Here is a 70,051-nt window from a genome sequence, read left to right as displayed (position 1 = left end):
TGAAGGGGTTCTTCGTCCGTTCAATACGAGATGACACGCAACCGAACTAACTCTCTTTGACATAAAATTTCATTTCTTTTGTTCCAGCGCTCACAATGCGCCTCAATCGCATCTAGACCTCGTTGCAGCGTTCTAAGAACATACCCTTCTATGCTATCAGTCGCATACACATAGGTGCCAGCAGCAAACACCTAGATATACACTAGTATTTTTGAGGGGGGAGTGGAGGTTCGTTTACACATACGCTGTACAATGCCTGGCACACCTTTTCTCTTGGGGCAAACGTTTTTCCTTCGACCGAAACTCTGAATTTTCTCGTGGCAAAAATGTGCTAACAGGCTTCATTATACTAATGGAAATTTTAATTTGAACTTACAGGCACTGTTGTATGGTCCCTGGCCTCAGAGAAATCTCCACTGCGTCTTATAGCCGCCCACCTGTACATTTACGGCCATGAAATTCATTGTGCTGACTCCCTGCAAACAGCTGCTCAGTGCCCGAAGAAATTAGCATTTCATACAACCCGCGACCTCACTGCATTCTCACAGAACTCATTGCCCCTTACTCTCAACTACACGACTCCTACACTAGCTTTCTGGGCCTCGTCATGTGGGATTTGTGGTGGACACGATGTGGCACTTGGACAGACTTTCTCCAAGTACTTCGATTTCCCCTGCGAATCTTCGTTCCACCAATTGCTCTACAATCACCATCATCTAGGGTTGGTACAATAAGCTACAACTAGCCAGAGTATCAAATGGTCTCTCACTCCAATAAAAATAATAAAAGAATCCTGTCCACACCCTACCCCCACTTCTCCCAACATCCATCTAAATATTCTATTTGTATCCCCAACAGATCCTTCAATTTATCCTACCAAAATACCCTTTTTATTCCTCTCCTGTGACTGATAATAGTCTTGGTTCTTTACTGTTATTATCTTCACGTAATTAAAATTAAATCGAGAGCTGTGTGCGAAATTGTTTTCTAACACACATTGGTGTTTATGTGTAGGTAAGAATGAAGAGGCATTACTTTATAATTGACTTGCAAAGTTCAGGTTATCCACCTCAGTGTGAAACTCTGAGAAGCAGAATCAGTATGAGGATTGAATGTGGGTAGGACTATTTATGTCATTTCTTTACCTATTTCATTTTCGTTAAACTGTTATTCAATTTTGTTGTTATAGGTGTATTCCTTCTGTTACTTTTGCCATATAATCCTACCTGTACTGGACTGGTGAACATGAACATAAGATTTTCAATAGTAATTGCATTTCTTTCAGATATATTATTAATTTTTGCTATATAATCGTATCCAATACTGAACTAGAAGGTGAATAGATAACAGAATTCCAGTATTCATTATATTTCTTTAAGATATGTTATTATTTCCACCATATTATTCTGCCCAGTACTGAACTGGTGAAGATGAACATATCAGATTTTCTTATATCATTAAATGCAGTCTTAATCTTGTTGACAAGTGTGTATTTCACATTCTCAAATTCCATCATTCTAATGAAAATAATAATAAATTGGAACATGAGTACTGTTGCCTACAATACACAATTTATAATACTTGAATGTAACCGAAAAACTGTGTTCTGTATGGCTTTCAAGTGTAAGTTATGAGGAATTTTCTTTCAAGTTTCCCCACCTTCAGCTTTCCTAAATACAAGTACTCCATGTGAAAGAAAGGTTATTATTTTCCAGGCACTGGCGAGAAACTTTCTCCAGATAAATAATCTGCAACCTAATCTATTGTACTCCAGAGCTGCAGAGGCTCTTATTGCATTATTTTCTTTTGTATGGGTGGGGTACCAAGTTTAATAGCATTTCACTCAAATCCAACTGAAAGAATGTGGGTGAAGTGATATTGAACTTACTCATGGAGCTGAGCCCTTCTTAAGAACCCACCAATTATGCAGCCACTCAAAGAATTTTCCAGCCTTTTATGGAACCCGAAGGTTCATTACTGTGTTCACAAGAGCCCTCCACTGGTCCCTAACATGAGCCAGATCAATCCAATTCATACCATACTAATTTTCCAGCCTTTTATGGAACCTGAAGGTTCATTACTGTGTTCACAAGAGCCCTCCACTGCTCCCTATCATGAGCCAGATCAATCCAATTCATACCATACTATCTCTAGGTTACATTTTAATATTGTCCACCCACCTACATCTTGGTATTGCCAGTAGTCTGTTTCCTTCTGTCTTTCCCACCAATATCCTATATGCATCCCTGCCAACTTCATACTCCTTAAGTAGCGATATTGAACACATTTCAAAAATAGAAATAGGTTGGGGGGGGGGAAACACTCAAAATTGTTATGTTAGCATACCTTCTTACCGATTGTGCTCTCGGCCCTGTCGGTCATTTTAAGTTTAGTTAATGTAGGAGCCTTATAGATGGCAGCAGCATTGCACCATGATGTCATGGCGGCCATAGCATCCACCAATAACATGGGACTTTCACAGGGCTGGAACCGAAGAACTGGACGTGGATTTCAAATGGGCGGAAATGTATTACTTGCATCTCCATCCCATCAGATTATGGAAATCATTTAATTTGACTTATATGCATATTGTTACTAGTGGTAAGCATATGCTTTAATGTCACGTAAGTCTGATTCCTCGCCCAGAGAACCGAACATTCACATGGCATTTAGTTGCAAGTGAGTGCACATGGTTCAAATTTTGCTAAGTGTGTAGTACATGTTAATGAAAATGTATGTATAATGTTTGATATATTATTAAGGTAGTTATGGCTTGTACTAAGGCTAGTATTCCGAAATGCGTGACTAGTTTGTGATAGAGCTAGCATCTGTATATATGATTTTCAGTCAGTTAAATATGGTCATTGTATTATAAGTCTTGAGAAATGTTTCTAGTGTACATCAGAAATGAGGTACTTGCTTCAGCATAATTTAACTTGATGTTACGAATTCCAACCTTCTTTGAATGTGTAATCTTATTTTTTTAAATGTAAATGAGGATTAACCCATAAATATTTAGTGCCAACTTTGTCTCTTGCATCAGTTTTTATTTGAAGATTTCTGTTAAGATTTGGTTAGGTTAGTTCAGTTTCTCATCTGAGTAGAGAACATTTTGGGCTCTTAATATGAACATCCTGAGCAAGAGCATTATAACTGTACTTGTTACCATATTCTGAAAGTGTTCATGAAATAGTACCTCGAAAGCAACTTTTATGAAGTAGTTCATTATATTTTCAATGCATCATCTTTACATTTCAGTATGACTGTTTTATTCACTTTCACTTCTGATTCATTATTTATGAAGCATGTCTATGCTTGCCCTCACATCAGTGTTAGCTTAAGTTAGGGAAGTAAGTCTGGAATTATTGTTAAATTTCCCTTTCACTTAATATATGCACCAAGTTACAGGCCTGAAGTTGTCAGCCTTACGCACCAGCTGCCTTGACCCCCCCCCCCNACCCCCAGATGATTCCTGGTACTCATTCCTGTTAGGGGCCGAGTCAACCTCAGGATGATAGTGTGGCAGGAAGGATTAGAGCAATTGAAAAATCCCATGGCCTCACTGGGATGACAGGCTTCTGGTAACATTTATCTTTTGCACTGTTCAAACTGCAGTAGATGCATTTTAGTACATAGCAGTATAAGGCTTTATGTTATTACTGTCTGTTGGCAGGCCTGGACACACTTCAGTGAGGAGTCACCCTTTCAAGCGTTGATGAGTATCACTGAAACACTATCCATGAAGAGTCACAGGAAAGGTCCTAATTGTGGATATAATTTTTGGAAATTCATGTAAGAAAGACATATCTAAAATCTAGCGAATGTTTCATGCAGCTTACCATTTGTCAGTGCTAGGGAGAAACTGGTTTGCTGTACCAAGCAGTGAAGGATGGTCATCAGTTTTGGACTGAGGAAGGAGAAGTTGGGAGGTTGTTCATACATGCTACGTCATCTGTGAGGAGGCCCTGTAATGAAGGTATGGCCATGAATACTATGCTATCTTGTTTATCTGTGCAACAGAGTGGAAAATTCCAGTGTCTGGAGCATTTTTGGTAAACTCCTGTAAAGTTTCTTCCCTCCCACTTCACAGAGACTATGGAATCCCTAAGAATGGATTTAAATTTAACGTCAGATATTGCTGTTTGGATTAAAGTTTTTATTTTTCTGAGGCTTTTATTAATGCTGCTGCTTTTTGTTGAGTCTTGGACAGGGTTCTTTGAAGAAATTGCTGTGGTGAAGGATGGCATTGGTTCTGAATGGAGCAAGGTGCACTGAAGTAGTTACCATCACTGGACTCTGCATGTGGAGGACAGTTACTTCAGACTTGGGAAGGAGCAACTTGAAGTTTGTTCCCTCTGCACATTAACTACAGGCAGTTCCTTGTAGTAAAGGTGTCTGTTTAAGGGCTTTCATTTTGATTAATTTATTTTGTGGATCATTTTTATTCCCAGCTTCAATTGCATTGAGTTTTAAGAAGGAAAAATTATCTCCAATGCTAATATTTGTATTAAAATTTAAAATGTTATGTTCTGCTGACAGTTCCAGACAAATGATGTCACATTTCTGGATGGAACAAGTGCACCCAAGCAGCCCATATCATCAATCACTGAACATTGGCCATGAGGAGGACGGTGACTTTAGACTTGAAGCACCCCCTCCACCACTGCAATGTGGAATCTCTATATGAAGGTGTGTTATTTTGTTTTCAGAGTGTAATTTTCTGTGTATGTCTGCATTACTCCAGTGCTGGAGTAGGTCAGAGAATTGTCTTCATCTTGTGTGTCCGTGTGTCTCAAATACCAAGAAAACTTTACATGAACACTGAAGTAGGTGAACTGACATACACAAATAGAATATCAAAGGGAACCTAAGTATACAAAGACGTAACTTTCTTCTTTTCTATTGCAGATCTAAAAGAGAACACTCAAAATATGAAATTTACTTTGTTTTGCAAAATATACAGCAGTTAAAGCACCGTGCGGATATCCCAATAGAGTTTATGGGTCCAATTTTAATTCTTATTCCCTGCCTTCTCTGTTTTACTTACTATGTATATACTGTGACATTGACAAGGACAGCAACTACATCTTTCGGTGTTGCATCCTGTTACGTGTCATTTGAAACAGTATACTTATAACTGTCAACACAACATGTTTCAACCCTTACTGGGTCATCATCAGGCATATCTCAGTTTACTTAGTTGCTGAATTTTTCTGTTCAAATATGGATCCATATTTTGTTCATATTTGACTATAAAATTATGTGATTATTGTTTAGTAATAACCTGTGGTTTGATTACTCCTTGGCTTGAAGCCATATTGGTGTAAAACAAGTGAAAAGAATTTTAGTGCTACACCCAGTATGTATGGATTTCTGTTAAATTGCCAAGTTATATAAATAAGAATAAATAGTGAGAATTGGTCATGAATTTCTATTTGATCATTCTAATGGTACACTGGCTATTTTTATCTTGATTCTTCCTTGGTGTTGTAGGCCAGGTAGTGATTTTATAGGTCTCTTGCACTGCATGTTATTTATAATGGGGTGTAAGTTGAGATGTATTGTCATGTTCTGCATTCAGTCTTTGAGACTGTTCATTAATGTAAATAACCTTTGTTATTACTCCTACTTTAAATGTTGTGTTGATGGTTACAAATGTACTGATTCAAGCAACTATATCCTATGCAAAGAACAGGTACTTCTGCTTGGTGTACAGTAAGCTCATAAAGGAACTGCAAAAAGCACAGAGATGTTAGCTTGAAGAACACAATCCATCTCAGTTACTGCTTAGTGTCCAAATATTTGTTTCAAAAGGATCCAGAAATTACTTCCATCTTTGCTTCCATCCATTGCATTAGCTCCCCTCAAAGTGAAAATTCACACCCACTGTTCTGGTGTTTAAGTGTATGACTTATAGACCAGATGGGACACAACTTAGTAAATGCTTTAAGCTGTGTATTCAGAAAAATGAAACACAGGCTTGTGTTTGCCATTTTTACTTTTATATTTTCATTAACTTGACAGATACTATTCCTGAAGAAGTTTGCAGTGCCACCATATTTTTAAGATTTAAAATTAATCTGAGGTGATATGACTTTGAATTCAGTGCTATACAGTGAAACCCCCATGTCAGGTTTCTTTGGGAAGCAGTGGACAGGGGAACATGTGGAATTTATATAAACTGAACACCTCAAATCGGGGCTTGACTATACTGTTTACTGGCTCCTAAGGCAAATTTCATTTTGGAGACCAGTCTACAGAGCTTCGAGTACAGTCTGTATGTTACTAAGCAGTGTGGTAGACTCGGTAGTTTTGTAGCACACTTCTTCATTCCACATTTAGGAATTCAGTTTCTATAATTTTTAATTCATGTGTCTAGTAATATGTGGTACATGTAAGCTTCTCCAACCTGTTCACTTGTTGACTTCTTGGTGTTCGCGTCACTCTTCCTTCCATGCTGACAAGAGGGGTTGGTCATGTAGAGCTCACAGCTTCTTTGTATGGATGAGTCCCACTAACAATTGCAACATTTGTTTTTCAGGATAAGCACAGGAATGGGTGCACCATAATGGCCTGGATAGGAGAGAACAAGATGGATATCAGTTAACATGGACTTGGTGTTTTTGAAATTGTGAAAAATTATACAAGGACAAGGTAAAGTTTTGTTTTGTATTTCAGCATCATGTTGCACATCTTTAATTGAACGTCTATGTATCAAGTATGTCAACGGTGCAACAATCATTAAAACATTCACCATTAACACTTAACACAACAACCACATGCTAGGGGAAAATTACAGATAGCAGGCGTAGCAAAACAACAGGCTGCTGAAACAGTCTGAAGTATCACATAGCCTTAAACAAGTGGAATAGGATTTTATGAAAGATTTTAATAGAACAAACTGTAATGAATTTTAAGTAATTATTTATGCTATTCTGAGTGGACTGCAATGCACATTGAAACACCTGAGGCTGAAACATGTTAGTGTTACATGGTGAATATACAGACATTCAAGTAAAGTTTCATGCTTAAAAATTTGAAGAGGNGTATGACTCACGGCAAATTGCAGCCGCGGCGCGCACTTGATTGTACGCACTGTATTTCAGCATCATGTTGCACATCTTTAATTGAACGTCTATGTATCAAGTCTGTCAATGATGCAACAATCATTAAAATATTCACCATTTAACACTTAACACAACAACCACATGCTAGGGGAAAATTACAGATAGCAGGCGTAGCAAAACAACAGGCTGCTGAAACAGTCTGAAGTATCACATAGCCTTAAACAAGTGGAATAGGATTTTATGAAAGATTTTAATAGAACAAACTGTAATGAATTTTAAGTAATTATTTATGCTATTCTGAGTGGACTGCAATGCACATTGAAACACCTGAGGCTGAAACATGTTAGTGTTACATGGTGAATATACAGACATTCAAGTAAAGTTTCATGCTTAAAAATTTGAAGAGGGTTTTAAATGTTTATTTTTATTGAATTTACAAGGTTGAAATGTGTTATGTTCTGGTAGATAGACAACAATGTTCTGGAGAAACCTGCTGCCTTCTCTTTTTAATACCAAGATAGATGGAGCTGGTTCCTGCATGACAGCGTGTCTTACACACCATCACATTCCAGAAAATCATTAATGTAAGGTTTCTCACACTGTTGGTTATGAAGAGTTCTGTCGTCTGAGATATAAGGCTCCATGAGCCATTGAAAATCAACCGATATTTCAGAGTAACACGTTGCTTCCCTCTTCAGGGTCGAAAAATAAGCCAAGCTTGCCACTTGCTTGACTTATTTTCTGACCCTGAAGATGGAGGCAACATGTTCCTCCAAAAACAGAAATCAGAAGTGAAGTCTTTATTTTATGTGGTGTAGTTACAGAAAGGCTGTGTTACAACTAACTGTAGATCCACGTGGTGAATATCCAATAAATCAGTTCATCTAATCCAGAACCCATTAATTACTTGTGCTACCAGGCTATGTGACAATATTCTTTCACACCTTGATTTTTACTGTTTTAAATAATGTTTAAACTGAAGATTTAATACTGTGAACTGACTCCACAAATATCTGATCAGCAGCACAAAGGCACCCAAAAGTCCAGATTCAATTGGACAACATATCCATTACATCAGCCTACGTGATGACTTGCTACTTAAGGCAAGGACACAACTGATGCAACACCAGACACATCTTGAATATTTTTTGTGTTTGCATAACATGCAACATCCATGTCACCAGCATTTGTGAAAAGACAAGATATACAGTATCAAGCATTCTAAATAGAACTGTGCATCAGACCTTCCACAACAGAGATCACAATTTTTGTAATAACATGTATAAGCCTACACGTTATAAAACACATATCACCTTGTGTTCAACATTCTTTAGGTTTCATATAAGGCAGGGAATTTGACTGAGCAACTATTAGCTTCTCAAAAAAAGACTGCCTCACGGAGTCATGTTCAGTATGTCTTTTTTAAACAGTTTTTTGTGTGGGGAATATTTAATCAGGTATATTGCATTTTGTACATAAAAACTGTAGTTACAGAAATGGGCCAACAATTATGGACCCATACATCATAAATAATATAATAAAATGCGGATAACATGGTACTTACAGATCAGTGGTGGTTTCCACTTATGTGTAATCTCCTGATAGTATCTCTGGAGGTCAGTGAAGTAACCATGGAAATCATTCTAGGAAACACATTGCTTACAGGTTCTGCCACAGCTGTACATATGTCTGCAATATAATATATGACTTTCACTTCACAACAATATGGGAATATTTTTTAATCAAAGTGTCAATATCACATGCACCTGGAAATACTTTTAATACCACATACAGTAGTCATGTTTATCTCTCAATGTCTCTACACATCAGAATTCTGCACACACCTTTACTATGTAACCTCCACACAGCTGTGACACAGTACGGCTGAAGTATGGTGGGGAGACGAGAGATGTTCCTCATTCAGCAGAAAACTGAGTACACCCTTCATCACAAAGAACAGCACCTCATGCCTCTCCAAGACTGTCAACACACAGCAACAACTGAAAATGGAAGTCAATTTATCAAATGGATCACAAATTTAACATGATAACAACTTTTAGATTTCAGTTAGCAGATGAAACACACAACTGCTTTACTGGAACACCTCACAGTTGTCATGCAGTATGAGAGGAAAACTAGGCTGTAGTCATCTGGGTTATATAGCCTCATAGGTGGTTACAAGTGTTTTTCAGAGAACATTACTGCCTGAATCTTCTACTTCGAAAACTGAGGCAACAGATTCTTCTGAGATTACATAATGTTATAATCCAGAACACCATAAGAAGTAGAAACTGCAAATCTCACACAGCAGGAACTTCCTTGACACTCAAACTTCCCTTAACACCAGTGCCAAAAATTAACATATTTCTAGGAAGTGATCTATGTAACTGGTTTGCAAATTCAGGATGACTCAAGACTGTTAAATTTTAGTTAGTTCCTGGAATGATACACACCTTTATTACTGGAACTCCTCATAGCTGCTGTGTACTAAAAGGGCGCAACTTCCAACATGTATTTCCCTTAGTCTGAAGTCAATGTCCTCATTGTGTGGTGGTGGGAGGACGGATGTTCTTCATGCAGCGTGAAACCAGTGTGATTTGGTCACTGAAAATGGTAATTCTCCACTGATGCCACTCCACGACTGCTGAAAAATAGTAATAATACAGAAATTATAATAAAACACCATTGTATAAAGCTTACATAGCTGTAAATTACATCCATGTGCTAAGGCAGCTCAAATGCTGACTAACTTTTGTGGGAGTATCAAAATTCAATATAGCAGTTCGAAAGCTGGAAGACGGGGAGCAGGTGAGGATTTGCATGGTTTATTAAATGAAAGACAAAATAACTGTCATGAACACTCAACTTCCATACTCTGTAACCAGCCGGGTGCTTGCTCAGAGCAGAAACCCCAGCTTAAAGATTAAGGATGCGATGTGCTGTGTAGCCAGGCTACTGCACACCTCAGAGGATGGTACAGATGTGTGGAACAATGGCAGGATGATGATTACCAGTGGAAAACTGACTGGCTTACTTGAGAAAGATGACCGACATCATACCACACACATTCAATAGAGCCTACTCACTAAGAAACCACAGGGAATTCTGACATTCTAACTTGGCTTCCACTTGGGAAGTGTCTGATTCAAATCTCAGCCAGAATACTCAATGTGACAGTTGTTCTGGGCTTCCCTAGTCCCTCCAGGCAAATGCCAATAAACACACTGCATTAATCTGTTTTATTGTAGAAAACAGTACATTACAACTTTCTGCACATGATTCTAGGTTTGTGGTAACTGATCTGCATATTCAGTGATACACGTTTCTGTCACATAGCACGTGTCCATGTGCTGCTTTTACCTTGCTATTCTTAAAACCTCCTAGCTGTTCTGAATAGCTCTGTTGAACAANCCCAGATAGATGGCAACAGTTCGTGGATGTAATTGTAACACTGTGTACATTGAAGAAAGCAGTCTTCTGGGATTTGGCACCATGTATATGTGGTGTTAACCGACGTTTCGGAGGAACGTATTGCCTCCCCTGAAGATGGAGGCAATACGTTCCTCCGAAACGTCAGTTAACACCACATATACATGGTGCCAAATCCCAGAAGACTGCTTTCTTCAATGTACACACTTTTACAATTACATCCACGAACTGTTGCCATCTATCTGGGATCCCGGGGATGCCCCCGGGATCTGGACATATTGTGAGTGAAATGCGTTAATAAATGTGGGTTTCTCAAAAATGCAACCTGATTTGGTCCAACACTTATGGTTTAGAAGTTATGAGCATTTGTTTGTATATACAGCTAATTCAGTTCCACTGTTTAGTGGATGCTGCCAGTGTATGATGTCACGCACTGATAAGATGTCCACTGGAAACAGTCATGCTATATATGAGATTACAGGAAAAGGAAGCGATCAGAAAAAGGTAATTGTAATAATGTACCAAGATGGAAAAAGTTAAATGCCGAACAACAGTGTAAATATAGAACACATAAAAACTTATCTACTGAATTGTAACACTCTACAGATTACTGTAACTATAGCACACAAAATAAAGTCTTCAATGTCTGCTTGCTAGTCGTTGCTTGGTAACGAATCTTACCTGGTTAACATTTCACAGCTGAACATTCAACTACTGAACTGCCTCCTGAATTCTATTACAAACAAATGAATTGAATTCATGAATGAACTCTCTTTGATACATTCGGGAGGCTGGAATAGAAGCTTTTGGTCTCCTGTATCCTTTGTAGTGGAATCGTCTGGTGATTCCTTGTATCCATGGAAACCTTTGCAAACAAGAGTTCTACTTGTTCCTTGCTATTCCAGCATTCAGGTGGTGTTTACCCAAACGTTTCCTAGCAAAGGATGGTTGGAGCAATTGTTACAGATGCCCCTCCCCCCCCATACAAACACTACAGCATTATCCAACATTTTTAAATGTGGCTAATGTGCTTAATGACACTTATGAACTGGATGAAATCAAACAAGGTTCCCCAATCATTTTTTTTTAATTTCCTAAATTAAAAACTCCAATGAAAGGGATGATATTCAAGGCTGTTCCATTGATCCAGTAGATTGTGACAAGAGACCTGAAGGCAATACAGGAAGAAGCATTTTCTCAGGCATTCATCATATGAGCAATGTAAACGTGTGCAAGCAGGCAGGGACTATAATGAGTGATGGTATTCATATTTTTTATCTCCTTTGTGTGTTTTTATGGCCTCAGTTCAGGAACTTCTTACACTGTATACACAACTTTCAATTCAAGTGCCTTTCAATGCCATTAATACATTATTCACATTTTCTATTCTTCATTCTATTGCAGACTTTTAAATCATATGCTGACTGTACCAATTGTGAACAATATTGTAACAAAATATGAAGGCTATCATTTCACTGAACTTCATTATGAAATGGGATTCAGGAAAAGGTGAAGAGATCGGTAATACATAATGTTAATCAGAACCTTACTTACAGCTGCTGAACAAGTTCCCCTTTTACCATGTACCGATATTGCATTCTCATGTGTTACAAATATTTTCCAAGATATAAATTACCCTTAAGGCTAAAACTTACTCCTTACGTTACTCATAGTCTATAAAAACCTGATAAATTTATATAACGTAATGAGGGCGGATGAGGTTATATTATGAAGGCAAATGGGGACAAGAATGGATGGGAAGCAGGCTAATATAGGATACTATCCATTGCGGAAAATCAAAAAAGCACTATTAATGGTCACCTCCCATAAAAATTGGTCGTTGTTAGATTCTGGTCAATCAAATCCAAATAATCTTTGGGGTACGTATTTACATTAAAAATTAATCTGGGTTATTCAAGCATGGTATCGGCGGTTTCCGTAGAATTAAAAATTCCAACACATGCCTAACATCTCCATATTATATGCCATTAAACATTTCTTTGTCTTATTTACAACTGAATACGTAACCTATGTATTTCTTTTTTCTTATTTGGCTTCATAAATAATTACTAACATTATATTACAAAACGTGAATATTACCAGAGTACATTAAATATTTATAATGTAAAACTCAAGTCAGTACATATAAAGATAATAGCATTTATTTACCTCTTTTCAAACGCATTTCAGTATAATCATTTTCTGTCCAAAATCGCATAAAACGACAAACAGATGCTTAAATAATACTTTTTTCCCACACGCACACCGAGACTTGAAAAATCCTCCATTACACGATACAACCGGAAATCGCCAGGTAATCCCATCATGCCCTTGGACCCCCGTGGATGTCAAAGATGTAATACAACTGTCTATTTTCAAACCACAATGCAAAGATAATTGTTTGCAAGTAATTTTATGATACTCAGTTTTTCATCCGATGGTGTAGCTACTCTAAATTAATTTAAAAAGATACAAAGGCTAAGATTGGTTATAAATTCTAGTGACAACGAAACTGTTACATTTAATTTATGTTTTGAATTGTTTCATTTTTGGTCCGTTACACTATCAATCACAAAGTCAATAGAAAGTCCGTCGAGTGTAACAATTTATAGGTCACTTCTTTATCACTTCTGCCTTACATGTTTCGGTTTAATAAAACCATCATCAGAGGCACATAGTACNACACAACACACAGCACATAGGAAACATCTAACCATAAGCCATACATCCTCAAGCTGACATCTCCCATCTTCGGGATGAATTAACAAGGAGAAGCTTAACATTTTACTTCAAATGTTTTAAATTTTAAATATTTTAACATCAGCGTTTTAACTTGAGGGCAGTTTCGGATGAATGTGAGAATTGAACGTGCATTCAACAATCCTAGCAAGTGTTGTACTTTTACACGTCGACATATTGTAGCTGCGTTCACGCAGCAAACATAACTGTGTACATCTTAAACAACGGCAGTGTTTTCATGCTTGTACTATGTGCCTCTGATGATGGTTTTATTAAACCGAAACATGTAAGGCAGAAGTGATAAAGAAGTGACCTATAAATTGTTACACTCGACGGACTTTCTATTGACTTTTAATTTATGTCCTACCAAACACAGACACAGCAGAGCTTTTGCCTTTAAAATCAATGGGGTTGAAAGCACAACACATGCAAAATAGTCTTGCTGTGGGTTGTACAGAACAGTATAGAGAAACATCCTGTCTTAGAAGTTTCATTTCCATTTATTGGTACGATTGTTTACTGTAGCGTACTGTAGGGAGTTGGTTTTTGAATTCTGTTTTTGATTATTAATGTATGTACACACACAAAAGCACACATTCTGATTCTTCCTTTGACTTCCCAATTTTATGTGGATCGTCTGAGAACAAACTATTTCCATATATCTCTGCACCACCTTGTTCTGTTATTTATTACCTTATCCTTATATATTCTAAACCCCCATCTATTTTACTTCTGAACTTTGTAAAAGTTCATCTTAGATGTTATTTTTAATTTACTGTATCTGTTTTTGTTTGCACTCTTGTTTTTGTTCCATACGTTATAATGGGTCTAAAGGTTTTTAAATCAACATATTTCTCCCATTTGCATCGGCCATTTCCAAAGTTTATCCCTAACTCATTGGAAACATTTTTCAACATAGTTTATTCTTCATGTAGTCTCCCTGTATTCTTGTGGTTGTCATTATTTTACTTCAAACTTACTCATAATCCTCCACTTCCTTTATTCAATTATTATATCATCAATCTTTTCTGTCTCCTATTTTCCTACATATTTTCATAATAATACATTTGGTCAAATGGATAGGAAATCTACAATCTTTACACACTGTAACAACTCTTTGCAATTTCATTTCTAGCATTATTTCAATTGGCTCCCACGTAATGTCATCTGTACATTTGAAGAAACTGGAAGAGCTATCCCTGTAAGAGGCTGTGGAGGTTCATAGGGTCATGAGATGTTGAGGCTCCCATATTTTGTAGATAGTCAGTTTACAGATGGTGGTGAGGCTGTCAGGTTTAAATAACATCAGGATGAACTTATGGGCACTGCTATTCTCACCACATAGACTGAGACTGTGGATGGAGAGCAGGTGCCATATCTTATTTGCAGAACATCTTGCTTGTCATGGCTTCATACTTTTCCATTTAATTCCAAAATGGGTATATTGAGTCAATGCAACTGACTGACATATTGGCCAATATTTGTAAGGTCTAAATATCAACAGAACATTGACCTAATCCTTCCAGCCACACACAATGGCCCTGGGGTTGACTCAGCCTCTAACAGAAAAGAGTACAGGGAATCTTCCTGAGGGTAAAGTGTGGCTAGCATGTAAAGCTGACAACCTCGCTGCCAGCTGTGAAAATGTGGGGGCCTCAACATCTCACAACCCTATGGGCCTGCAAGGCCTGTTACAAGCATAGCTCCTCCTCCTCCTCTTCTTCTTCTTCTTCTTCTTCTTCTTCTTCTTCTTCTTCTTCTTCTTCTTCTTCTTCTTCTTCACAGCCCAGTCAATATAGTGACAGACTATGGGCAGGGCAGCTGGGGATATCATCCTGGCAGGGGCAAGCGACTTTTCTCTTCTCCACAGCTTCCAGACCTTACCTGGGGCCCATCCAGTCTCCTATCCAATGGAAGCTCTTTCCCCAGGAATAAATCTATTCCCTCCCCCTATAAACTTTTGAATGCCTGAACCAAACTTTATGAAATTTGGTACATATATCATATCTCTTGAACCCATTTCAACGACGTACTTAATAAATCCCTCCCAACAGCCCGTGTGTCCGTATTTGTATGTTGCTAGGCAACGGCTCGGCAAGAACGTTACGGCAACAACGAATACACACGAAAAATAGAGGAGTTGTCGGATACATACGATTACATAGCATCCATGGGTGGAGTGACTCGTGAATGATGAATTGGAAAAAATGTGAAAGGAAGATGCAGTCCTCTTATCGAGGTATTATCTCGGAATTTTCTTGAAGCGACTGAGGACAATCACTAAGAACATCAGTAATGATAGGTGTCTCAGCTGAGATTCAAACCGAACATCTCCCTAATACGGGTCTAGAACGTTACCGCTGTGTCAACCTGCTCGGTTTCTCTCATATCACCTTTAATGAAATTGTGACATGGTTCTGATTTAGACGAGATAATAGAAAAACGCACAGACATGATGTACAGAGAAGCAGCTTTCAAACTTTTTGCTTCTCAAAGCAAACGTCTGGGGCGTTTTACACGGAGCTGGTGGCTACCGGAGTAAAAAGTTGCTGAAAGCTGTGAACGTGTATGCTTGATGGCATGATGCACAGATTATGGGGTTTTGAGCCGGAAAATATTCGAGACAAGCACCGAAGCAGGGAATGACCCTGGAAGAAACTGTGAAGGAGAGAGGAATTGTATTAATGCGCACTGTAAATAATTTCCGTAGCCGCAAGACAGCGCGCACGCAAACGGACGTTGAACTGCCACTGACAGAAGGAGGTAACTAACCGCAGATATGCGAGCAGGTAAACTGCTTCACAAGAGTGTGGGCAGTTTTCTTAATTATGCCTTCCATTATTTTCTTCTTCCCTTCCTATCCTACCTAGATATCTCTATTTGCCTGCCTGTATGTCTGTCCCTCCATTCCACCCATTCACATAAGTCTCTCTCCCCATCCAACTAATAATTCATCCATCCATTCATCCACTCATCCATTCCAACGTTACCTTATATGTAACATGAGTAAAGACTGTGATCATGAAAAAAAAAATCGACGTCTAGAATCTGGCGGTTTTACACTTTTTCATCACCCCTGACTCATTCAATTTCACTCACTCATGGAGTTGAGCCCCTCAGGAAAAGCCGCCAATTGTGCAGCTACTCAAGGGCTTCCCAGCATTTTATGGAACCCGGAGGTTCATCATTGTTTTCACAAAAGCCCTCCACTGCTCCCTATCCTGAGCCAGATCAATGCAACCCACACTATCCCATCCTATCTCTCTTAGATCCATTTTAATATTGTCCACCCACCTACGTCTTGGTCTTCCCAGTGGTCTCCTTCCTTCCGGCTTTCCCACCAATATTCTATATGCATTCCTCATCTCCCCCATTCGTGCTACATACCCTATACACCTCATCCTCCTTGACTTGATCATTCTATTTATACTTAGAGAAGAGTACAAGTTACGGAGCTCCTCATTATGCAGTTTTCTCCAACCTCCCGTCACTTCAAGCACCCCTGAGTACGAGAAAACAGTTCTGATATTCCGTCCGTCTCTCTACATGTACGAGTATGAACGTGCTCCTAGCTAGCGCCTGAAGAGCTGGAGGAATTTTATTCATATTCGGCATTTAAGAACTAAACCACTATAGGTCAATGCCCGGAGAATATAAATGTAGTAGCTCTAAAATACAGGTCCTTCACAGGAACTCCAAACGTCCACCTGCAGTGCTCACGAAAATGGCTGTAACGATTCTGACTAAATTAAATTAAAAAGATAACGAAGAATATCTCCCTATATAAAATACATACTTTGTGTCTTCAGGAGAATAACGGCACGCTCTACAGCAGACAAACTGCCTATATGAAGGTATGTGCAATGTCTTTGCACCGATTCTCTCTCGTCTCACATTCATAACAAGTATTACGTTTCTACAGTTTAAAAACAGGGGGGGGGGGACGTCCGGTATTCACATTCAGAAAGTTTAGAAATATTAGATGAACCTTCAGATAGCCATATATACTACATAACATAAAGATAAGCATATGCGGATACAAGGAGGAACACATACAAGAATGGGTCGCGAGCCACTATATGTGTACTACTGTGCCCTGAGCATGTAACCATGCATTTCACATACTCTCCACGCAGACATGGTGGGTGGAGGGAATGCAGACAAAACTCATCTTGTCTTAATGCTGGCCGAGGGAAGCGGCGTGAGAAGTGATAAAGAGAGAGATGAAGGTGGAACAGGAAAACACTGAAGAATCTCCTGCCGTCTACCCTTGACCTCTACGTGCGGTCATCGACTCTACTCACTGACTTGGTTTTTCTTTTCTTGTGGAACAGAAGAGGGGGCCTCCTTTGTGGTACCATTAAACCCTTACATATAAGACAGGATATAAAAGACAGGCAACGTGTAGTGAGCAAGAGCGATAAGAGGCAGCAGGATATGGCGGCCATAATGGTGAGTAACACATCAGTAATCCTTTCATATTTAATCACATTTTATCTACGTCCAAGTATCTCAAATATTATCTTTCCATATTTCCTTATGGTTTGAAAACCGGAATACTGAAGCTTATTCTGTAGGGCACTTAACTAAACTAAACTAAACTGACTTCATGCAGCCGAGGTCTTTTGGAGAAGCCCTCAGTCGCTCAGCTACTCAAGAATTTCCCAGCATTTTATGGAACTCGAAGATCCATTACCTTGTTCACAAGAGCCAGCCACTTGTCCCTATCTTCAGCAAGACGACTGTAGGCGACACTAGCCCATCCTATTTCTCAAAGTTCAATTTTAATATTATCATCCAATCTGTTTCTAGGTCTTACTAATTGCCTTTTTCTTTTCTGTTTTCCCACAAACCCTGTATGCATTCCTCTTCTCTCGCATTGGTGCTACTGACAATCTCGATCTCCTTGACCTGACCATTCTAATTGTCTTTGACGAAGACGATAATTTATAAAGCTCCTCATTATGCAGTTTTCTCCAACATCCTATTAAGTCATCCCTCTTCAGTCAAAATATTCTCCTCGGCATCCTTTTCTCAAAGGCTTTCGGTTTATGTTCTTCCCTCAATGTCAGAGACCAAGTTTCACACCCATAAAAAGAACTTCACGAAAAATTATACTTACTTATACATACTTTAATTCTAAATTCTGGTTTAGAGAACACACCAAAGGCAAAAGGTACTGAACTGAATGGTGGCAGGCATTAACGAAGTTCAATTTGCTCTTAATATTTTCTCGAAACAAATTTTGAATTGTTTCTGTCGTTCTAAAATATTTGAACTTCACCATATTTTCAAATGATCTATAGTGTCTTCTATGTTGTGAGTTTGGCATGCATTCTGGTGACGAGACAGCAATATATACTTAGTTTTCTCTGCGTTTACTTCTAAAATAACCATCACCATAGACTAGAAGCTGATGTGTCCCATTAAATTTCAGTCCCATACATGCTAGGCATACGTCAACATCTGTGGTAAGTGCCTGCATTATATGACCCTTTACACATCGAGTAAGTTGCTTCTTGTGGTAGAGCTTCTGCATTATAATCGGGAGATTCCTGTTTCGAGTCTTGGCCAGGACACCGCCTACCTCGATGGAAGTTTTCCGTGATTTTCCTCGGTACCTCCGATGCGTTTAATTAAGCCACAACCGCTACTTTCCATACCCTTTCCAATTCATCATTTACTATAAACCAGTCATTCTACGCCATAGGTGTGTACTACTGAAAGCGTAGTTAAGTCAACTGCAAATAAAATAAATCGTCTGGTTCACACATTATCAAACGTTTAGTAGTGATATTCCAAGGATTTTATATGGGGCTTACATGATCAGACTTAAGTCAGAACTTTTCAATGGGGTTTGTGTAATAATGACATTTGAATATTTTTTTCATTAAACACGTTTCTGCTTGGTTTCACCCGATGAATATGCTTTTACATAAATCCGACTCAACGTCCATTCTCAGCTCTGTATAAGGATTCCCGATCCCAAATACATTAACTCTGAATATGGCAACTGAAATGCCTGTGGAAACATTGGAGAACCTAGAATTTTCTACACGTTCATTCCCGAAAGCCGGACTTATACATTAACTTTTGAATACACAAAACACCGCCCACGTAAATTAACGTTATGTGATTGTTTCAGTACACGTTCGCAGTTTGCACGGCGATGGTGTGTCTGTGTTCAGGACAGTCCATTTCTCAGACTGCAGCAAGGCTGGAGGAACCTCATCAAACCTTGGACGAGGTGCGGTCTCCCCTCCACGACCTCTCGGTCAATGCGGGCAGACAGCAAGCACGGCTGGACACAAGCTACATGCCCGCTGTGGAAGCAGGCCAATCGGTGGACAACAACGATGCTCAACTTGACCAGGCAAAGGACGACATGAAGACGGATGAATTCAGTTTCTGGAGATATCGTCCTTACTATGGGCGACGTTGGGGATGGGGTTGGAATGGTTATCCTAGTTGGGGCTGGAATGGTTATAGGGGTTGGGGTGGTTACGGCTATGGAAGAAGTTTTCCTTATTATGGTTACTACTGGTAATTTATTGTGGAAGTGAAAGATTTCAAGACAGGAGACTGCATCTGAACGCTTGAAAAGAATCTGGAATTGAAATTAAGAGGAATTTTCTAAAAAATCTCTAACACAAATAATACAGGATGTTTTCTTTTTGTTGCGAGGCCTTTGAGAAAATATCTTCATTGCGGTATGACGACCGACGGTATACGGATTTGGTCTCGTGCTAAAGAAAAATCTATATATCTAAATGTAAATTATGAATAAGTACTTTGAAAGTACAGTATTATATCATCTGTAAGGGTGGACATTTTAATGGAGAAAATGAAGCAATATTGAAATCAGGGCTGACAACGAAATCTGCCTTCTGCTTCTTTCATGACATTCTTGTAGCTTTCCATCTCACTCACTTGATTCCACTTTTTTTTAGAGTGTAAAAGTAGACTTAACGGAAAGAAATTGTGTAATATTTTGCGTGATGAGTGACTTATATTTAATGAAAACGAAAATTACTGTCTTCTGGTAGAAAGTTATCAACTTTACGGAAGAACCTGCTGCCTCCATCATCAAGGTATAAGCTGAGGCATCGCAGTTACTGATGGGGACTTCGGAAATGCAAAGGAGTGTCACAAAACTCCTCACCTTATTTCTGTACCTTAAAGAGGGAGGTAGCAGCTTCCTCCGAAACGTCGATAATGACACCATATTCTAGAAGACTGATATTTATATTCAGCGCCATGAGAACTTTAAATATAGCATTTAATTACATGTTTATATCCAAATATTTTCGGAGACACTCATTTTGTAGTTGCTTTATAGTCATTTGAGCAAGAGATTCCATACTTGAGGTCCGGTCTAGTTGATAAGAGATTGTCATTTTTCCCCATATTCATATATAGAATGATTCTAAATTACTGTCCGGGTTTCTGTTGCCTATAAACGGAAACCTCGACAATAATTTACGTGGAATCACCCTGTACTCACTGCCACAAATATTTACTAACCAACTCCATGCAACTAAGTACTTCTTAAGAAGCCACCAGTCGCACAGCCACTCAAGAAATTTCCCCAAATTCTACTGGATCCGCAGGTTCAGTACCATGCTTAAAATAGCCCGCCACGGGTCTCTATCCTGAGCCATATTAATTCAGTTCATGTCACCTCATTTACTTCTCTACCATCTATTTTAATGTTATCTTCAAACCTAAATTTCCCAACAAGACTTTCTATACCTTCCTCTTCTCCCTTTGTGTGCTACATGCTCTACCCATCTCAACCTCCATGACTTGACCAGTCTAATTATATTTGGCGAGGAGTAAATTTTATGAAGCTCCTTATTTTGTAGTTTTTTCCAGTAGATTATTATGTCATTCAGCTTAGGTCCAACATGCCCCTGACCAACTGTGAATAACCTCTGCAACAGATAAGATCCAAACCATGAAACATTAATAATGATTTGAATTACTTTAGTTTCTTACAACATGCTGAAACGTTGTCAATAATTTCCCCAGCTTAACTCTTTGAGTACTGTCCAGAGGATCCAAGATTTGATTATGTGCGTCTGAAACTGAAATTATTTGTAGGCATTATGGATATTCTTATCAACTAGGTCCATAGAAGTTAAAATAGGTAAAGACAAAAAGCACAGAGGCCAGAAGTTTCTGAATTGCTTAGGCATTTTCATACTAGGTGCTCAAGAAACCAGTAAAGGCCTCCTTCATTTTCGATATCCCTGTGGTAACTTCCACGACAAAAAGACATAGGAGTTGGTTAAAAATTCCAGAAAATGACAGGAGAGGTTCTATTGGCACTGTTGGTTAAAACACATTCAAAGTAGAGAAACCCAGTTTGTGGACGAAATATCTCCTTTGTAACACTGAAGTAGCTAAATAATACGGTGAAACAGCAGACAAGAGTAATACGTGGAGCGAGGTGTTGGACATATAATTGCACTGGTAACTAAAAATTAAATATAGCTTTACCGTAAGTATTAATATGTACTGAATATAAGTATATGCTTATATATTTTAACACTGCTTCAATATAACTTTGTGCGATGTATCTTTTCAACTAATAATATGAGCTTGATCATTAACAAATTTTAAAATTTCTGTCATTACGTTAGGTAACACGGGAGAATTGTTGCTCCTTGCTGCCAGAAAAAATGTCGATTATTAACGATATAATGTCGTATAGTGTGACAATATTTTGTTGTGTTCCTCAGAGGTAGTAACTTAGTTTTGTTATACAGTATTGACAGTTTCATTCTACAGTCCCTGGCGTGTTATGTAAGTTCTGATATACCACCTCATTTACATTTATAATAATTATGCTTACATAAATATTAATGAAGTATTAACGACAGAATAGCACTAAAGAATACATTTCGACGAAACTGAAATTACATCATGGAAACTGCAACTGATCTTGCCAGAATGTTACAATAAGGCAAGATCACGATAAGACGTAACAGGCCAGTAAATAAAGACATTGCGCGATTTGGGTTTCTCACTTTGAAGACGATTTTCTTCTGCAATGTGCTGTCGCTTTGTTTAACAGCTAAGTTACTGACGTTTCGGAGGAACGTGAAGGCAGAACATTTCTCCGGAATTCTGCTACTTACCTACCAAATTACATGGAGCCACATCCCAGAAGATGACACTCTTCATTAAAAGGGCTCTTACGGGATGAGGGACGGGGATTCGATTCCTGGCAGGGACTAGGCTGGGGCTGTATTAAATGAACACTCACGGCGGTGAGTATCTGGTATACGATCTTCTGGGATATGATATCCAGTTTGGTAGGTAGATAACCTTTCGGGCTAACCTGCTGCCTCCATCTTCAGGGTAGAACCAGTAGATGAAGGCAGCAGGTTTATACGTAATATTTGCGCTTATTTATCAAAGTACTCGGCGTCAAATCCCCGAAGGCTATAATGCTGGAACTGATACATACATTTCTATTAAACGGGCCATGTATATTTTAATTCTCGAAAGCATAAGGGAATTTCGTTCCAGAAAGCCTGGGAAGTAATTAGAAGGTATTTTATGTATCAGAAGTTCTAAGATTGTTTATACTTAAGTTGTTCGGATGGTCTTCAGTACCTACTAATACTCAGTATGTGAGGGAGTAAGCAGTAGGGAGGGTTATCGAAATGATGGTATTTATGTTGTAAAATTATAAGTATGCAACAATGTTGTTATTATTGTTATTGTAATCTGCTTAGGCCTTGCTATAATATTATTTTTACAGTGCCTCTGTTCGTTTATTTTTAGCCCAGTACCGTCCTAGTCAAAATACTATATCCCATTAGGCATACCAATCCAATAATTCGATCACGAAGAAATAAAGAAATAAGCATCGCATCTGAGGTTCTCACAGATATGAATATACTTTGGGATATTAGGGTGTGTAGTCCGGTAGAAGTTCACCGATGTGGCTTCATCTTTAAGTTATATTTACTTTTCTCTGCTTGTTTGTCTTACTCTTCAGCCCTGATGAACGAAGCAGTATTTTCCTCCGAAATGTCAGTGAACCTTGGCCGGGCTACATGACGTCACATTGCAAAAGACAGTAACATACTCTACAAGAAGACAATCAGTAGAACGGTGCTTATTTCTGTACATTCTAAGCTGCAAATATTGCATGCTCGTCGTTAGAGAACTTCATGATATAAAGTTGCAAAAAGAGTCTGGCTATGAATTGGACGAAACACAAAAACTGAATATATACTGACTGCTCAGGGAGGCCTTTGGCCTGATAACACAACTTAGTTTCTTATGTTGAAGAAGACGGGACTGTTTGGAATCATTTGAAAACGCAGAGCTGAAAATGTCCGCTCTTACAATAGATTGGCTGTGAATGGAGAAATTTTCAGAATAAGGAGACCAATGCTTTGTTTTCGACATCTACATTATGGAAGCTGAAACGGACAAGGTAAAACAAGAAACGCTCATAAACATTCTGAAAGGGAAATCTCGAGGTTTAAGGCCACTTGGGGTGACAATATGCAACTGGGAGCACAATATTAAGACGGGCGGTGCGGAAATCGGTGAGCATTGCAAACTGAATTAAACGGGCTCCAAATTCAGGATTTCGCTCTTTTTTGTTTTTCCCATGCGTGTTAATTATCTCCCTGTTCATTCTTCGCATAAGCCATGTAATTCCTCTTATCTACGCCCTCTGCTTCATTGTCATATCCACTTTATTTTTCTCGTACTTCAAAATCTTACCCTCCATTATGCGCAAAGCTTCATCTCCCTCGTCCATCTTATTGTCTCTCTCCTCCTCCGTTTCATCTTCTGATTTTCTATCCCCCATCTCTCTCCTTCTTTTTAATTTCATCCTCCTTCCTCTGTACTACCTCGCTCTTAATCTAACACTACTACTGCTACTACTACTACCACTACTACTATTGCCACCACCACTGCTGCTACTACCACTACTGCCACCACCACTACTGCTACTACCAATACTGGTACTACTACTACTGCCACCACCACTGCTGCTACTACTAATACTGGTACTACAACTACTGCCACTACTAAAGGTAAAGTTGTCCCTAAGCTTAACTAATTAAGCCCTGCGCCATGAAGGCGTATGGGGGAGTGGATGTATTACTATTTCTGTTATTACTATTTTTAACTTACCTCCCTTATTTTGAAAAAGACCTGAAGGATACACAGAGTTACTGGGTTTCTGGACTTTCCCCATCGTTCGGTATTCTAGAAAATAGAAAACACGATGATTTGGAAACTGGAACCGTTTCCGTCTGAGGTGAGAGGGGGGAAGACACCTACTAAGTTGGGCCCCTTAGAAAGAGCTAATTTCAATCACTGGACAACCTCGGTCAGATTCACGCAGCTATTTAATCACCTGAGACCAGGCTAATCCGGCGGGAGATAACAAGGAAGTATGCAATAAAAATTGTAATAAAGCACGCACATGCGTGGAACTAGGATAGAAAGTGCAGAATACCTGATTATAGAAAAAAGTGCAGAAACCCAGTAAGTCTGTGTATTACACACCACCGTCAGAACCCTTTAGAAGTGAGTTATAGGAGGCTTATGGAATCATCTTGCTGTGTGTCGGTGTATAAGCCCTAACTCCTGAAACAGGAATATGGAACTAGGCAAGGGCGCGTTTGTTATGCAATGGCTAGGCAAACACGTCCCCGAGGCAATGAATACACACGCAATAATAGAAAGACGGTTCGACGCGTCGTTTTATATGCGGTCCGTGAGGTATCGAAGGAAAGTAGACGACTAGTTCTTCCCAGAACTTCCTGTTACTCGTCCCTTTCTCTTGATCCGCTGACTTCCCTCATTTTCTCTTAATCTTCTTTTTAACCTTCTCTTCTTCCATCATCATCTCTTTTCTTTTCCCTTCCTGCTTCAATGACATGACCCACATAATCGTTCTCTCAGGGCTTTAAGCCATTATTGTTCGTACAACTTAATGTCGCTATGTCCTGCCAATGGTTAGAGGTTGAAAAGCATGTTTCAATTTGACATTTATTTGAGTGTGAATACGAGACCAAGGGCACGTTTCATATGAATCTGAGTACTGACAAACAGTAAGACGAGAGAGTGATTAATTTATTTCGACAAGGTCAACCACGGATCGTAAACAAGACCACAAAGGATGACTAATGTACCTGATGGGACATAGGAGTTTCAACACACTGAAGTTTGGTGCAGTTCTCTCTGGTCTGCAACATAGTCTGAACGATCTGAACTGAGTCCAGCTGTTGGCCCACACTAGCAAGTTAGAACGAAGATGGTAAGTGAAATCTCCTTGAGAACATGTACACAAAAACAAGGATCACGTTCTTCAAATTGGATTGTAAAAACATCGACTTAAAGCAGTCGTAACAAAATACAAATCTTTATACCATATGCAAAAGAACGGCAACAATTCTAACTTGTATTCAAGGGCTGTTCGGTTCGAATCTCAACCAAGAACACTTCAGTCGTGACAATATTCGTGGTTATCTTCAGTTCCTCCTGACAAATGTCGGAAGAGTATTTTAAATTAGGCCGATACCGATTCCTTTCACATCCTCTCCAATTCATTCTTCATTATTTTCGAATAATTCGACGCCATATGGTCAGAGTTACTGATAATGTCGTTAAATAAGCTATACAAAATTTAGAGTATCCTTGCATAAAAGCATTTGTCTGGATTTATGTAGTGGTTAGAAAGAGACTGAATCATCTCTGTCCCTGCATCTCTCAACAGTAACAACTACTAGTCGAGCTAAAACAATAGCGAGAAGTTAGCACGAAGAACATTATAACAGATCTGTTTTCATAAGTCAACTTCTGTATAACAGGTAGTAAAGAGGTTGCGAAGCAAACACTTGACGTGTTATTGGTGAGATTTTACTAGATTGTCAATATTGACACACCACATTACACAGTAATTAGCACACACGTGACTTGTGCCAAAAAAGTTCTGTTTACCTTCCCACGAATATTAAGTTGGTATTGCTTCACTGTCAAAGAATTCAAAATTTAGATCGCTTTTACGTGTAAATAAATCTATAAGCTTTGCTATTTATATCTAGACCTAAGAAAGAATACTATTTAACCAGCTCATGCAGAGTCTGACTTATACAGTGCACTACTGTTAAAACAACAAAGGTATCATGCGAATTAGGCCGATTAATTCCATAGTATAGGGTCTGAGATTAAAACCATAGTTTTAATTTCCTTGTTATGCATATATGTGTGTCAAACCTGGTCTTCTGCTCTGACGGAAGACACTGATTAATGATATTTAAGAATAATATGTTCAGAAAATATATTTTTTTTTCTTGGCACTACAGCCCCAATGGGCCTAAGCCTACCTCCATGAACTTCTCCGTTCACTTCGGTTTTTCTAAATCTTACACATTCGGTAGGACTCCTTGGGCGGGTGATCAGCTCGTCGCAAGGCCTCTACCTGTACACAGACACAGTAAAACGCACAGACACAAACTAAACATCCATGCCCTGAGTGGGATTCGAACTCTTGATCCCAGATTCCAAGCGAGCGAAGACAGTGCATGCCTTAGACCGCTCGGCTACCGTGACCGGCGCTCAGAAAATATAGGTACATAAAAATGAAGTAAATATCGATTCAGGTAATAACATCGTAAGTTGTACTCTTCATCAAAGGCCTACTGCTAGGGCGATAAAACCAGCACACACAGGGAAATAGTATTTTTACAGTAACAGACTGTGAAAACTTAACCGACACTAAAATAGTTCATGACAGTATTGGTTTAATATTTATTTTATTTATTAATTAGAAGTTTATTTAATGACATCATTAGTAGCTCAGGCTACGCAGCGTAAAATGATGAGAGAATCCTGAAGTGCAAAGGATGTGGAAGGAAACGGTAGTACATCAGACTACATCAGAATTTGGCTGGAGGGACCAAGGAAACTCACGTAAAACCTGTCAGAATAGATGTGCCGCTATTTGAACCCGAGATATTCCGATTATGAAGCAGTACTGTACCCGCTCTATTGCGTCATCCGGTGACAAGATCGAATAGCGGGCTTTAGTAAAGAAGAGCACAATTCCATAGAAACGGAATCATGGCACAATAGTAAAGCTTTACTGTTATGGACTTCAGTGCGTGAAGCTGAGGAATCTCCACTGTTAGAAGCCGTTACCAGGGGACAGCTGATGAAGACACAGCAGGCTAGAAAATGCTTGGCCGGCGCTGTGATGATTTGTGAATTGTGGAGATCAGTGGTTGCTCTGTAATTGCGTGTATTTCCGAGTCGTGTGTATAAGTGGTCAATAAATCCAATATTCAACCCAAAACCCCATCGATAGTCACCCTTACACGTGACAATATGATTATAAGGAAACTACCGCAGACTACCGGACTTCCCTAGAACTTCGTAGTGAGAGCAATGGACGGTGAACTAAGTCTAGAATCCCAATTGTCCTAAGTGTAATGTGCCGTCATCAGAACCCTACAAAATTGACTAGAAACTTAAGGAATGTAAACAGAGCATCCAGACACACGTCACAAGTTGCGCACGAACTAATTTGTAATGTAATGTCTCAATATTGACAGCCCAGTATATTATCACGAATAATAACCTAAGTGTTTGCGTCGCCAACTTCATACTAACCGCGATACAGTAGTTGGCTTCTGCACCCTTTGTATCACTTGATTTGAGCAAACAGTTCATTAAATGAGGATTATTAAAACTTTGTTTACTCTGAATTTATATCACCATATTCTACTTCATTATAAAACCTAAACTTGCTGAAATGAGAAATGTAAACTGAACTTCATACAGGCTCCAACGAGCGTTTGTATTAAATCTCCAAGCGTTGTTACCCTTGTCGTCTGAGCAGAAGCGGTCAAGCAGATGTGCTAAATACTGTTTTGTATTCAAGGATATTCCTGCAGTCACGTGGAGTGCAATTGAGGGCATATCCACATAAACATACAGACTTACAGAACAGAGTTTTTAGGTACAAGGGAAAAGCCATTTAGCAAGCAAATGTCTCTTCATCCAGGATGAACAGTACTCGTAAACCCGTCACGGAAAGAAGACATAATAACGAGAATGGAAATAGCATTAGACTTGCAACATGTAGCTCATAACCAGGATCAGAGACAGTAAGTGCTGAGTAGTTCGAATCAGACAGTTCTTTACGCTGATGAAACAAACTTTTGAGGAAAAATATAAACGGCGAAGAGAAACGAGTTGAAACATTTATTCTGATGGCTTATAGACCTACACATTTTCCAGATGCACTGTTTGCTATTTCGCACACCTTACGACCTAGCAGAATTGTGTAGCGTTAATGGTCAAGACATGTATTCGAGAGGTGCTTACTTAGAATCTCGACCGATACACCGGTTATACTGACTGAATTTCTTTGTGGTTTCCTCAATCCATCCAGGAAAACTCAAGGATAGTACCCTTATTGGGCCACAATGGCTTCCTTCCAAATCCATTGCAAATCATTCTTAACAATTCATCCTGTCATTTAAGAGAATACATCCTGAGATAATGAAACTGTCGTAAAATAAATCCAAAATATGGATCAGTCGTTATGAAATTGTTCCTTCTTTAGAAAAACAGTCGCGCATTCTACCATATAGCAGAAGGCTGGGCATTCGGCAAAGAATTCCAATCCATGCTAATGTGTGGATACTGTAGAGTGAAAATTATTGTTTCTAGCAACGTTGTCAGAAAAAAATAAAATTTATTTTGAAACAGAGAAATATTGGTGCTGATTACTTCTCGAACTTGATAGAAATGTAACGTGTAAGATTTGAGGCTTTCACGGCGGTGACTATGAAGAAAGCAGTCTTCTGGGATTTGGCACCGTGTATATGTGATATACACGGTGCCAAATCCCAGAAGACTGCTTTCTTCGAAATGTAACGTATTTACTAAGATAGGACGAACGAGTGTAGACAAAATTCAAAATGGCTAAGAATTGGGCCCAAAAGCAAATATTTCGAAAACGGCGACAAACCTTTGCGCTCTGCGAATCCTTAGAATTTCTAACCAAGCATTTCCTAGAAATATTTTAACATAAATTAGCTATAGGATTTGAGTTTTCACTGCGGTTAAGCCTCATGGCTTGTAATGAATTGTAGTCTGGTAGGTGTAGGTCAACATTTTGGAGAATATACAGCCTCCATGACTTTCCTTTCATTTACCATTAGCAGCAATTCATTATCTGCAGTCGTTGCAGCGTCCTTGTAGAACCTGAAAAGCCTTGGTAAATATGACGTTCATTCTCCGGCGCCTGCAAGCCAATGCGTAGACTGACATGCATGACAAATATGTTGGAGAAATTGCCGCATGAACAAGGCGCTTTCCCTGGAGCACCAATTTATGGCATTTATCGCTTTACATTCTTCAGCTTTTCAAATGATATCCATGGAGGAGAATGCGTTTAAAAATGAATTACGGATCACAGACAGTGTACAGGAAAGCGGCCGAGACCTTGAATGAGGAAATACACCTGTGACCTCAGTTAACATAGCCAGTCTCAATACTTGAAATCGGCAACATGAGTAAAAATTAATTGCCTTATTCGCGGAGCAGTTCCTCTTGTGTTCAATTAATCTGTGATAGTGAAATATGAAGAATTTATTTGGAATTTACGTTCGATTCAGATAGAACAGTCTATAACTTAGGTCAATATTTATACGGCAGCTGCTTTAGGGTAACTCTTAATCTGGCAGACACCTAATGATCTGTGTATGATAATAACTCAGTTAGAGGTCAACACGATAACATGCCCTTACTTACTTACTTACTTACTTACTCATGGAGGTGAGCCCTTCTTGAGGAGCCGCCAATTCTGCAGCTACTCAAGAATTTCCCAGCATTTTATGGAACCCGAGAGTTTATTACCACGTTAAGAAGAGCCCTCCACTAGTCCCTATCCTGAGCCCGATCAATTCAATCCATACCATCCCATCCTATCTCTCTAAGATCCATTTTAATATTGTCCACCCACCTATGCCTCGGTCTTTCCAGTGGTCTCTTTCCTTCTGGCTTCCCCACCAATATCCTATACGCATTCCTCTTCTCCCCCATTCGTGCTACATTCCCTGCCCACCTCATCCTCCTTGACTTGATCATTCTAATTATACTTGGAGAAGGGTACAAGTTATGAAGCTCTTCATTATGCACATTTCGGTTTTATAACAGTCTTTAGTTAATTTAATGACAGTGTTTCAACTGTACAGTCTATATAGCATCAAATGCAGTGGGGAATATGACTAGAGATTTTAAGTATATTGTGGAAGGAGGCGAACGTGTCATATTTCAACGTACTCTCATCGAATTAATATATTGGCGAAACTAAGGAAAACCACGAAATACCTAAGGCAATATAACCGGTGACCCGACAAGGATTCGAAAAGAACACGTAGCTCCCGAATACACGTACACAGCTTTGCGGCACGCCAGCCTACAGGGCGGGGTTCTTAACCAACTAATTACGATAGCTTACCGGAAGAGAATCCTTCTTCAGTTTATAATACCTAGACAGCTAGTCAAGAAATTATTTTCTTCAATATCTTGTTAACTACTGGCAAAGTACCCACTTTCTTATTTAATTCTTGGCTCTAGGAACTTTTGTTTTCTGTACGACAAATGCCTGTTCTTCTGTATTACTTATCTGTTGTCTTGATATCTCAATTTTCAGTTCTCGTAAAATATTCTATAAATCTTCCAGGTGTATTCTTCTCTTTTCTAGTTTATATGACAAATTCTTAACCGCCCTTGTTTGAGACAGAGACAAACGTGTCTGGTTAATGAGCTGAATTGATGTGTTCATGCTGCAATTGGTGTCCACACCTGAAGGTCACTGTTCTGTTCTGCCTGCTGCTGGTGTCATGTGTTGTGGCCTGGAATGGTGACCTGAGCTACTGGAGCTATGGTCGGGGATATGGCAGAGGTCACTACGGAACCCCTAACTACAACTACTGGGATGACATACAGAATGGTAATTTGCAGACATATCCTTGCTTCTACCCTTGGTGCGCCTACAGACTCAACTTATAAACAAAAACATGATATGTAAATTTTAATATGATCATTTATTTGAAGTTTTTAGAATTATTTTAGCTGCAAAATATACGTATATGTCGAGTTCTTATTATTTTTACATGCTCGTGCACAATTCTTACAGCACTACATGTAGAGACAAAGGGTGTCACATCTTATGATGACAAGGATGTCATGACATTTGAAATTGTGGTCTAAACAAACTTAGAACTTGTTAACAATTAAGTATATGACTACTGTAAGTAACGCTTCTGATTTAAAGTTAGATTAAATTCTGCATGGAGATTAGCTGGAGAATATACTAGAGATAATTTTTAGTACTGTGAGAAGAAATTGAATTTTAAACATGTTCAAATAACGCACGAACTGGTAGGTTCTACACTGTTATGCACATAATTTTACAAAATTAAAATGAACACAGACTACAAATAATATGGCATTTTAATATCATAATATAACCAGGAGTGATTCTTCCAAATAAAGCTACAAGCATGACTTCAGAAGGGTTGTGGAATATTTAAGCATGTTGTACACAAAATTTGATGCGTCAATAATGTTTCACCATTGTGGTTGTTTCTAGCGACATTGAAATAGATATCATCTGAATTTATTCAACTTATATGAACTGTTCTAAACACTTTTTGTCTCGACATGTTTTGTTAACTTTCTCCTCATTCCCCAGGAACTTCTATACTTATATCTTAAAGTTTCATGAAGCACATTAGTAAGAAAGGTAAAAGTAAGCGTATACTTTTTCTTGGTTAATTAAGTATATATCAGTAATTCCTTATGTATCTTTATACAGGAACCTATTCCCTACGTTTTCATCTAACACCTTACATTTGATTTGAAAATATAGGAAAAAAATAAAGCGCATTCAAAGATAAAAAAAGAGAAACTCATATCAAAACAGAATAAACAATTTTGTAGTAAGGAAACTGAGCGAAAACCCTATATAACACGAGGAACAATTAACTAAATCCCTGGAGGACAGACATTCTTGAGAAGCTAACAGTCGTTCGGATAATCAAGAAATTATCCGTCTTTCATGGGAACTTTATGTTTATTACATTATAGTACATACAAGAGCCCGCCAGAAGCTGCTGTCGCAAGCAAGAAGAATCTAGTCCAGACATCCCTAACTTCCTTTCTTTAACTTTCATTTTAGTAATACCCTCCCAACTACGGTAGTATCCTCTCTCCAGCTTTCAAATCAATAATCTATGGGTCTATGTATTTATATCCGATGAGGTGGATTTTTTTCAACTGACCTAATTCTTCCAGCCGCAATATGGCCCTGGGGTCGACTCAGACTCTAACAGAAATGAGTACCAGGAATATTCTTGGGGGTAAAGGGCGGCCGGCGCGTAAGACTGACAAACTTACCGCTATCTATAAGCCGATTGTCTAGAAAATGTGGGAACGTCAACATCTCACAACCGTATGGGTCTCCACGGCCTGTTACAGGGATAGCTTTACTTTACTTTTACTATGTATTTATAATTGCAGTAACGCTTGCTAAATCCCCATCCAATTTCATGTCCTAGATTTGATAATATGGGAAATAATAATAATAATCTTGCGTAGTTCCTTTAGACAACAATGATTTTGGTGTAAAAGATTTCCGCTCCGTCTGGAGTCCTCATACGTTCCACAAATGGGACGCAACCTACAACATCAAAGAGTAGGCGTGTGTTCTAAAATACCGTTCCGGCATCATTGTCATTAACCAAATCGAACTGACTTTAAATATTCTATAACCGGCTTTTGAGAAAAGTCATTAAACATGAAGAGTACGATATTCTGGGATGAAACGCCATGTAATTCGGTAGAAGTTCACTGAAGTTTCGGAGGAACCTATCACCTCAATCTTCAGGGTTACCGGGTTACTGCTGGTTTGTTTGGAGGCGATACCTTCCTCTGAAATATCTGTTTACTTCTATGGGGCTACATGGCATTACAACCAAGTAGATTTTTCTATTCATAGTCACTGCCGTGAGAAACTCAAATCAGACATCAAACACACTGAACACTAAAATTAAACTGAGCAGGGATAGACAACTCACTTCGTTTGGGCAGGTGTAGACTCGACACAGGTGTAGACATACCATCTGAAAAAAAAAATCAAAGGCACAATGAGTTTTCTTATGCAGCGACCTTGAAATGCAATTTACCAAGATTAATTCTTGATATCACATAAGCACTATTTTTACCTCATAGAATCATATGGCTTATTTTCTCTGTTGAGATCACAATTAGCGTTTAATTAACGTTCTCCTAGTGGGAAGCCCAGTATTTCTAATTAGTCATGACAAATCAGCGACACATGAAAATGAATCAAGTACATGATGAGTTTTCATTATGAACATATGAGAAATATGCTACTTATAAAGCAGCTAAATGTTTTCACTTCTTCTAAATTGAGGCGTGAGTGATACCTTCATATCGAAATGCACTGATACGAGTAGTAATTGTGTCACTTGAAGTTGTAATGTACGATCACAGGGTCACGTTGAATAAATGAATGAAAAGTGACAAGGACAATGAGTTCATGATAGCAATTCCCAACCTCCTAATTCGTTATGAGTTGTGTGGGGTCTAGGCATACCCAATTCACAGCCTCAGGAACGGAGTGACAAGTTGGCTAATCTACGGCACAACAATTCCCATTTAATCGAATTCTTACAAATTCTGTTCACTGTTTTAGTTGACTTCTCAGCACTAACTTACTAACTTCATGGAGCTGAGTCCCTTTTGAGAAGCACGAAATTGTGTAGCTATTCAAGAATTTCCCAAAAATTTATTGAGACAGAAGGTTCATTGCCGTGCTCACAAGAGCCCTCTACTGGACCCTGTGCTAAGCCAGATCGATCTAGTACACACCATCCCATCCTATTCTTCTAAGATCTTCATTTAATATCATTCACCCGCCCACGTCTTGGTCTTTTTAGTGGTCTCTTTCCTTCTGGCTTTCCCACCAATATAATTTTTCTTCTCCTCCCTCATTCGTGCTATATGCCCTGTCCATCTCATCCTCCGTGATGTGCTTATTTTAATTATACTTGGCGAAGGGTGCAAGTAATGAAGCTCATCATGATGTAGTTTTCTCCAACCTCCCGTCACTTCATCCCTCTTCGGTCCAAATATTCTCCTCAACACCCTGTTCTCAAACACCCGTAGTCTGTGTTCCTCCCTTAATGTCACAGACTAAGTTTCACACCCATACAGAACCACACGCAAAATTATAGTTTTGTGTATTGTTATTTTGTATGATTTTAGACGGAAGATGTGAAGGCAAAAGCTTCTGGACCGAATGGTAGCAAGGATTACCCGAATTCAGACTCCTCTTAATTTCCTCCTGAATTAAATTTTGATTTGTTACTGTCGTTCCCAAATATCTGAACTGTGCCACATTTTCAAAGGATTTGTTAGCTATCTTCATGTCAAAGATTTTTCACCGCTCTCTGGTGAAGAGACAGCAACATGTACTTAGTTTTCTCTGTGTTTACTTCTAGACCAACTTCCTTACTAACGTCAATTAAAGTTTCTGTGTTTTTCTTTGTGGTATCTATATTTTCACCTAGTAGATTCACATCATCAGCACAGTCCAGCAGCTGATGTGTCCCTTTTAATTTCAGTTCCACTTCGTTTTCTTGGACCTTCCTAATGGAATATTCTAAAGCAAAGTCGAAAAGCAATGGCGATAAAGCATCTCCTTTTTGAGACCATTCTGGATAGGAAAATTATGAGGCAAAAGTATATGTGTACGGACTTTGCGTTCTCAACACTGCAGAGCGCATATTACAACAGCTACTTTCGTGTGTCTGTACGTGTGAAACGCGAGCACCGCTGAGCATATTTTCCAGGTATTTGTTACGGGGGAGTCGACCCATTACAATTTTGGTTCAAACAGAACAATAAGAGATATTCCAGTTAAAGACTTACCGGAGTTCCTGCGCGGATCTCGAGCTTAATTTCAAAATATGTATTTATCAGTGTAAAAAAAAAGTTCGAACAAATAATGTAAAGAAAAATAAAATACAAATATTTATGTGAAGCAAACTTCCATGCGGTTTTCCAGATAATTAAATAGAAGGGAACGAAAACAGCAGAAATAACTTGCTATGCATATATTATCTAATTTATGGAAAATAATGTATTCTAGGTTGTAATTCTAAACAGTTGGGAGACAGCCAAACGTTTCGGAGGAACAAATCACCTCAATCTTCAGAGACGAAAAGTATGAATACCTTATCTCTTATCGCCGCGTGTTTCTGCTGGTTTCTTGCATGGGTCACTCTTCCTCCAGAGATGGTAGCGATGCGTCCTTCGAAACACACGACATTGTAGTCCAGAATACCGTAATCTTAATAGTCACCGCCATGAGAACATCAAGACTAACACGGAAGTATGACTTTTACCAGTTTACTGGTAGTTTCAATGAAGTTCTTTCACATAGTTTTTCATTTACTCCTGTCAAATCTCGGAGCGACACGTTGAAATAAACCATGTCCACCTAATTCCAACTTTCTACTATCTCACCCTCCATCGAAAGTCTAATGCTATTCGACTCTACACGCATTTTCTTCAGTTGAAACTACAGATATATATCGTCGGGGGAAAACGTATAAAGGGAAAATGTCACAAAGAGTCAAATAAAATGCAGGAGTTGGACTGAATAGTGGAAATGTTACAGATACTGCATACATTTCTTGATTAATTTGGCGTTGGACCACCTTTTGCCTTGAATATAGCGCAGCCCTTCTTCGAATGGACTCGTACTAGTTCAGAACAGTCTCTAGCGGAAATTTATACCACTCTTCTTGATAATCATCTTCAAGTTGTTTTAGAGATGTTGGAAGTGAGGATCCGCACCCACTCTAGTTTCCAAAATTGACCAGAGTGGTTCAATGATTACATGATGTTCAAATCTGGTGATTGTGCTGACCAGGGAAGATGCTGAAGCTCACTTTCATGCTCTTTAAACCATGACTGAACAGTTCCAGCTGTGTGAATGGGAACATTTTCTTCTTGGAAAACTATGCTACAACTATAGCCTAGTTGGTTGAGGCACTATGCTACAAGCCGGAAGGTCGCGGGTTCAAGTCCCGATGAGGTCACTGAATTTTTTTTTCAATTGACCCAATCCTTCCCGCCGCACTATGACCCTCGGGTCGACTCAGCCTCTAACAGTAATGAGTACCAGGAAATAATTAAATAATTTTCCTCGGGGCTAAAGCTCGGCCGGCGCGTAAGGCTGGCAACCTTACCGCCATCTTTGAGCCGATTGTCTAGATAATGTGGGGGACTCAACATTTCACAACCCTATGGGCCTTCACGGCCTGTTACAGGGATAGCTTTAGTTAGGCCGGCGCGTAAGGCTGACAGCTTCACCGACATCTATGAGCCGATTGTCTAGATAATGTGGGACCCTCAACGTCTCACAACCCTATGGGCCTTCACGGCCTGTTATAGGGATAGCTTTACTTTTTTACTTTTTACTGTCTTTTTAGCACTATACAGATTCACCCCTTACGTCAGCACGTTCAAGACTGTTGTTACACCTTCCTGCTCCAGTGTTCAATATTTACATATTGGCATCTGTATAGATATGCTTTATATTACTCTTTTGAGATAAAAGTCTTTATTTCCTTATTTCCACCATTACTTCGTCTAACACTTCTATAATATTCCCGTTCAGTACAGGCTTACTCACTTCATGCAATATACAAAAAAAGAGCTAATGGTATTCAGATATGAATAGGAAATGGTAAAAGTGCGTGTGAAGGATAAGTGTAATGAAGTGGAAATGTGAAGCACTTCACACAATAAAGATATGGGTAAAGAATACACAAGAACGGTAACTTACGTAATAGAAACGTAAGGTTATTTAGAAAGGAAATGTGTTTCTTAATAAATGACACCACGACCAGCAAAGATGGTCGCTTTCTGATGAATTCATCATTCAGAAACAGGTTTTAAGATATCACAACAGTGAATACCTATATTGTCTTCCGGGTTATGCCACCATATTGTTGATTTTTTGGCTGTCTGATAAGTAGGTACTAACGTCTCAGATGGAATTAATGTCTCCAGCTTCATGGCAGACTTGCCTAAATTACCATGAAGATTGAGGCAATATATTCTTCGAAACGTTAATGTACATCAAATAGGTTAAAATATGGAGTCCACAGAAGGTCATAATTCCAATATAATGTGTTTCAGTTTAGGTTTGGTTGGATTTTGGCGAAATTATTTAGCGACTTGATTAATAAAAATAAATTCTAATTTAGTTTATAGAAAAAAATGTAACTTTATTGCTCAATCTAATAATATAAAATAAGTGGTAGTACAAAAATAAATAACGGTATAAAATCCAGTCAGTAAAAAAATCATGTCTTGTCAATATGATTGAGAGAAGTAAATGAGCATGACACTATCCCATGAAAACGGCTGGCAGTTAGTAATAGTCCTCGTATACAGGATGGATTGCCGAAACGTCTCTGAAGGATCTTCGTCTTGCAGCTGTGTCCTGTCTGTAGCTGAAGAGTGGTCTAAAGATAATAGTTTCAGCCACTGCCATGTCATCTTCCTTATCATCATCATCATGTAAACTGTGGTAATAGTCAAAACTATCGGCCTCCCTCTTTACGTCGGCGGAAGGGTCTGCAGCCTTTTCAGTGACCTTGTCAGAAGTTTCGGTTGCTGTAGAAACGTCACTGACGGTGGTTGTTTCTTGTTCCTCAGAACGCTGTTTCCTGACGGTGGGCTTACTCTTATCTGATGTTCTGAGGAATTCAACCATAACAACTGCTTTCTTCCCGTTAGTAATATCGTCTGCTAACGCGGTTTCTTCTGTAGCCGTAGGTTCTGGAGAGAATGTTTTGGTTTCTTCTGGCGCAGACTTAACTGCTCTGTAATTTCTGGCAGATGGAGAACGTTGGGGCAGTCTCAGAACTTCAACGAGAACGTCGATTTTGTCTTCCTCAGGAATATTGTCCCCCATGACTTTGTTGTGAGTTCCTTCCCTCTGTAGGGATTCCGCTGTGGCCATCCGTTCGGTGTTGGGCAGGGGAGCAGGCAACGCGAGGCCGCTACAGACCAGCGTCAGGACAATGATAACCTGGGAAAGAGAACAGGTTGTTAGTAACATCACAGACGAGCGTACCAAACAAACCGCTCCTCGACGGCTGTTCACGATTTCATATTCAATACATCTGAAGTCATCTTACATATCAGGAAGTCGGTCACTTAATCCTAACGTGGTAAGGGCACCACTCACTGAAGTTCTGAACAACGTAACTAATCACAACTTTTCCCACTACAGTAATGTGAGTAATTTAATATTTTACAGTTACAAATAACTAGAGGCCTATAACAAAACCCTGCATTAAACTTCAATTTTCTTAATTAACAGTCATCAGAACGTGAATTTTCGCATCCCTCAAGCAATAAACATGACTAAATGCAATATATTTTTCTATTTTTTTTAATTGCTATGAATGAAAGGATATGGGAGATGACCTCTGATAGTCAGAGAGCGTTGCACGTCAATTATCGCAGTATCTGATAACAAAAGTCTGCTAAGTACTGTGTGTGAAACCAAAATTAATTTCTATTACCGCTTCCTCCCCCAAAATATCAAAGAAGAATGTGTGTATGGCGAGGGACTGCGGGGCTAATTGAATTACACTGTAGCGTGGCATTGAACTGATCGTAACATATACAGTTAGAATACGTCAGGTAAATCCGCCACGAATTGCTGCAGCATAGCTTGTTTTGACTTCCATAAGAGTTTTATCAACGCGGAAGGATTTTTACATATGTAAGCAGTTCATAATTTGTACAATTTTGAGCAATTAAACGATCAAAATATTTTCCAAGAATGAGCATTATGTATTAAGCACACAAAATGAAGTTCTATATCGTCACAGTCTGTAAATTCAAACCTTTAAATCGGATTAAATATTTTTTTCTGAAATTTTAACTTCAAAAATATTATTTATAAAGGTACCAATTCTATTAAGATAATGAAATTATCTTTTTATACGAACTCGTATCGTATGTAAAAATTATAACTGAAGGGAAACTGAATGAATTTCCGGAAGATTATTTCAAGAACAAATTCTCTGTGTTTATTGAATATTATTTATAACATGCCCCGTAAACTACATTGTAGGATCATTAAAGTCAGAGGCAAAATTTATATAAATTTAGAAAATCCTGTACTTTTCTAGATGCATTTAATTGGCAAGTTAGAAGGATGAAAGCATTCACAACGTATCGTATAATGACACATATACTTACTGAGTATTTACTCATGTTTGTTGGCTGTCGAAAGTTCAGATTCTGGTAGGCGACTTTACTTCTGAATACTCTGGACTCTTAGCTGCTACTGGAGTTTCTCTGCTTCTCTTAGACGCAGTCCGCTTGCAACTGAGCTCTGATGTCCACCTGGCTTACCTTCTCGTATTTATACTCAGCATTCTCACGTCTTAAATTAGTACTATATAACACATTAACACTTCCATGAAGTCTGTCGCAATCCAAGACACGTATTTCAAGAACATCTGATCAAGCAAGTGCTAATTGTTGATCACATAAGCAGAAACATTTGTTCAGTTAATCTAGAATAGTAGTAGCAACATGGAGGGTGTACAGATTTTTTTTTCAATAACTCGTATACACTTCATTTAATTGTTCTTGGAGTGAACCCTTCAAATATATATAAATTATATATTATATTAACCTTTGTCACAATTCAAATGCATATTAATATGGAATGACTTTAATATTTGTTAAGTCCTGAAGGCCATCCCTGAAATACCTTCCAAAATGTAGGACGGTTTTAACCAATTTTAACGTCCAGTTTGTAGAACTTAAATAACTAAGTAAGGACGATGACTAAGAGACAGACCTCCAGTTTCAAGCTTAAAAAAATCGCTAATTTGTGGAATAGACTAGGGTTGTCTACACATAGTACGAAAAAGCAAATATTAACACTGAACCTAGGCGAGACAATTCGACGACTGCATTCCTTACTGAGGTAAGTAAATGGGAAATATACACCGGAGATTTATCTAATTCCATGGAGCAAGGACCTTTGCAAGAAGCAGATATTCGCCCCAACTGATCAAGAAAACTTCGCTCTTCATGAAGCCAGAAGATTCATTACCGCTTTTACAAGCCAATCGCGAGCCAGTTGAATCCAGGGCATACATTTACGCTCTATTTCTTTTAGACCTATTTTAATATTATTCTCAGATCTAAACCCGGATCTCTTAATTATTTTCTTTCCATGGAGATTTTTTGCTGAAATTTTGCATGCTTCCCATTATGTCATCCGTTCCCTTCTCCTCCTTCTTCCCTCTCCTGTCCAAATATTCCCCTCAGAGCCCTGTTCTCAAACTCCCAAAATATTCCACTTCACCGTCTTTTTTCAAAGTACAGTGTTTAGGAAATTGCTCCTGTTTCCTTCTTCAGCTGAAAGGTTAACTTAAGGAATACTGCTTTGTTCGGGCCCTTGGTACAGCTAATCTGAAATACAGATTTGAGACTTGCTCTACCAAGGAGCCCGACAAAATAGGATACCTAACCTTATCCTGCCACCTGAAATAGGAAATTGAAACAATTTTCGGAAAGGTGTGCTGCTAAAACTTCCATCTCATGGACAGTGCCGACAATATCAGCCACAAAAGCAACATTTTAGTTTGCCAACAAGATACATGTCTATTTATAACACGAAACCAAAAGTGTGTCGGAGGTTGGTCCGGGAGACGCTAATAAGATGAAGTCATATTTTTTTCTTTCATTGTCTCTAGAGAGACCTTCGACGAGTTCACATGCTGGTAGTTGCAGGGGGATGCGAAATGTTTAGATCAATTTACGCGGTACTTCTTCGAAACAACACATGTTCCTGTGATACAATCGACATTGTGACAAAGCTTCTAGAAGTCCGAAGTGCAAGCCTGGATATCTTGGTCGCTTCATTGCAGTTCAGTAAGTGTGCTGCCTTTATTGTATGCGCCAGAATTTTATCTGCGGTTTTGTGTGTTCAGTTTCTTGTTCTGTAAGTAAATATTTACTTCGACGCCGCTTAACTTCTTCGGTTCTCATGGATTAGGGTCTTTGCCTGTTCCCAATTCAGAACGAGTTCTGAAACTAGGGCTCTTTACGACATTCGGCATACGTCTTGGTCAGGAGAAAGGTTCAAATTATTATTATTCGTACATTTCTCCTCGGGTTGGTTTTATTTGGCTGAATTTTATCTTCACACTGTGTGGCAGGCATAAAAATCAAGACATATTTTTGACTAAATAGTAGCATATCATCAATTCCAAGTGAATTTATCTGTTTTCGTAAGTGCTTCGGCAATATTACATGCAACAGCTTGTAACCCTATTATCATTATTCAGTCTCGAGCTTATCACAGTTTAAAAATAAACAGACTCGCTGCCATTTACTTTATATGAATATGATACGCAGTCTTAACCAAAGATAAGAATAAACGGAAAAGCAATTTCTGACGCAATATTCAAGGATATGTCTAGAAACAAAATTAATAATCTCGGAATGGGTTATATAACGGCAGACGTTGAAGTGTCAATTAGTTTTTTTGCAGTCTCACGTGCAACACTATGTTCTATAAAATTCATTAAAAGTTATTCACACCTAATGATGGCCACGTTGGTCGAAACGTGTAGTGACGGACTTCTAAACTTTTAAAGTGAATATATTTAATAAATTTTATAGAACATAGTGTTGCATGTGAGACTGAAAAAAAACTAATCGACACTAAGTAAAAAGTGACCAGGATGCTACAATATAATATTATGACGGACCTTGAAATTTTGTATATACCATTTAATATATCTATCTACTGCGGCGCTAGCAAAATCAATGCGTTTATGATAGGCTTGACTGGGACAGAAGTTAGAACACACATTTGGAAGATAGAAAAGACGGAGAAATAACACTAAACTTACTTTACAAATGTATGTTTTTGTTTGTTATTTAAGATGCTGTCAAAAATAATGATACACGTTAGGTGAATGTTTGGATGATTGATGAAAGCAAACGATTTGTGAAGAAGTGGTCCTAAGTCGGTATATCCGAAGATTCGGTCGAGATTCGAACCGAACTCCTCTCGAATATTACCGCTAGACCAACTTGGTCGGTGAACCTATGGTCTGAGCGGTGAAATCTATATTGAAGTAGGTTAGTACTCTGTCCTGTAGCGGTTTAGAATTAGCAGAACACGTGACCTGAGAGATATTATTATTATTATTATTATTATTGCCGTTATTATTATATAACACCTTCTTTCTTTCCTCTACGTTTCATAATATTCCCTCTCTTACAAGACTTGTTAGAAATTTTCTAAACTTACGCAATGACTGAGTGTGCGAGGAACTACGTATGCGCATCTGAAAATATTTGTTTAAGTTACGTGTGTTAGAAAATTCTTGGAGAAATTTCCAGATTATTTGGCGTCGAACGCGGGTCTGAAACACGCGAAGGATCACTACGCACTCAATGTAGGGTACTAGTTTTCCGAAGGAAAAAAATGTGGAAGTTTTATTCAATAAATGTTTTCCTTAGTATCAAGTGTGAACGTGTGGAAAAATCCGGTTTACATAGAAAAATTTGCTTTTATTGCGAACATTGTGACTTGTTCAAGTAGAACGCAGTATTTATTGCCGAGACGAAAGTTATTTGTATTTTCTTTGCTACTGCAGTTGACACAAATATTTATATAAGCAAACGAAAAGTAAGCACTAATGTTTCATACCTGAGTTCTGTGAAATTCAGTGATACGTCAGTACCTGTCATGAATACAGGGAATTAATGACAGGCATCTGGACGAGTGGAGGTATGGCTCCATGTATTTCAAGTAGACCGAGATGGGTTATCAGTATCTCATCTTTGCCGCATAGGCGCTGGGAAAAGAGCCCCGGCTGCCCAGTGGACAGGAGGCTAGGAGGGTACCAGAGACATTTTTGACGTTGTGTGGCGAAGAACAACATTTCTTTCCTCGCACAGAATGAAATCCAAGTGGGACAGCCGACTGGGTTATCAAGAATAATATTTAAATTAGAACATACTAATGTTAATGCCGCAAAGTAACTATTACGTGCATTTGAGGTTCTCTCAGCGGTGACTATGAAAAATGACTGTCACGTGGGATGTGATGCCGTATCTTCGGTGCGTAGGTTTCTCAGAAACATTGGTACCCGTACATGAAACCACATGACCTCACTTCCCGGAAACAGTAGTCTTCTTAATATTCATAATTACACTTGGTTTAGTACTTTACTCGATATTTTCTGTTCTCATAATCTGATAAATTTTCGGTTTCTATCCGGCAGTCCATTGGATCTTTCAATTGACCTAATCCTTCCAGCCGCACTATGGTACTGGGCTCGACTCAGTCTCTAAAAGAAATGAGTACCAGGAATATTCATGAGAGTAAGAGGCGGCCGGCGCTAAACTGACAACCTCACCGCCAGCTCTGAGCTGATTGTCTAGAAAATGTGGGAGCCTCGACGTCTCACAACCATATGCGCCTCCACGGCCTGTTACAGGGATAGCTTTACCTATCTAGTCACGGCTCTGCCAATATTACACAGATATCTAACACGGAGTCAACAAGACGCACAACATCTGCAGTATCGAACTCAAGACTGAGGGAGAGGTTAATAGCATTTCTCCGAGTATCCTCGGTTTCAGTTATCACAACTATGCCAGTACTCATCTATCGCCAGCAAATTATCAGAATCTAGAGTCTTGACTGTTTCTACCTTTGGACCGATACTCAGCTGCACTGAGCAGAGGAGCTAATGAATGCAAAGAGGAAAGCAGGATGGAAAACAGGAAAGCTTTACTATAATTTAGCGTAGATGATGTTTCATATTCTGATCACTTCACTGACGTTGAAGCTTATTTATACGACGTAAATACAAACAAATTCCTGACAAATAAGTCGCAATGCGGACAGTGTGTAATTAACACATTAATGATATCAAGCTACAGAAAAAATGACGGGAATATGTTTAGATGTTGGAAGAAGAAGAAGAAGAACCCTGTAGTTTTTTTATATTTTCTTAATGCTAGTGGGGTGGGACTAAGTCCCTTGTACTGCGGCCACTTCTGGCCTATGTACCAGCCCCAGATGATAGGTGAGGGTGATTGTGGAGCAATTGGTGGAATAAAGATTGACAGGGGAAACCGAAGTACTCGGAGAAAACCTGTCCCAGCGCCACTTTGTCCACCACAAATCCCACTTGACCAGACATGGGCTCGAACCCGGACCGCCGCTGTGGGAATCCAGCGACTAACCGCTTGAGCTATGGCGCTGCCGGCCTGTAGGTTAATACTTAATTTTCAATTGCGGTCCAGAGGAAAATGTCGGAAGACCTATAAAATGATGGAGTTGATATATTTTCGTAAGATTATTTTGTCCTATATATCAATAATAAAAGAGAATATAAATTAACGTCTAATTGTATCAAGTTTATTTCCCTTTGTTGAAGATGGGTGACATCTCTCATACAAGACCATCTTGGTAATAAATAAGGAAATAAATTAGATATAATTAAATGGTAATATCCATCTTGTTCAGTATGTAGTGATCAAGAAAGTTTTCTAAGGAACGGAACAAGGCACTGAGATTGGTCACTGAATTTAAAAATGATCATAATTTGTAAAATAGGCAGGATAAGTATATTATAAAAACTAAGATTTTAAAATTATTTTTACAAGTAATCTTTATTTTGTCATACAAAACATTCTGAAACAAAAGTACAAAATATTTAATTACATAATATGTTGATTTATATTGTAATATTATAAATTAATTCAATAGTATCCATTACAATTTCATTGGAGCAAAAATTATAGTTTCGTCACATGAATAGAAGCAGAAAGCAAATGTTTTCTTCATGAACGCTGAAATTTATTTGAAGCAAAATGCTAGTCGTCACATTATCCCGGTAACCTATAATGTTTTAAACAATATGAAGTTTGAACCGAAATATTTAAAATTTAATGACTGCCTTAAATCGTTGTGTTATAATTATGAGTAACTGCAACGTTTTTCGACACAACCATTTTTTCACAAACATACCACAGAATTAACCTGCTTGTTTTTTCGAAACCTTGGCTTTGTATTAAATCACTAACTCTGGAATACGTTCTATTATCACAAGTCATACGTGCTGGTTCTGTTACGTGTCACAGCTTCATAATCGTAGTTTTGAAATACAATATTCTTACTAGACTACTTAACTTCAAGAGCAGATTATTTATGATATTTCATTAAATTAAGTTACGGTTAACTGGAAATAAAATATTTCCTAATATGAAGTTAGGACACTCCTTACAATCACCCGTATGTAATTATTAATATATTTGTCATGGTATTACGATTAACTGGCTGCAATTCACTGGGCTGTGTATGGTACGAACCGCAAGTCACCGACAGACTGACTGACCAATTGACTTCATTGTACAGATATTTCTGAGAAGTCGGTAGTTATTCTTATGAGCATGAGATTCACTCTTGATAGCATCTTGACACTTACTGACACGTATCCAAAAATATTTTAGAACTTAATTCGAAGTTGTCAGCTATATTGTCTACTTTCACTAAAATTCATAACCATTCTTCCACTATAAGAGGATCTGACTGTCACTAAACATCTCTTGCAGAGTGTAGTTATTACACACTAAATTAGGGATAATAGCTGGAATGACAAAAGATAATGTGACCTCACGGATTTTTGCTAAATGTTCCTAAATAATTTCTGGAACAAACAGACCATTACCTCAGTGGCTAGAACTTGTGTACTGTTCACTGACAGGGCTAGAATGACTTGTGTGCATATTTACAGTGCACAAATAAGAGATTCGGCGTAGACGTGTCTTTTGTCACCTCTGAAGCTGCTGTAAGTTGTTTCAGTACAACAACGGAACATGTACTTTTGGGGAGGTAATTCTTTGTGCTTGGTAAGAAGGGCTTATGTCAAGAGTAACTATTGAAAGGCATAACTGATTACAAGGTACTTATGCCAAAGGAATGCCATGTATATATACCGTGATTCGCTTCTGATTTCCAGTGTAGAAGACCTAGACTTATAGCCTTTAATATGGCGATGAAAAAATGTACATATATGTTGAGAGAAGCCAAAATTGAGGAAATTTGATTTAAGCCTTTCTTATCAAATACTAACAAATTGAAAAATTTTATTTCATAGTACTCTCAAGCTCTATATGTAATAGCCTTAGTGAAAAAAAAAATAACTGTCAATACCAGAAATTAAATTAAACAGAAAACTGCCTTTAGGCCCATACAAACTTTATAACTTAGGCATAAATATAACTTATAGGAATACTGACATAGAAACTGCGTTTCTTTCTAAACTAGTAGTGTTTGAACTGCATTTCTATATGTAGAAGGTAGTCTCAAATAATACTTCAAGTGCTGGACTTCAGGTTATCACAGAGATGATTATGAAGATTATTATCTTCTGGGGTGCGAAACTATGCAGATTGAGAGCTTGGTCGATTAACTTTCCGATTCCAAAGATGTATCCAACAAACCTCCGAAACTTCGTTGAACTGTCGGACTAAAGGCATCTCATCCTTGATGATAATACTGCTCAGTACTTCGAGTGAATATGAATTTATGTGAAATACAGAAATATTCCTGTTTCTCAAGCTTGTGATGAGTATGAGAAATATTGTGTAGCGTATTTTGCACCATCTGAGTATGCTGAAGATTAAATGCCCAAAGAAAGTTATTTAAATATTGTGAGTGCGAAATGGGTTCATTATGTCGGCGATTCTAGAGATAATTTTTAATGTCGGTATGGATAATATGGATAATACGGATAATATAGAGGCCGCCGGCGAGCCTGATTGAGCTTGCGACGCCGCTCTGCCTCAACCCGTTTATAACTAAACAGTGGTCTGAACACAACGACCTCCGCTGTTTCCATGTCGTCTTTGTCAGATGGTACTGGTTCGTCAGCATCTTCAGTGGTACTTGGTTCATCTCCCGCGCTGGGTACTTCTGTTGAGAGGTGGATGTACTCATGTTCGGCTACCTCTGTAGATGCGAGGCTAGCAGACTCAGCGGGCGACATGGTTGGCAGAGAGGAGATTGACGTTGCCAGCACAAGGCAAAATAGTCCTACCAACTGAACAGAGAGAAACAGTATGACTTAGAGGGAGGCACATGATGCCCTGTAGGACACCTCAGTTATCTATTACGCAATGTCCTACCTATATCTTATCATACAAATCTTATTTTCTTGCCTGCAGTCTACGTATGTCATTTGGCTTTATTATTAAAATGTTATTACCTACTTCCGACTGGAATGCTCGTGTTACAATTTCAACAACTTGTCTTCCCTTAAAATTACCGTCATCGGGATGTGATGCCTTATATTGTAGGTACTAACGTTTCGGACGAACATCCTGCTCCGTTTTTCAGAGTAAAACTTGGATACAGCAGGTTTCACCGATAATTTGGTACCTTTCTACCACACTATATGGCGTCACATTCTGGATGACAATGTACTGCTGATACCGCTGTTAAATTCTCAAATGTAACTTCCGCTTACTGGGTCAAAATTATGTACTCGTAAATAAATTTTATATAGTCTGTCTTAATGATATGTATCTTGTCATTGTTACGCGGTAAAATGTTTACCTAAAGTTAAAATTCCTGAATATATGAGCAGATGTTCCTTCCAATATTTTAGACCTGGTGGTCATCTATCCGCCGAAGTTTATTTATTAGTTTCTCCTGAAATTTGAATCGTTTTTAATAATTTATAAATTCACAAGTAAATTCCTAGCAATTATCCCTACTTATCATATGCAAAAAGAAATATCAATATAAAAACTTTAGTATTACAATTATAATAATGAGAAAGAGTTCTTAAAATGCAGCTTTCTAGAACTGAATCAATACATAGTACGACAACGTCAGCAGACCTATGTCTCATCTCTTGATACGTACATTTAAAAGTTTAATAGAAACTTCTAGGACAGAAATAAAAACTACAACTCAAAGAAAAAGCTTGTAGTATTAGTAATAATAGCGTAGGAAACTTTGGCAATTCTTTCGTACTTTTCTAATAGAGCCTAATATTTTCAAAATATCAATTTTTTCTATTCTTCTCATGCATCTCCACAGAAGTATGCATCTCCACAGAAGTATGCATCTCCACAGAAGTATGCATCCAACGAGAAAAGCTTCTGGATTGTGGACACTTTTAACTTGCACTTGACTTACGACGAAAAACAACAGCACCGTCAAGGGCGCATACAAATGGAATTTATTTCGCACGTCACTATTTGTTTACTTTCGTGAAATGATCGTAAACATTTAAATTGAATCCTTGCATCTTGAAAAACTAGCATTGTAATGCTTGTACTATTAATATAAAAATCACGATCATGACCTTTAAGAAATCTCATAATTCAATTTAGTTACAAGTTTCCGAAATGCAGTGGTTCTCAGGACTAAAAGAGATGATCGACAGTGTACAAAGAACAATTTTAAACGCAGGGCACAGACCTCATTAAAATACGTAACTTCTGTTCGACAATTTTTCCCACATGATGTAAGTGTATTTAACTAGGTACAAAAATAATCTATGATCGTATATAGTTTATATACGTGTTATTAACTCTGAAACATGGATTTGTATCTCTAATTATTTAACAAAAAACCAACTGAGGTATGCAAAATCAGCGAGCAGAATGGCACAGCAGTCACTCTCTAGGTATTCAAGAAGTGCTTCGAATTCAGCTGGGACATAGTCTATCCTGAGTGAGGTATTTCGTGGGGTTTCTTAGTCCCCGCAGGCAAATGCCAGGATAGTACTTCGATTGGGCTATGACTGTCTTCCTTCCAAATCCTTTCCAATTCATAAATAGTCCTACCACTCGCTATCATGTGGCCTATATATTGAGAGAGCCGTGAAAGCAGCTCAAAGAAAAGTACTCAGAATCACAAATAAGGCACAGGGAAAATGTTCATAGTCTCCAATATACACTTTTACACTGCTATTGATTATTTTAATTGCAAATATTCGAATACAATACTTGATATACTCACCGTGTAAGTATTCATCTTGTGTTATCTCTTCAAGTGTTCTGAGGATTTTTCAAATCTTCACGGATGTTATGCTGATCAGTTTCTTGTGCTTGAGACCAGTCACTGAGAAGAACTGAACCCACAACAGTGGACTGATCATATTTATAAGACTAATGACACGGACAATATGAGTAGTTGCCTCTAATTGTGTAAGGATGTGGTTTTCGGAAGTGTCAGTAATTCTCACATACACAGGAAGTGATATCAGATGATTCTCTGAAAACTCTTACGAGTGCACATTTTACAGAGCTCCCTTACTAGTTGTGTTAATTTTAGTGGTCACTTGTCTAATTTTAAGAAGCTCCCATTGTACTGACGATGAAGCCATTGCAGCAGTGATTCATTCATTATGAGAATGCAGCTAATTTTGCTGTGTTTAACGGCGTACCCCCAGAAAATATAAGGCAGGGGTTATAACTAATATTTTATACAACTTACTGAAGGAATGTTATTTCAGATATTTATAGGAGATATAAGATTTTAAGTTTGGACTTAATATCTTCCATTCTAAAACCCAAGTTCAGAGATACAAATACTGTTACTTCTTAGCCGAGTGAATTATAATAACATTAGAAACAATACATACATTAGATAAATCATATCTGTAAACAGATCAGGTCGAAAGTTTATAACTTTAATGAACCTCTCGAATGTCGAGGTTAAGTGAGTAGCACTTCTGCTTCGTATTCGGGAGATCCTGGGTTCAAATCCTAGCCAATAGATATAATATAACGACACAGGATTTGAATTTTTTTTCTCAGTTCCTCCAGTCATAGCTGGGATAATACTGTAGCGTGTAGAGCTGTTTCTATGCAAATTCCAGAGCCGTTTCTAGACAACGGCTCCGTAAACACCTTCCCGCAGCTTCGAATCGACAAGCGTATAGAAGTACTGTTGAAAAAGGTGTTACTACTCTCCGTGCAAAGGGCTTATAAGGAAGACAATTGAAGCAAGGAGGACTTCAGCAAGGAAGCAGAGGAATAGCCATTGTTAGAAGCCGTTGCCAGGAAACGTCTACGGAAGACACTGCAAGCTGAAAACGATTTATGTTATGCCGGACTGGGTTGCAAAGTGTGAGAATTAGTGACAGAGTTACAGTTATTTGTAGTTACGACGTGTAAGTGGTCAATAAATCCAGTTATCCAAAATCCTGTCTATAGTCACACATACTAGGTGACAGTATCTTAAGTCAGGCTAGTCGCTTTATTGCATATCTCTTTCGGATTCGTATTCACCAATCATTGCACCATGAGCGTGCAGCTGATCACTCATTTCCATCTAATGACGCAAGATAAGAGAGATTGGATATGTGCCTCCACTCGGATATACGTCATTCCTGTTCTAACGCCATTTTTACTTCGTCATTTTAGTGACGCTGTCAGTATCGAGACTACACAGCGTCGGCTGAAATGCTGAATATGAATGTAGGGCAGATAATGGAATGAGAAATCGCAGTCGCCCCAGTGCCACTTCTTCCAGTACAAATATTACATGAACTGACATGGGATCGAACCCTGACCTCCACAATTGAAAGCTGGCGATTAACCCTCTTGAACTGTGGCAAGTCCTTTTGATGCTTACCTTATCATTCGACGCTATAAAGCTTGCGTTACTGACAACTTCATTAAACAAACTGCAAATAATTAAAAATTGTAACCAATCTATGTCTCTCACATATCAGCTCTCTCTCCACTGAACCACTCCCACCCACACTCATTCATTCTTCAATTGCTCTACAGTCCTTGTTGGACCCTGGCCGCTTTTCCAGTTTCGAAATTCTATGCACAGTCGGTAGGATTCCTTGGATGGGGAATCAGCCCGTCGCTACGCCGATACATACACACAGTACAGCACAGACACAGAATAAACGCAAACACACATCCATGCCTCGAACGAGATTTGAACCCATGACCCCATTGTTTGAGCGGACGAAGACAATTCATGCCTTAGACTTTGCGGCCACTGTGATCGGCTAGCCCCCAAATCTCTTGTCTCTTAATTTAATATAACCGATCAGACTGATGTAGAAGTAAAGCTGTAGACTTATATCCGAGAGGTAGACCGGGTTACCTGCTTGCCTGAGATTTTATGTGACCTGCTATCTCCATAACAGAAGGCCACAATATGACGGCGAACAACGGCGAAGTAAGGAACGGTAGCCACCTTCCAAAACCCTGCCTGATCACTATTCACTACTGTCTTTCTATATCGCTAGACTCTATAAGGTGTGTACCAGGAGGAAACGTCAATATTCTTGGAGGTCACAGTATCGGTCATTCTAAGCAAAAAAGTGCGTATGTACATGTGTCCCATTCCGAACTGTTTCAGAGATAGAGCTATTTCACTGTACAGTTCCAAAACTGTTGATAAGAGAGATATTACGTACTGTTTCTAATCATCATCATCATCAGTAATCTGTCAAGACGACAGGTCCACAGTCTCTTTCAAAACAATTCCTCCACTTAATGCGATCTAGAGCTTTCTCCTTCAAATGACAGTATCCTCTTCTGTCCCCAAGGTCATCCAGCATCTTCTTACGTCTTCTTCCTCGTCTTCTTGTCACTTCTATCCGCCCATCTATCTTTCCTTCGATAGCTTCTTTTAGAAGGCAGTTTCTGCGTAAAACATGACCAATCCAATTAGCCTTCCGTTTTCTTATTTCATGTGTTTCTAATACCGGTATTTTTTGTTCAAGCAACAAAGTTTGTACAGTTTACCTAGTACAGTACATTTCCGAAAATTCCACTGTCAATATTAATGAACTTTGCAACTCGTGTGAGGACACGGCGTATTGCTCGTCTGTACAGTGTACAGTGTACAATGTACTGTACAGTGAAATCGCTCTATCTCGGAAACGGTTCGGAATAGGACACGTGCACATGTTCAATTTGTTGCTCAGAATGACGATTATTGTGACCTCCCAGAATACTCATCTTTTCTTCTGGGGCGCTCTGTATAACCTCTGTAGTTGGAATAGGGACGTTAAGGAGCCTAAACATAAATCGACACATGATAACAAACGTGCCGTTACTGGAAAGGAACTTAGAGCGTGAGGCTGAACGACAAAGTCCCTGAGAACAAAGTTCAGAAAAGCCTCTGTAAAACGTTAGGAAATGTATTATATTTGTATACCCGCATTCCTAATGTTCAAAAGTAGTGAATGGATTTCAATTACATTTAGCATTTCTGACTTGACCCTAGAAGTTGCTGGTCTGATTAATTTTGTTCCTCATCTATTAAATACAATCTCTACTTTAAAGAACACAAATATCAGATTTTATCTTCTGTTTCTTCTTCCTTTCCCCCGTTCTCCTTCATGGATTATGCCATGCATTGTCTGCTCCGTCCTCTTGAAAAATATGTCGGTCCCTCCATCTTAAACGTGGACGCCCTACGTTTCGTCGCATTTGTGGGCTCTATGTTAAAATCAGACTTTATATAATTCATAAACAGATTGGTTTACTGTACAAACGATTCTTACATGATAAATGTTTATTTATGGGATTTGAACCATGTAGTCCGGTACTAACTTTTCGAAGGAATATTCTACTTCCATCTCCAAGTACATATTCATGATACAGATGCCATTATTACCCAGTATTTTTAAGCCTTCTTTATGTAACAAAATAGACGAAAACAAATGTATGTGTATATCAAGTGTAATGTCCCTGCTGAGTATTACCTTCGTCAGGAAAGGGAGCTTAGGCTGGTAATGGAGTGACAACGGCCGAGGCTTTCCTCTGGAAGCACTCGGACTAAATGTCGGCCACATTACCGAGCAAACGAATCGATGTTTTTCGTAGTGTCTTTGAGTATCTCCAAAGAAATTAGATGAAGGTAACTTTAAATAGGATACGACCGCCTCCCTCCAAATCACTGCTTGTTCATCAGGCATGGTCTTATACCCATTTCGTTATCTGTTATATGGCGCATATAGTTGAAGCAACGTCGTTAAACAACTTAAGAATCGCCTTGTGAGAAACTGAACTGCCACTTCTTTTACCCGGTCGAGGTTATCAACCGATGAGCTTTCTTCTGGGATACAACGCGGTGAAATTCGTTGAAAATCGAATGACGTTTAGGAGCGCCTCCATTTTCAGGGTCGAAAAATATGCTAATCAAGCAACGAGAGGGTAGGAAGCAGAGGCAAAGCCAGACATCAGCTTGCTGCTTCTTTCATTCTGGGTTCTTGTTTGGTTTGTTCTTCTACCCTGAATCGATTGACATTCAAAAGGCTACACGGCATTATATTCCGTATAACATAACCTTTCATAACTATCGTGAGAACTTCTAATTTTACCGCCCGACTACTTTTTTCTCTTTTCCCTGAGATCCTGCTTGTAAGTAGGCAAGTAGGTTGGGCAGGTAGCAAGGAATAGCCATTCAAATCAGTTGTGGGTGTTGGAATGACCTTGACGGGCTAAAAGATGTGTCCCTCGCTGTAATTATCAATTAGCTGTGTTGACAATTATACCCACAGTAAATAAACATGGAAGCAATGAAGGTCGGAAAATAAGAAAAACATTGGGAAGACCGGAGGTACTGGGCCAAGCACGCAATTTGGGAATTGCATCCAGGGATAATTCGGTTGTACATCAGACAGCTAAACAAGTAGCAGATGGATTCTGTCTTCGTTTTCAGGTGAAACCTAATCAGTTAGGGCCAATCGATAGAGCTAATCCCCATCTATGGACCCTGATATAACTCGATTTTGCCTGACTAGGTTTTATCTGACGTCGGAGACAGAATTCAGTCTCCGAAACGTTTTGATTTAAAAACGTAGCCGATGGGTTCCATATGACACAAACACAAATACACACTAATTACATATTTAGTCTAATATATATAAATCACGTTTGCACAAAAACGAAAGCAATAAATATATAAAATATCAGTTCCTTGTTTTAGTTCCAGAAAGCTTACGCTGGTTTCCTGTTTCGTGGATAGGTTAATATTGCGATTTGCGGTTCTTGTGGCGGTGAGTGTTCAGATAACGGCGCTGGAGGATGCAGTGTTGTGTAGTTTGGTAGAGAGGTACGTACATATGTATTTTATTATTATTATTGGAGGGGGTGCGTTTCCCCATGCACCGCGACTAATAGTCTATTGTACGTCCCCCTTTGATATTCTACCAGTCGCCATACCCTACCGGTACTGGTGTGTGCTATCAGCCCCGTTCAGCCAACGAGGTCGGCCCTCGGTACCCGATGCTTCCTCCATCCACCAGAGGCATTGGAAACTACTTGGGCGGGAAACTTGCCTAATTTTGCTCAGAGGTCTCCTAGAGGCATGAGGATCTTTTACGTGCCGTAAAGCTACGACACGGGACCACGGCTTAAAGTCCCTCCTGGAGGACTTGTTCCCTAAATTTTTCCGCCCTTAAAAATTGCACGACCTCCGCCGGGTTTGAACCCGCGTACCTTGAGTCATGAGGTGGGAACGTTACCTACGTACATATGTAACTAACTACATGGCATTGCATCTCCGAAAACCGTTATCAAGAGGTTAACATTTGCGCATCATCTTCGAAATATATGTGGCGTGGTAAGGTTACTGATGTTTGGAATATTCTCGATGTGCCTGTTTATGTCGCCTCTCGATGCAATTTTGCCAATATTTGTAAGAAGGTCTGAAAACAAGAATCTCTGCAACTTCTAGTATATCGTCGACATCAACAACTACCGGCTCATCTTCGTCCTCTGATCCAACAGCTCCCACAAAAAGCACAGGCTTATCCGTGCTGTCTGATTCTGCTACAGGCCCATTTGTCTCCTCCGATTGTAGTCCTGCGTTAGGAAGCGCAGGTTCATTTATGTTCTTTGATTCTACTCCAGTGTTGGGCAAATCTGCTTCTGGCAACACAGTCGGCAAAGAGAGGACTGATGCAGCATTCAGAAGGTACAACATTGTTACCACCTGCAGGGAAAATATGTATTTGGGGATCAAATTTAGCACAATTACAAATGTTCTGTATAATTAAAGTTAAAGGTAAATAGGAAACAAAATGATAAAATACGAGGGACAGTCAGTAAGTAAGTCACAAATGGAGATACAACGGAAAACATGTGATATTCGAACCTGGAAAAAACATTTATTTCTCGACATATCCTTCACCTACACTGATACACTTGTCCTATCGCTTTATCAGTGCAACGAAACCCAAGCACAGAAGTCTTTTGACTGTTGTCTCAACCACGTTGACTTTAGAACGTCCTTGAGAGAATTTCTGGACCAAGTGGTTAACCGCTTTACGCGACAAACACTTCCTACCGTAAATGGGAAACATTTATTTATGAATATCCTTTGCACTGAGTCATTCTGCTCACCAAAGAAAAAAACACGCATAACAGAACCCTGATTTTTGGTAGCATACGCCTCAAACACGGCTGCCATTTTGACTACTGAAACCAGCCTCTGAACATGCGCAAGCACGTCTGATACCTAAACCATCATGAAGATGGACTGTGCTGCTACCTAGCGATACACATAGCAAACCTATTACTTCCATTACAGCTGTTTTACTTCCATTTGTGAAGTATTTACTGACTCTCCCTCCCTGAGGTTATAAATCTTTTGGTCTGTGTGACTTCAATTGGTTATGATGTCTGACGTACAGAATATATACTCACTTTCTAAAAATAATGTAAAACAAGGATACTTACGGTGTATATATTCATGATGAATGGTATTACCCGGTGAAAATTTCCTCCAATATCCTGTTAATCTACGCCCACTTCTCACTCAGTACGCATCAAAGAAGTTGCAGAAGCGAAATGGAAATTTATCAAGGTCCAAACTTATTTATATAACTCACGAATCGGAAAAGACGCAAGAGAATTTGCCTTCAATATTTGTTTAACGTAAAGAGAGAATTCGGTATACGGTAATCCGGATCTCTTGTCAAACACTCCTGCAGAAATTGCGCTAATTATAAATGTCACTTGTATAATCTAGATTGACACTCAGCGTCCATTAGTCAATATTTCTATGACTCATACGCGCGAAACTATCATCAGGCGATAAACAATGTTCCGATGATGAAGATGGCTTTCCCAGCCAGAGACTAACAGGTGTTAAAAATGTTAATTTATGTTAATATTATGGAGAAGTACAGAATCCAAAATTCCAGAATGTTCTAGTTCATGAAAGAAAACGTTATTAATGCGTATTCTAACATAATCAAATATTATTGCCTACCAATATGACCCGGCAGCAATTATCTAGCTTGCGTCGTTGAGGAATACAGTTCGAATCTCAGTCAGATTAGTGGTCGTCTTGACAGAGATTTTCCTTACTTTTCTCCCATATCTGTAGGCGAATGCCGGGACGCAATTTCAAAATGGACCAACTTCACTGCATTCTAAGTCGTTATACACACATGCTGCTTGGAATAAACTCTCATCTCCTTTGAAATTACAACATTTCTTCATAAATTCAGCATTATATATTCAGGGGAATTACATGTCTATTATGGTGTTCCCCGTTTTCTTTACAAACTGCCAACATACTCTCCAAAACTTTAAGTTGGAGTCAAATAATTAAAATAAAATATGTATTAAATAGATGGAGTGATTAGGCATGTCCAGCTGGGATTCTAGGGAACCATAACTGATTCATATTTAGCTTTTCTTATACGGCGAAATGAAACCAAGTTCAACTTACCTGTTTGTTACACAATTCATATTTTCAAAAAAAAAAATCCTAGAATTTATTCCACAAACCACACCAAATTTCTGCCATTCAACCCGTAGGCAACCACTTGCTACTGACTAAAATGTCCTGGCACACAGCAAGCAATTGGAGAGGGCTAAATGGTCTATGCTGATGAGGAAATTCAGCATAGAACTCTTTCTTAGTCACTGAATGATTTCATATCAGCAGCAGTTACAAAATTAAAATGTGACTATGACTTGTATCTTTCAAATATTACATTCGGAAAATAAGAATTAAGCAATACTTCATACGGTAAACGTGCTCAGTTTTCAACATCTCCTTCTTCTGTTCCGAAGTCACAAGATGCTCGCCACAGATCAACAAGCCTGATACGAATGAGTGGAGCCTTGTAGCAAAGTGTGAAACATACAATGAGTCCAATCACATATCCTCATGAAGCTGATAAGCAACATATATATTTATAACAATAAAATTGTTAACAGTGGAATATTTTGCAGGAATAATACAGATTCAGGTCGTGCTTTTCTACCGTGTAGTGTGGTAGGTGAGACAGTTAACAACCTAACAGAGTAGATGGTGTCATTGTCCAGAACTCCACAATCTGAATTTTCATCACTATGAATATTTCATATCTCTTACATATATAACAGATTTTTTAAATAAATTAAATAAATAATATATCAATACAAGTAGTTACAGATAAAACCACGAAGATGTCCGTGACTTATAACAGAGTGTATACACATCACCAGTTTGAGCTATGTCCTATATTCTTACCAATGATTTGTAAAAAATAAAATCAGTCAGTCTGGAGGATATAAATATACCTTTGACTGCCACAATTCTGTCACCCTTTGTGTCACTCCGTACGTGTGTTTCACATTTACTCCCTGCAGAGTTTTATTTTTGACTGATCAATTTTTTTTGCGACTGTCGGCAATCCTCTTTTATCTAAATAAGCTAAGCGCCCGTCTTCCCAGCCAACTCAGTTACTAACTGAAAAGCCATATATTACTATCAAATTATAACCATCATTTAGAACTTGTATATTTGACTGTAATTTGTAATGATTTTCAATAAAAGACATTTTAGAATCTAATGGCATCATATTTTCTTATCCTGTTTCTTTATAAGACATAGTTTCATTGTCATACATATCTATTTTCTTGAAAACATTTGCGCAACAGACCGGTTAAGAGCCACTGCCCCACTCTAACAAACATCCCCTTAGTATAACTATTTTAGCTTGTTCATATTTTTAAAGTAAAAACAAAATTATCCCTGTGACTAAGCACCAAAGAATGATGAAACAGCGGAAGTAAAACCTCACAAATTCTTAACTTCAGATGAGTGTGTGATGAGTTTTATCTTCAGGGAAATAGCTCATAGTACCCATTACGTAGTATTTCTGGGTATATATCAGCAGGTCTGGAAATTCTCACGAATGTAAAAATCTTACGCTTGTCGAGAATCGAATTACGGTCATTCGATCAGTCGCTAGTCATAAATATTTAGGCTGTTATAATCTGTGATAATACTTTCAAATTCTTATGAAAAATGCAAACAGGAAGTATTATGCATATATCCACATTCCAAACAGAGAACTATAACGATTACTGCTTCTTACTAAGCACCTGATGCATCATATGACCAAGTTAATTTTATTACTTTTCGATATTTATGTCTTCCCCCACTTAACTAAATTCACATAAAGAGTGAAAGCCCTACAATTTATTAGTCATTATTATCACGAAGAAACACTAAGTATGACCCCCATACATTTCTCCCTTTCCTTAAAGAAAATTTTTAATAAAAACTGCGCAGTTCTTAAACTGTTGCCATACAAGAATTCAGGGTCTTGGGTTGAATGTCGGTAGTGTTGGCCCCATATCACAAATTAGGACAGCGTCTCTGGTGGAAATGTTAGAGGCAAGACGTCAAAATGACCTGCTCAAATATATTTCACTAAAGTCAGTTACTGATATCAGGACAAGGACGAACCATAGCTTGCTGAATCTGTTTCTTAGGGGAACTAAAGGTGGAGGGGTCATGTCTTGATGAAGCCATAATTTATGGATACAGACGCCAAGGAAAGCATCACATTAAGGAAAGATGTATTCAAAATCAGGACTTCGAATACTTTCCAAATGCGTTGCTAGTTTGCATATTACGTTCGCCCGTCTATCTCCCTGTATGCATTAAACAATTATGGAACCGTTGATCACATTTTCGCCAAATGCTATGTTTTCTGGGACAACACCGTGCATTTGGTTGAAACCCCGAATTTTCAGATGAATATATCTCTTCCATATTCACGATCAAAGAATGAGAGAACGAAGAAACCAGCAAGAGGTAGGAAGAAAGCACAACTTTATGTTGGTTTTTGCTTTGCTCATTCTTCGATCCTGAAGATGAAGTCCATATATTCTTCCTAAACTTCGGGTGATTTTCAACAGACTACACGGAGCTATATCCCAGAAGATAAAACTGTTCAGTTACCGATGCGAGAACCTCAGATCCGAAGATGATTTTCATGAAGCTTGATATGGCGGAGGTCTAATTAATTTCTGAGTTCACTATAAATCTGATTGAAAGACATGCAAAGTAAGGGACACTTTAGAAGACCTACCATCGCTTCCGCGCATATCTTGAGCGTATATCATTAAATATCGGGGCTGAAAATACTTCGAACACACAGAAACTTGCAAAAACTGCACTTCGAACGGATTTTTTCTTAAGCCCTATGGTTTTGAGAATAATTAATGAAGACTGTAACGCTCTTCTTACATTTCCAAGGTTGTACATTCAAAAACAGACAGTGGTCTTCGGAATACAAGGCAACTACTACCGAAACCTCCTATTCCCGAAAATATTAAACGAAGCTTCGACTCGCCAGAATTTATAGGCCTAATTGTGTGTATTTCTTGCTAGAGCATACAAACTTGAGAATCGTGAGGCAGTAAAATACGGTTATGAGTCTCGCGGAACTCGGGTAACAAGAACGACTCTGTTGTGCTACAGCAGTTTACCTGACAGACCGGCTCAGGACCAGTGTCGTGAGACTCTAAAATATGGCCACGAGTCCCACAGGAGTCCGTATCAAGAATGACTGTGCTGGCGATTACCAGCAGCAAATTCACTCGACCGCACGACCTACATGAGAACATTTTCAGCTTATCTCAATACACATTTAAACTAATTAAGTTTATTTTTATAAATAATTCAAGACTTATATTAGCATGTGACGTGTAATTCCTTCTTCCGAAAGAGCCTTCCACACTTTTAAAGTCCTGTTCAGATAAATTTCGGTTTCAGTTTCACGTAAAGCAGGAATTAAAGTGAATTGACATGAGCTAAAATTAAATTCCACCCACAATGTTTAGTGCAGCCCTCAAATTCAAAATTGACCTCGATTGGTGTTGGGGATGATACATGCCAAAATGAGGGGAAGACGAGCCCTCTCTGCTTAACAATTTATCTCGTAAAGAACACAGAATCCATATGCACCTCAGAGGTGCCTGAACGCACATAGTTGATTCCGACAGCAACTGACTTCCATTTTCACGCTTCTCTTCCTTCAAATTTTCCTTGTTCTGTTTCTGCCGACAGCGAGGCCGCTGCATAGGAGGTAGCTCAGAGTATGTGGTATCTACAGGGTGGGCACTGTTTGAATAACACCTTTCTATACGGATCGATGTTTCTGGGCGAGAGGTCGTGTTTATCCACACGACGTCTGCTGCCGTGCTTCCTGCTGCGCAACAGCGGTCTAAACACTATGGATTCCGCTGTTTCCAGGTCACCATTATCAGAAACATATTCCTCATCATAATACTCTGTATCGTCGAGAGATCGAGCTCGGTTTTCTGGTCGTCTACTCGGCACAGATTCACTTGGACTTGCTGATGCTCCTTCAGCGACAGTCTCAGGTATAAGCAGTAGGATATCAGTCTCAATTTGAACCCCAGGGACCGTGTCCGATGAATGTTCGCGGTTGTCGGATGGCGCCTGTCCTCCAGGAGCTTCAGAAGTTCCGATGTCCGCTGCTTGTTGTACGGTGGCGTACACAGATGTTTCTGTTGCGTCAGGGGCAAGAGTTGATGATATGGATAACGATGAGGTTGATATTATAAGGCAGAAAAGGATTACCTGTCAACAAGAAAATCGTGTTTACATAGCGACATAGCAAAGTTAAGTCTAGAATAATTTGAACTAACGTAATGATAAGTCCATGTCTGTAATTTTACAAATAAGTTAAGTGTAATTGAATATAAAGTCGGTCACGGTAGCCGAGCATGTACTGTCTTCGCTCGCTTGGAAGCCGGGATCGTGGGTTTGAATCCCGTTCAGGGCATGGATGTTCAGTGTTTGTGTGTGTGTGTGTGTGTGTGCGCGCGCGCGCGAGCTTTTTCTGTGTATGTGTACAGGAAGATGCCTTGGGACAAGCTGATCACCCGCCCAAGGAGTCCTACAGAATGTCTAAGATATAGTAAACCGAAGAGAAACTGAGAATTTCATGGAGGTAGGCCGCGGCCCTAATTTGGGCTGTAGCGCCAAAGAGAAGAAAAGGAATATAAAATTGTTCCTAAGCTTAACTGAGCACGACACCATTAAAAAACGGACAGGAGAGCAGAGTATAGCTTCACGCATTTTTAACCTCAGCACACTATGTACGTGAGCAGCCAGTTTCACGCCAAATCCGTTTAACTCGCGTGGAAATAGTCTCTAGCACGCATTAAATAGGAGACTAGGTGGGCCTCAGAGCCAGTCCTTGAGGCTGTACAAAGGAGAAAAAATTTCTTTCCTGCTGAGAATTGAATTTTTCAGCCCAACTCATAGGCAAGTAACCAAGTGACTGAGCTATCCAGATTCTGTGTTTTTTTATTGCTAGTGGGGTGGGGCTAAGTCCCTAGTACTGATGCCACTTCTGGCCTATTGTACCAGCTCCAGATGATAGGTGAGGGTGATTGTGGAGCAATTGGTGGAATGAAGATTGACAGGGGAAACCGAAGTACTCGGAGAAAACCTGCCCCAGCGCCACCTTGTCCACCACAAATCCCACTTGACCAGACCCGGGATCGAAACCGGGCCGCCGCGGTGGGAAGCCAGCGACTAACCGCTTGAGCTATGGCGCGGCCTTCGATTCTATTTTAGTCGACAAACAATAATAATAACAACACATTTACTTAACTGATTTTGTGTGACTAAATGTAAATAAATAAATTATATCTGTTATATACAATATCCAAATTATGGTCGGTTATTTGTGAAATACTTGTTCTGTACCTAACTGTTTATCATTGTGACAACAGAACCCTCGCTATTCTACCATAAACTGAGGCACTTCAGTCCAGCTCATATCTTCACATCTAAGACACGTTATAATCTATAAATCTGCCAACTATGTCTAGTTCCAGCAAGTGGTTTATTTCCATAATGTCTCAGAAGTAATAATGTCTGTGAATATGTTATTTTTCCCACATGCGTCACTTTTACCACATATGCCTTCCTTCTTCAGTTAATGAACCTAACAACAGTATGCCAACAGTACAAATTGCGGATCTCGGTGTAATTTCTACCATTCCAATTTTCGCAAATTACTGAAGACGTTAGTTGATTTTACAAGCCGCTTAATTCAGCGACAGAGCCATCATCTGGAGGGCCTAAATTAGTCGTTTTTCCACCACAACCACAAACACACTCATAGCCACCCTCTCTGCAAACCGTGTCCTTCACCCACACAGCTGCAGGCTCATCTCGACGTGGTGGCAAGGACACCCCTTCAAGTAGCTGCAGAAAAATCTGATTTCATGTTTTGACAATGACTCCTAGTTTCAGTTTCCAGCTCACAGCATTTGAAAATTTGCCTTCTGTACTAAGCATAAATACCGATCCTTTTGGTCTACGATTTATTTGGCGCTTCAGGAAAGAAGTTTCCCGCTCTTTCAGCAAATGAAATTATCTGTAGCTTTCTGAACTTATGAATTATCATGGAAATGTATCTCTTCATATGAAAACCAACATGAATAATGGAATAACTGGAGTTACAGGGATTAACCTTTTGAAGAACAAAGTTGGCTTCACTCACTCACTCATGGAACTGAGCCCTTCTTGAGAAGCCGCTACTTGTGCAGCTACTCAAGAACTTCCCAGCATTTTGTGGAACCCGAAAGTTCATTAACGTGTTCACAAGAGCCCTCCAGTAGTTCCTATCCTGAGCCAGATCCATCCCATCCTATCTATAAAGTTGACAGGGTATTTAAAAAGTCTGTCCCTCGATAAAACTTATATCTGCTTTAAACAATCAACCTGTTAATAATGTTAAACATAGCAATCCACAAAAAAATACAAAAGAAGAAAAAAATGGAAGCAGATTGTGAAGACAGACGCATAGTAAGATACTTCCATTAGGCTTCTACACTCTCCCATGTTTGCCACATAGACTTTACACTTGTCATTAGAATAATTGACAGATCTTACATAAACAGATGTCGAACCAGTGCAAAGCTACAGTTAATTGTTATAAATAATATTTGTCAAAACTTTTTAATAACTCTTTCAAATTAAAGACACGTATTTGTATATTAGTGCACAATGGAAATATGAAATGTCAATTTAAATTGACAATAACTATTCAGATGGGCCAGTTTTAGCGATTCCAAAATGAAGAAGCAAACATAATTCATTCTCTGATACTGAACAGTGATGTTGAAATTCTCTCATGCCAGGTGTAAAATTTCCCTTTGTCAATATATTTGGACGAACGGCGAACTGTTAGTTGTATAACAGAGCTGATAGTAAGCTTTTGTATCATCACAATCCGAAATGTCATTTCTGCTGATATATATAATTCACATTTGAATAAGGCAGGAGAAGGGATATCAACTTGATGTCTCACGGGTAAAATTGTAATCCAAGACACGAAGTAAGAGAATGTTACAGAAAACTGCATAATGAGAAGTTTCATAATTTCTATTATTCACACAATATTTTCTGATCAAATCAAAGATGAAGAAATATTTGGGACATATAGGAACTATAGTTGAGGCTCGCATTAAGGCGGAGCTAAAAGTAACAGGCCGTGAAGGCCCATAGGTTTGTGAGACGTCGAGGCCCCCATATTTTCTCCCGACAATCGGTTCACAGATGGAGGTGAGGTTTTCAGCCTTACGGGCCGGCCACCATTTACCCCCCCAAATTCCTGGTACACATTTCTGTAAGAGGCTGAGTTGACCCTAGGATCATACTGCGGCTGGAAGTTATAGGTAAATTGAAAAAAAAAATCCACCTCATTGGGACTCCAACCCTCGACTTTGCGACTTGTAGCATAGTGCCCCAACCAACCACGTTACCACGTGCCATCCGTTAAGATACGAAGCTTAATATATTATATTATTCATCGTAACACTTATATATCTGTAGTAAATGTAAGAATGTAAATATTTACCAAATTTCTCTTCATGATGAACACTGCAACTTTGGGCAATATAAACTTGGTACGGAATATGCCTCCCTGTCTTCGACTTCAGAAGACGCCTGGCTTACACACAGTTTGGCTCCCAAGTTGTGCGCAGTAACGTAACAGGTGAACCTCATATATTTATATGTAATGTACTAGAACGATTACAATGGAAGTCAAAATTGTTAGCACATTCAAGTTGTTTGCTTTTTTCGGTCATCGTGAGTTTGTCTATCCCGGAAGAATTTTGTGTTAACGGGATATTACCGTTTCTTTTTAGCAAAAATTTGTATGGTCCCGTTCATACTCCATCGATCACCTGCATAGTTCAAGCATATATTCTGTTTACATACAACAACAGCTGCTAACTGAAACAACCACTTCCGGGATGATATGATATGTAGTTACGTAGATACAAACGTGTCGGCACGCTGGGGTTACTTGCTGTCCGTCTGAAATTTATCACCCTGATTCTTAAACAAATTCTGCCTAACGACTTCAGAATTGATAGTAGATGATGGACAGCCATCGTTTCTATAAAATTATCCTTTCTATTTTGTAAAGAACGCCTAAAATCTCTTAAATTATAGGATATTAAATAACTAGTATAGTCATCAATTCATCTTACATTTGAAGAAAGTCGTCTTCTGGGTTTAGGCGCCGTGTATTCTTCGTTTTGGCCGACGTTTCGGAGGAACGTATCGCCTCCATCTTCATGGAGGCGTTACACGGCGCCTAAACCCAGAAGACGACTTCCTTCATAGTCATCGCCGTGAAAACCTCAAAACTTACATCTTACATTTGTTTCGATGAAGCTTTAAGTACTTTAAATAATCTATTCTTACCGCTTCTTAAAAGCGTTAAAAGCCTGGAAGAGATAATAAGAAAGATGAATGAGTCCATCTTGTATCTATCGACATATCTGGGAGAATAGGGCATCTGTGAAATGATGTTTCACTTCAGTTTCTTAATTTTAGACCGTCGGTAGGACTCCTTGGATGGGGGAACAGCCAATCGCAACGCCGCTACCTACAACGAACAACACAAAAACAGAATAAACGCAAACAAACTTTCAAACCTCGAGTGAGATTCGAACCCACCATCTCAGTGTTCGAGGGGGCGAAGAGATTTCAAGTCTTAGACGGCGCGGCCACTGGGATTCTTTCCTAATATTTCGAAAAATAACCAGTGCTTGGACTTAAGAATATGCAATTATTATATTATTAGGAGAAAGTGTAATATTTAGGGCACAGTAGATTAAATTTGGTGCTAAGGAATGTTTTTAAATTTACTGAACTTAGTGATAATGCTCTTAACACTTCATTCGCTCAGCAGGGCCGGTGTTAGATTCACGAAGAAGTCTGTTATTAACAAGGAGATATTTCTAATCTTTTTTACATTGAGGTAAAAATACAGAAGTCTGAAAATTGAGTAGCCCTACTGATGAGCAATTTGAAGTTGCTACGTTACAAGGAGCTCAGTGAGAAGCAAAGGCAGCTAATGTTGTTAAGACAGTGAAATATAGGAAGGTCTGGTCAGGTACAGCTACATGAAGGAGGGATGAAGGAGACGATAATTTGTAATTATTGTTTTTTACGTATGCATTTTGGAAAATCGATGCATTTTAAGGCCGAGACGAGGTTATCGTTAAAATGATTTATAGAGAAATAAGTTATGAGAAGGAAAAACAGACAGATCTGGCCCAGCATATTTCCCAGAGGAGGGCTCTGACAATAATAACTTAAACTCTCATTATAACGGACCAATAAGGGGGGGCGTCAGGGTGTTCTTTATCGACAATGTCCGCTATAACCGACTGAAGGGGTATTAACGGAAGCACGATAGAGAATATACAGCCAGTATATACGCTTGCTTACTTACTTACTTACTTATGGATCTGAGCCCTTCTTGAGGAGAAGCCAAAGCTGCAGTTGCTCAAGAATTTCCCAGCATTTTATGGAACCCGAAGGTTCATTACCGTGTTCACAAGAGCTCTCCATTGGTCCCTATCCTTAGCCAGATAAATCCAATCCATACCATTCCATCTTATATCTCTAAGATCCATTTTAATATTGTCCACCCACCTACGCCTTGGTCTTCCTAGTGGTATCTTTCCTTCTGGCCTTCCCACCAATATCCTATATGCATTAGCCAGTATACGCTGTGAACATTAAAACACACAATGTGCTTACATAAATGTTTTTGTGTTTCTTTTTAATTCTAAATAGTTTTATAATTACAAAACCTCCCTAGTGCCTCAAAATCTCTAAAAATTGTCAGGTGTACAAAGCCATATATTTTCCGTTGCATACGGATCCGTTATAACGAGAGTTCACTGTGTTGTTAAACTCGTGGTCCCACTACCACAAAGTTGTTTGTTTTGCTTCTTTCCTTTGGGGGAACAAAAAGAAAACCTTTCCCATTCTGAACAGTACAGCTTTCTGGGTGTATCACCAAGTAGTTTGGACACATACCGACATGTCAGAGAAACATAATTCTCCTATCTTCAGGGTCGAAGAGTAAGTCAAGGAACAAAGCAGCAGCAGAAGACAGCAGGCAAGCTGCAGCCATGATAACCTCTAATCCAGTGAGTCTTTTAATTTTATTTGCATATGTGCTGTCACCTCAAATTTGCAGCAATTAACAGTTATTTGTTACTATACGACGAATTCTGAAGGACAGCATGACACCATGTCTTCTCCAGCTTGGACTGCTTACCAACTAAATATAGTCAGCCAACAACAAATTAAAATTGTATCCTTTTATTTAGTTACTGGCATAGCTTACATGATTTTGATGTTACTACTACTAAGTAAACAAGAATACGTGTTGATCAGGTTAAGTAACGACAATGTTTGGATTATATTGTGACGTGATAGAATAGTTTCACAAGAGACGTCATCTGTTGCTAGGAAAATATATAGTAAACACCTTACTACGTCTTCAAACAAGTGAGCCATTACTACGTAACAACAGAACTGTTGAAGACTGTATTTTCTAACCCTCTATAAGGCACTGACTAGAACACTAGTGACTTATTCTCGTTCCACCTGGGAATTAACGGCAAACACCTATCTCTTGAAATTACAACTCCTACAAAACAAGGTTCTCCGCACCACTGGACATTGTCCAAGGTGCATTACTGGTCCGCCATTTGCACACGGCCGTCGACCTTCCGTATGCATACGATTGTATGCAAAATTGTGCAGGCAACAACAGAAGTCATATAAAATCACGAGAATAAACATGTTCGCATCATAGGTCAAGACACAACGAGACACAGAGAATATGACGCTTATACTTGGCGGTGGTCACGCTTACGACCGTTCAAGTGACTAAGCTGCCGTTGTGGCATAAGATAAATAATATATGCATGATCGACTTTATAAAGCCTGGACTGACAGTGACCTTGTTTATGTTGTAAAAGGAAGAATTTTCAGTATCATATCATATGTGCGACATGTACAATTGAGAAAGGCCAAGCATATTTATAAGAGAGTCAGAGAGGATGTTACGCAAGGACTATGACAGTACGGGCTCAGCTGCAAAATTAAAAGTCGTCGTAAGCATCAAGAGGCTCGGCGCCAAGACGAATCGATTGGCAGTAAACTGCCAGTCTTCAAATAACTCTTACTCTGATTCTGACTCTTGAAGTTTCAGCTGTGCGGCAGTCGACAGCCGTTAAGGAAGTGAACACGGAAGTTGAGGAATCCACATTATTGGGAGCCGTAACTCAGCAGCGGTTAGTGAAGACAGAAATCTTATTGTGTGTTATAGTGAGAAGCCGAGTGCGTGAATTACAGAGAGCGCTATAATAACTTGTAGTTACGACTTATAAGTTTTCACTAAATCCAAACCCCGTGTCTGTTCATTAAATCGTGATAATATGTTATACAGCCGTTATTGAGCATATGATTATGAACAGTGGACTGAAAAGTGCTGGGGAGAACGTGATCCTGACCTGCCTCAAGATACGACTCCTGTAAGGGACCATAAGTTTCAGCCCTTTCCTTATACGACAGTATAATTTTACTGAGTTTTTAAGGGTTGGAGGGGATGTAAGAACTACAGAAATATAAGCATTTCATGTGAATTGAACAGTATGCGTAGACCGGACACGTTGACTCAAACGGTAAAACTTCCGTCTTGAATTCGGCAGGGACGATTATGCTGACTGAGGTTAGCTTGGTTTTCCTCAGTCCTTCCCAGCAAATGCTGGGGTACTGCCTCAAATCAGAGCAAGGGCGCTTCCGTGTTCATACACTCCAATTTATTACTCAACAATCATCTTGCTATTGGACGATACACTCTGAGTTAGTGAGAGTGACGGCAAATAAACCGTAAGCTGATAGGTAGAAGAGACGTAACTCTATAAATGTAGTCTATTTTGTAAGCGATAATTCAATATTTTAATAGCAAAAATCTTCATAATTAAAATGATAATATAATTGAAAGCAAGGAATGTGTTACCGATCAAACTACAGTATATATCCCAGAAGGCCGCGCCATAGCTCAAGCGGTTAGTCGCTGGCTTCCCACCGCGGCGGCACGGGTTCGATCCCGGGTCTGATCAAGTGGGATTTCTGGTGGACAAAGTGGCGCTGGGGCAGGTTTTCTCCGAGTACTTCGGTTTCCTTACCAATCTTCATTCCACCAAATTCTCCATTATCATAATCACTCGGGACAGATACAATAGGACGATCAGTGGCCGCCGTGCCGAGCGGACCCAGCTGGACTCCACCCCCCAACATATATCCCAGAAAACAACTCCACAGTCACCGTCGTGAGAACCTCAAGTTTAAAATAAAATTTAAGTTCATGATCACATTACGAGAAGAATAAATTCAGAAAATGTTTGTTATTTTTAATTAAGAAGTGATACGTTTTCACCACATTTCCAAACCAGTACGCCTGTATAGAACATGAATTTTACCCGTCGTTTTGTATAACTGCGAACGAAATTAACTTCCATGAATGGAAAATATAATATATATGGACAAATACCGTCTTAAGTGCAACAATTTTATTGTAGTTTTTACTTCTTTTTCCTCCTCCACACTACATGTTTCGGCCCTAAATGGCCATCATCAGGTGTGTATCACTCACGTAACTGTTACACTGCTTGTTAAAAATGTAAAAATCCCAGTCTTTCTAATTGTATAAAATCTTTGTTAATCTACACGCGTCGATTTGATTTTTAAATTAGCACTTTTTAAACCTTAATTCAAGTTAAAATGTCTATAAGATCTTTGTTCTCTTTCTTTTTCAAATTAAAATTTTTCAGGGTACATGCCCTATATCTACGGTGCTGCAGCGGCCACTTATTGTTTTTATCGCTGTTCATGTGTTGTCTGTAATATACAAATATTTGTGTTACTATCTTATGTTATGTCTTGTTATGTTATTCTTATATGTTTATACTGTTATTTGTACTTACTCAGTGTA

General features: G+C 38.9%; 4 protein-coding genes and 2 long non-coding RNA genes across 9 annotated transcripts; 2 read left to right on the top strand and 4 right to left on the bottom strand.

Moving 5' to 3' along the window:
• Positions 1-2,296: 2,296 nt before the first annotated feature.
• On the top strand, positions 2,297-7,038 carry LOC111875669. 2 transcript variants are annotated; one of them, XR_002844778.2, is made up of 4 exons: positions 2,298-2,601; positions 3,674-3,976; positions 4,540-4,689; positions 6,542-7,038. It is a non-coding gene; the product is annotated as an uncharacterized LOC111875669 (long non-coding RNA). The 2 variants fall into 2 exon arrangements; XR_002844777.2 differs by having other exon boundaries at positions 2,297-2,601; positions 3,674-4,689.
• On the bottom strand, positions 3,884-12,809 carry LOC111875667. Of its 3 annotated transcripts, XR_002844774.2 has the most exons (6): positions 12,666-12,809; positions 9,521-9,711; positions 8,912-9,067; positions 8,632-8,756; positions 6,410-6,573; positions 3,884-3,965 (listed from the first exon to the last, which is right to left on the bottom strand). It is a non-coding gene; the product is annotated as an uncharacterized LOC111875667 (long non-coding RNA). The 3 variants fall into 3 exon arrangements; XR_002844773.2 differs by lacking the exon at positions 3,884-3,965 and having other exon boundaries at positions 4,698-6,573; XR_002844775.2 differs by lacking the exon at positions 3,884-3,965 and having other exon boundaries at positions 4,698-6,573; positions 9,521-9,708.
• A 4,670-nt stretch (positions 12,810-17,479) lies between these two features.
• LOC117282051 lies at positions 17,480-19,877 on the top strand. Its single transcript, XM_033750163.1, has 2 exons — positions 17,480-17,687; positions 19,381-19,877. Exons 1-2 carry the CDS (start codon positions 17,673-17,675, stop codon positions 19,780-19,782), a joined length of 417 nt encoding a protein of 138 aa, XP_033606054.1. The 5' UTR covers positions 17,480-17,672; the 3' UTR covers positions 19,783-19,877.
• Positions 19,878-37,595: 17,718 nt separating this feature from the next.
• LOC111875652 lies at positions 37,596-39,760 on the bottom strand. Its single transcript, XM_023872073.2, has 2 exons — positions 39,615-39,760; positions 37,596-38,430 (listed from the first exon to the last, which is right to left on the bottom strand). Exons 1-2 carry the CDS (start codon positions 39,627-39,629, stop codon positions 37,768-37,770), a joined length of 678 nt encoding a protein of 225 aa, XP_023727841.1. The 5' UTR covers positions 39,630-39,760; the 3' UTR covers positions 37,596-37,767.
• A 7,076-nt stretch (positions 39,761-46,836) lies between these two features.
• Positions 46,837-49,576, bottom strand: LOC117282052. The gene is made up of 2 exons (XM_033750170.1): positions 49,438-49,576; positions 46,837-47,506 (listed from the first exon to the last, which is right to left on the bottom strand). The coding sequence occupies exons 1-2, from the start codon at positions 49,450-49,452 to the stop codon at positions 47,165-47,167; spliced, it is 357 nt and encodes a 118-aa protein (XP_033606061.1). The 5' UTR covers positions 49,453-49,576; the 3' UTR covers positions 46,837-47,164.
• Positions 49,577-54,881: 5,305 nt separating this feature from the next.
• On the bottom strand, positions 54,882-56,234 carry LOC111875657. Its single transcript, XM_023872079.2, has 2 exons — positions 56,139-56,234; positions 54,882-55,392 (listed from the first exon to the last, which is right to left on the bottom strand). The coding sequence occupies exons 1-2, from the start codon at positions 56,151-56,153 to the stop codon at positions 55,027-55,029; spliced, it is 381 nt and encodes a 126-aa protein (XP_023727847.1). The 5' UTR covers positions 56,154-56,234; the 3' UTR covers positions 54,882-55,026.
• Between the last annotated feature and the right edge of the window lie 13,817 nt (positions 56,235-70,051).

The sequence above is a fragment of the Cryptotermes secundus genome, unplaced genomic scaffold, assembly GCF_002891405.2.
Source record: "Cryptotermes secundus unplaced genomic scaffold, Csec_1.0 scaffold342, whole genome shotgun sequence".
Classification (NCBI taxonomy): domain Eukaryota; kingdom Metazoa; phylum Arthropoda; class Insecta; order Blattodea; family Kalotermitidae; genus Cryptotermes; species Cryptotermes secundus.
This window is presented reverse-complemented; position numbering and strand designations above follow the sequence as displayed.